This window comes from Rhamphochromis sp. 'chilingali' (genome assembly GCF_963969265.1).
Source record: "Rhamphochromis sp. 'chilingali' genome assembly, chromosome: 2".
Lineage (NCBI taxonomy): Eukaryota > Metazoa > Chordata > Actinopteri > Cichliformes > Cichlidae > Rhamphochromis > Rhamphochromis sp. 'chilingali'.
The window spans coordinates 16,055,938-16,113,313 of NC_137930.1; the positions used below are offsets into that span (position 1 = coordinate 16,055,938).

Here is a 57,376-nt window from a genome sequence, read left to right on the forward strand (position 1 = left end):
GCTGGTTTCAGTCATTATGCAAATGTACTGTGGGCTTGACCAGTGAAATGACATGATAATGTGTGTAAAATTGCACACAAAGTTCTGGTAGCACAGAGTGTCCTGTAGTTATAAAATCAAACAAATATTAGGGTTTCGTTAATTTACAGAAAACGTCCTCTTTTTTAGTATGCTTCCTCTGTGCTAATAATAAATTTTAGATCAATTTATTGCTTTCATGTAGTATAAAAATCCTTCCTATTTTCCAAAGCCATCCACTGGGCTAATTGAGTCTTTGCCGGGTTGATACTGGCCCCCTAGGCCTCATGTCTGACACTGCCGCTCTGTGGCATGTCATCCTGATATTGAATTTATGGCTTTAGGTTGAAGAGAATATGCACATTTAACTCTCAGAAGCCTTCCCCCTACTGTGAGCATAGTACTAATCTGATATTGTATGCTGTAATTTCTTTGTACCATGGAGCTTTATTGTTTCCAAAGGCAATTAAAAACATCATTTGCCAAATGTTCGCCCTCATTCTGGGGCCATCTCACATACACAGTGCCAATGCTGGAAGTACTCATCAGTGCATCACATGTGTACTCGTAAACAACTGTAAAAAGTCACCGACATAAAATGCACTCTGACTCATGCTTGAGTAGCAGTAAAGTTAAAAACTACAGTGCCCATCAGTTTTGAGAAATGGAAGAATCTACAAATAAAATGAAACTAAATATCTGTATATGTATTTGTATTTTCTATAGGAACCAAAGATCTTGGAGTTCAGTACCCCAGACAAACCAGCACTGAGACTTATGCACTGTTTGTTTTGGCCTTCTAATGCAAGATGAATAAAATATAATGATACCATATAGCCACGTAATTATATTTAATTGTTCAGGAACATTTTTGTGCCCCATCTCAAAATTTGTATAAATAAATCAATAAGACCTTTGATACTTTTTCATTCATCTTTCATTCATGTTCCAGATCATCTGCTGACATTTACAAAACACAGAGTGGTGGTAAAGACACAACAAATGTGCAGTTTTTATATTTTACTGGAAAAACATCTGAAATGTTTTTGTCTGTGTGCGCGTGTGCGTGTGTGCACATTACTGAGTCAAGCCTAATGCCTGCGTTGCCAGGCGACGGTGACATGTAGGTACATTGTTTTTATCACACTCGGCCACACATACAGACTGCCCACACAAAATCCTAGACTTTTAGTCTGTTCAAGCCAAGTTCTGCATAAGCTTACAGCACCCAAAGGATTCACAGTGTTAAAGGGTCGAGCCACCCTCGGTATGGTCTGGGAGGCGCAGGGAGGTGGGGGTAAGGCCGACATCCTGGCGGACAGGAAGCCCAACTTCCTGTCTTGATTAATGAAGGGACTGTTGAGGCACAGAGGGGCCTCCCACACACAAAGCCCTCGCATTTAACCTTCAGTGTCAGCTTGATGTTGTTTTTTTCCCCCGGATCTCAGAGTGCTTGAGAAAAACATTCTTGTAAGAAAAGTGAAAATGGTGCCGGTACGATTTTTCACAGCTTTTTTTGTTTTTTCACAACATCTCAGCACATGCTGACACAGTCAGAAAAAACACTTGTTTATTTCTCAAGCCACCATCCCCTCCCCTCCAGCGTGTTTTTGCTTGCATGAGGGTCGGGGATCCAGTAGAACTGGTGTTTCTCAACCACATGTCACCGGTCAGGAGTTGTGTCAGGGCGAAGAATGTAAACAGAGTCAGCAGAGCTGGAGCTGGAGGAACTCAGCCGGTGGCGGTGCGCTCTGCGGTCGCGGGCTGATGGGATGTTAAAACTTGTTACTTGTTAAAACCTGGGGACGTCCTAAAGCAGCAAGGACTTCACTACTAGCGTGCTGCTTTGCAATGCATTTCATTGGAAGATAGAGGAGGGGGAGGGGGTGTAAAAAGTGAGAGGGGGAGTCAGGGCTGGGGAGGTGCTTTTTAAGATTTCATGATGTCTTCCAGCCCCCACAGTTGGCAGGGAAAAAAAAAGGTTGCTGTTGCCAAGGTGACTTGACAGAGAAAGGGAAAGTATCTGGCTGTTCTTGTGCAGGAAGCTCAGAAGCCAGGGGCACAGATAAGATGATTTCAGTCCCTCCTCCACAGAACAAAAGCCGTACGCATGATATACTGCCTTAAATACCTCAGGACGCTCTGGCTGCTGCGTTCACCCCAAAGCTGCCGAAATATGTGAAACATGCAGCAGTGCAGAAAGTCTCCTATGCTGTGCTGAAGCTGCCTTGCGCCCTTTAAAATACACACCACCACCACCACCGCGTTAAAACAAGCCAATGGACAAATGGTTTTTGGCACTGAGAAGAAAGACACAACACTTTACAGTCAAGAGGAAAAAACTCTCATGTTTATTTAGCCATGAATTTCACATTGTGAAAAAAATCACATGTACAAAATAATGCCATAAAAATAGAAATTAAAACTCTTACATGACGAAAGGAACCGATGCACACCGACGGTGGCTTAATTTACATCAACACATGAAAGCAAGATACTGCATCCGATTCTGAGCCGGCTGGATTTCCAGATAAAACAAGAGGATAAAGGAGGGCAAAGAGCTGAAATGGGAAATGCCACTCAGCAATTAGGTGCAAATTGAAGGGGCATTCATTACTCTCTTGTTGCCAGGGAAACTTGTGTTCTACAGGGAAAGAAGTACTCCCGTCTGATTGGCGGGGCCGGAGGCTCCGTGTTCCGTGGTTGGATGAGGTCAAACTTATGGAGCCACAATGGTTTGTCCTGAAATTGACAATAAAAGGGAACTTTTGGGTGGCTTGGGGCGCTGAAGCAGAATTTACTGGGCTGTTAATCCCCTGTTGATTTAATTTGAGTGCACATAGAAGTTTTAAAAAAATTACATACATATTCCACCAAAACATTACCTCTTACATTGAAATTCAATGATACCATTAATATTCAAATGTAAAACGCCAATGTTCAGGTCACACAGACAGACACACAGATGAAAAACGCTGATTAATGTTGCCAAGTGTTTCATATGAAAGTGTTTAATGACACATGTTTTGGTCTTCGGATACCTCTTTTTTTTTTTCTTCTTTTTTTTAATGTGTATGAATGACACTATGGTGAAAAGCACTGTGGTGTCTGCCCTTAACAATGCACAGCTTACTGGAGTTCTTAACCTAATGATTACAAAGACTCACGAGAAGCCAAGTTAGCACATGTGACAGTCGTCCAGCTGTCACAATCTTAGCCATGTCAGGGTTACTCTCCCTTGTTGGTACTGGGTCATATACTGCACCAATCTGCCAGCCTTTTCTGTTTTATGGTTCATCTAACCCACTTCATTTGGTCTCCTATTTAGGCTGATTTAAGGCAAGTTTGGACCCAGATTAGAGCTTAAAGAGAATTAAAACAACATTTCTTTCAAAGCCGTTCAGTCTTCTATAGTGTAAGGGACTCTATAGTCTTGCTAATGACTGCTTTACATTATCCGTAGTGTGAGTCATTCTGCCTCTTGCATCCATGAAACCCTGGGAGAGGTTTCTCTTAAAAGAACCAAGTACCTCACGCAAAAAACTGGACTGTCCAAAATACAGCCGCCCGCCCCAACTGCGATGAAATTAAAACACAACAACCGGCCATGCACAACATAACCCAAACATACATTCACATAATGAACACAGGCAGAGAAGAAAATAAATACGATTAAAACATCTTAACATAACAAGAGTATTCATTGCCATATAAATTAAGACTACATTGCAGCAAGTTTAAGAAGAAACTGATAACTTCTCAGTTTGCGTTTAAGGTGACGAGAGTCCATGCCAGTTTTTTTGTTATCTTTTGTTTGTTTTCTTAGCGAATCACCACAAACATGCTCAAAAAAGGGTTCAGCTACGACTCAGGCGAGCGAGCCGCTGCGTTTGTCAGAAGCAAAGCCAGTCTTTTACAGCATGAAGTGTTACGGCGTTCCTTCCGAGCCTGCCGAAATCCGCCCAGCCCTGTGTACAGTGGGTTGGTTCAGCGAGCGTCACATGCAAACATGTAAGGTCATGACCTCAAGGCACCTTCACCCCATCCCACTCCTTGGCCATGCACAGATCTACCCCTCCAACCTCTTCCAACTCAGCTTGTGTTGGCCATCAAAACCTCACAAACCAGGCAGTGCCCTGTCACTGCCTGGTTTGTTTCTGTGTCACAGCTGTTAGACGCACAAGCTTGAAACGACGCAAAAGAAGATACAAACGGAAGAGCTTATTAGAGGACTGAGGGGGTGTTTGCTCCTTCATTCTGCCTTTTATAAATCATCTATGTTCAGTCAAACTTTAACCTATCCTCGTGTTCCACCTCCAGCAATCTAAACAGGGCATCTGTCATGCTATACATTTTTTTCTTCTTTTTCTCTTAATATTTAAAAACAACAATAAAGTCCTAACAAGCATTTCATGACTGAACGGGGGGAAAGAAATGCAGGTAGTGTGATATGTTTTCAGCACGCCAGTGGCAGCATGAAAGCACAAGTGTAAAATGCCCCACGCAGAGTGGGAGTTTGTGCCAAGCAGCAGTTTGTTTGGTTTGTTTGCGTGAACTTCTTTTTACTGTACGCCTCAGCTTCCATCTCACAAAACGAGAGATGGCATCGTTCTAGTGAAAGCGTCCATCTGTCCATGCCTCTGATTTTTTTTCTTCTTTCTTTTTTTGCCTCTTTGCAACATCAAAATGAATGCGGGCGTCTGTACATCACTGCTCAGTGTCTCTTTTGGAGAAAAAGAATGTGTGCTTCTTCACAGTTGGGAGACCAGTAGATGATGCAAAACAGGGAAATCTAAGGGAGAGAGAAAAGAAAGACTCATTAGGCAGGCTAATAAGGTGAAAATGCCTGAAAGCAAACAGTGCTAAACAGTTTAAAGGTGACCTTTTAATTAATCAAAACAGTACAGAAGATGGATTAGGAATAAAAGATTTCTTTTCTGTCTAAAGAGTCAGGGTGCACAAAATAAAACCAAACTCCTGCCTAGTGGACTGTATCCCTGCTGTTGAGTCAGCTTTTTGGAGACGTGTATTTGTCTTTACATGAGCAGTATTGGATTGTGTTTAATTCACTTAATAATCATGACAGACATGAGTGATGCACATGATCTAAACAACAATTTAGGAGTATGAACAGTCCACAGGTTGTGTTTTACTGCAGAATTAGTGAATCTAATTCAAACTCAGTGAATGTATTGCTGGGAACCACAGTGAGAGAAGTGTAGTGTTTGGTGTCATTTGGGTGAGCGTGCCTCACATGTTGGTTACAAGTTTCCTTCTGTTAGCAGTATATTCAGTTTAATTAAATTCCATTTTGTTTATACATTGCGCCAAACCACAACAATAGTCATCTCGAGGTGCTATATACTGTAAGGTAAAGACACTACAATAATACAGAGAAAACCACAACAGTCAGACAACCCTCTATGAGCAAGCACTTGGCAACAGTGGGAAGGAAAAACTCCCCCTTTTAACAGGAAGAAACTAATAATAATAACTCGTGACTAAATGCAAAGTAGTGCATAAACACATAGAGAGTGAAAAGAGATGAGTGAAGTGCATATGAGTATATGTCTGTGTTACACTCTCCCCGTATGGGTAGTGCTGTTGTGTACCTTCAGATCCAGAAACCTATTTAAGTACTGGATTTCTGTTCAAAATTATTAGTAGTCTGAAAACTGGAGTCCTGAGTTTTGTTTTAGTCCAGAGATTAACACAGATTTGCTAGAGTATTTAAAGCAGTGGATACTGTGTGATCTCCATTTGTTTACTTTTATGTCAATAGTTTGTTGTTTGAAGCCTGATTACTCTGACATGTTCTAAAAGATGGGATTATTAGCTTAGCTTATCTTATCTTAGTTTAGCTTAGCAGCTAACTGTGGAAAATTGAGAAAAAGCTAGCGTGGCTTCATCTGACGCTAACAAAAGCCATCAACCATTATATTCGCTTCACCCATACAAAGACTGAGGCCTAAAATGATTCTGTTATGCCTCACATTAGGCATTTTGGTGGTAATTCTTCAACCATTTTCCCCTGCTAACAGCTTTCTGAGAAAATAAAAAAGGAGAACTCAAAGAGGAGTTAGGAATTTTCCCCTGGGAGAAAAAGACTGCAAACTTCGTTTTTTCCCCTCACAGCTACAATCTCCTCCTGTGAGGTCTAACATCCTTCATTCTCCTTTTATTCCTAAACAGTCAGCCTTCTTTTCCATTCCTCCACATTTCATCTTTTCACCGCGTTCATTGAGTAGACTGTCAGTTGCCATGACAGGCAGACACAGAAAAAAAACAAATTCTCTATTAAATTAGTGGCAGGATTATTCACTTCACTGAGCATTTTATTGCGCTGGCTTACAGGCCTTCAGTCTCTCTTTCAGAGACAAGTCACACACAAAAAAAGAAACAATGCAAAATATTTCATCCAGTAAAGAAGAGGAACATCACAGCCTTATAGCAGTGATGCCACTCCGAGCAGTTTCCTGGGATTATCAAGTGGGACACCGTTTGTGTGTGTCAGTACTTTGCATTCATACCTGCTAGCCATTTCAGAAAAAAATAGAGAAAAATGAAAGACTGTCTGCAAGGCTATGTGTGCGTGGGCATCGGAGTAGGTTGCAGTGATTGTCTGATGTGATGTGATCATGACCCTCCAGCCTGCAGTGCGCAGAAAGATCAGGTTTGCCAGCTCACTACCCATGCTCCACATACGTCCAGCCTATTTACCATCAGAGCCGGAGACCGTAGTTAAAAATAAGACCAGGAAGGCACAGACGGAACCGGAAGAGACCGTAAATTTTCAGAGCGAGGCCACTACTATGAAGGATGGTGTGTGTTTGAGTGGGCTGAGGGGTAGGTCTCACGCCGTCTAGCTTTACAACGCCTCCTCATGTCCCTCGCTGCCACTTCTCGCAGTCGCCTCATCTTGTAGCTGATGATGAATGGTTTCCGACACTGCGTGAGTCGCCGGCCACCTCCCTCTCACCCAGTGTAAAGACCATAACCTCATCAAAGGAAGGCAACTGAGAGTGGATTATCCGCGCTGGGGTGTTGCAGCCTGCTGGTGTGGAGCTTGTCTAATTGGCAGACCCCTTTTTCCCTCTTAGAGAGATTTCCCCCACAGGAGCAATAAAAGTATCCTATTCTCTTTCAATTACCCTCTCTGTCCTTCGGCCCATCCCCGCAGCCGCATAACTCACTTAACTAAAGCACACAAGCCCTATCAATCCCCCACTGGTCTGCCCTCCACTCCACTTATCGTGCCAGTATAACTCTTATTGTGAAAATCTAAAAGCCTAACAGAGTGAAAAATTGCATCATGTTACAGGCCTGAATTCTTTTTAACTTTAAAATCATGATACTTCAAACTCTAAATGCAATTCACATAGACATACATCTATACGGGGGTAAAACATTAATAATGCAATTCAATACTGAGTGTTTATACTACCAAAAACTGTCAAACCCTTCAAAGGTTGCTTCAAAGAATCGCTCTAGTGTAGCACTGTCAGATTTGTGATAGAGGGTTCTTAAAAAAGGATCAAATTGTATGATTTCCCTTGGGAAAACCCGACTCTTGGACTGCCCTAGATCAAACACGAATGCTGACAGAGCTGTCAAAGAGTCAGGTGTCTTATAGCAGTGGCTAACATAGCCTCGAGGTGCTAGTCTCAAACAGAAGGGAAGTGTACTGCTGAGGTGGGGTTTTTTTTTTTTCGTATTTCTAGTTAAATTTCCAGTTACTTCAGGCAATTTATTGGATTTTTTTACAGCTCCAACTGAAACAAAAAAAACCTGCTTCATACAACTGTTCTCATATATCGCATAATACCAGTACTCCACAAGGCACGTAAAATCAAAGGCATCAGGAGCACGATCTTACCTAATGGAAAGGGTGCATGTAGAGGGTTCTGAACTCAAGCAGGTAGATGTTTCCAGGTGCTGACAAAAGCAGTAGGAATGAGTGAGTATGGCACTGTAGTTATGCTGTTCCATGCATCCAGTGTGGGGTCATAGCAGTCCAGAGTTTTACACCTCTGTGTGCCAAAGTACCCACCCACCACATAGAGTTTGTTCCCTGATGCCACAGCCTGGCAGCTCATCCTCTTGGCAGTCACATCACCCACTTTTGTCCACTGGTAGCTCTCGCTGCTGAACTTGTATGCTGAGCATGCTGAGAACTCTGTGTCTCCGCCCATGACGAAGATCTGGTTTCCCAGGACAGCGGCGGCTGTGTAGCGCCATGGCTGAGGGCAGGATGCAGGCACGGTCCATCGGTTCTCCTGCGGATCATAGCACTGCACCTTGGGCAGCTTGTCGTGGGTGACGCTGGTTCCTCCGAAAGCAAAGAGTTTGAGTTTGACGCTAACAACTGCTGCGTTGCTCACACCCTCTCTCAGAGGAGCTACCATTGTCCACTTGTTTGCCACGGGGTCAAACTGCTCCACCTGTTTGAGAGACACTGATGGAGAAGCTGGAAGGCAGCCTGTCGCTGCGGTGTGACCACCTACGACGTAGAGACAGTGTTTCAGCTCTGCAGACCCGTGGCCGAACCTGGCAATCAGCATGGGTGCCGCCTTTGACCATTCCTCGTGGACAGTGTCATAGACCCAAACATCTTTGGACACGCCATTTTCTGAGCCTCTGCCACCAGTGATGTACACCTTACATCCAATTGCACAGGCACTAAACTCCTTCCGTGGACTGGGGATGTCAGCCTTTGGGATGATCTCTTTGGCTTTCTGGTCCACAAGGTACAACTTGTCACACATGAAAGTCTGGCCACCCAGAAGAAACAGGGCATGGCTGGTTTTTCTGGGTCGAGCACATGGGCTGTTAACAACGCCATCGTTCTGCAGGATTTTCAGCTTACAGCGAATAGCTTCATCCACCAGCTCCTTGCTCTTGGCCTGGGAGTTAATTAGCTCTTCGGTAGAGACGTTCTCCATTAAAAAGATGGCAGGCAATAGCGCAAGGCGAACCGTTCTCAGGAGCTCCGGGAGATGGCAGTGCCTCCTTTCCAAGTCGTAGTTGATCCAGTTAAGAGCAGCTTCGTAAACCAGTCTCTCGTCTTCTGTCTCTAGCTCCTCATGTGATAAAAGCTGCACCACCATATCTTTGGGCAGTTGGAGGAAGTCCTCCGTCTTGCAAATAGCAGGAAAGTTGCTGAGGCACATGCCCCAGGAGAGCTCTGACAGCTTGGTACACTGATGGGCATCTGACAACAGAAGCATGCCAAGGCAGTTGGATGGGTGAAGGTTTCTCTCTAAGAATTCTGCGCAGGCATCCCGGATGTCCTGAAATTCCAACATGTCCCCAGCCTCCAACAACGACTCTGCATTCTCCTCATTGATGACCACCCGTGATGAATAAGCGTAATCCAGCAGGAGCTCCAAAACCTCCGGGTGGATCGAATCATGGAAGTCAACCTCACTGGCCTGACTTTCCCTCAGGCCACCGCTGAACATGGCCTCAAAGTAGCGACTGCAGGCAGCCAGCACTGCGCGGTGGCAGGGAAAGGAGCGGCTGCCAGCATGGAGCAAGACGTCGGTGAAAAGCCTTTGCTGCCGCAGCGAGTTGAGGTGCATAAGGACGCTGTCGGCATAGGAGGACTTGTGAAAAAGGTAGATGTTCATGGAGCCGGTGCTGGCTCGCGATTTTCGGTTCTCATGGACGCACACGGACATTTTCATTGAATCCTAAAATGAAAGAGATAAAGAAAAATCTCTCATCAATGCACTGCACATTTGAAGCCCACTACACATAATTATTATTCACCAATTCAACATTTCCCACAACGTGTATCTTCCGTCTTCAAATAGTCTGTAATATGGTGTATCTTAACCTTTTAAACACATCCACTAAAATTTAAAGCTAGATGCAATTTATGTTGAAAAATGGGGCATGTAGTAGCTATTAATCAGGAGCTTTACAGTGCAAACAAACTGTTTGTCCTGTACAATTAGTCATAAAAATGTAGGTTTAGTGAAGTGAATACAGTGGATGCACTATGTGGTGATGTTGATGCTGATATATTACATTGTTGGGCACTGATATCCACAATGAGATAAAAAAACAAAAACGTAAAATGTATTTTTGGAGGAGGAATCTCAATCATTCCCAAGAGATCAAGATATTCAGAAAGAGATCAAGTGATTACAAATTACAAAACAGCATAAATCTGAGGGTTCTGAAGGTCGAGTAGATAACAATTGTGTTCTTGCAGAGACTGCAAGGCCTTGCAGCTCTGAGCAATGCTAATCCTCCTCTTTCAGAGATGCCACGATTAACAATGAAGTTTCCCTTTGCAGAGGATTCTTCATGAAAAGGGAAAAAGAAAGAGACAGTGGGGCTCTTTTAAGCCTCTGAGAAATGCACTCTCCTTCCAGAAAATCACAGCTCCCATCTTCACTGTCTTCGCCCTGTGCTCGCTCACAGCTCGCTTTTATTCCAACCAATTTCTAGACATGTCTAGTGCCTTCTGCACTCTATTTACAGAGGGACCAAGTCTCTGTCTGACCCAGTAAATCCACAGCTGACAGACATTTTAAGTTGTCAGCCTGCCCCTAAGTCTATCGGTCTTGATAGAATTTGATAGAAGGCTGGTTAATCCTAGTAGTAAGGGTAGGTTTTAGTACAAAAACAGGACTGGGCTTGTTTCTAATGGTTTTGTAATTTCATTCTTGACTGCAAATAGCTCCACAACCTGACAGCTGCTGTAAATTATAATGATTAAAAAGTTCTGATGGCTCAATAAGAAAAAAAAAAACATCAATAAAATGCTTCAGAAGAAGGAACAGACTTCCATTTATATGCTAGGTATAAAACAGATGTATATGTATATATATATATATATATACATATATATATATATATATATATATATATATATATATATATATATATATATATATATACACACACTTTTCTGCATTTCAAAGGCTCTCCTGAAGTGAAATCTATTGTAGCTGAAAGGGGTCAAGCTCTGTCAGCAAGCAAATGTTTTACAAACCTACAGGTTTGTAAAACACCTCCCTCAAGGTGGTGTCGGAGAGGCGGATGCTGTCCAAGATAAAGACAATGTTGGATAACACCTCCCACCCACTCCATGACATGTTGGTCAGTCACAGGAGCTCGTTCAGTGAGAGACTGAGATTACCGAAAAGCACCACTGAACGACACAGGAAATCATTCCTGCCTGTGGCCATCTCCCTGTACAACGCATCCACTTAACACACTGTTTGCTGCTACAGCTACACATGTTTCTTTTCCAACTATTTATTTATAAGTGACTTATGTATGTATGTATGTATATATATGTATATATTGTACTATTCTTAGTTAGCGTATTGTCTGTCTTGTCTTAATGTTGGTTTAAAATGGAGCACTGTAACAAAAAATAATTTCCCCCAGGGATCAATAAAGTATTCTGATTCTGATTCTGAGGTGGCGAGCATTTGATGTTCGAATGATAGGATTTTCACTTCAAGAGTGAAAGAGTTCAAAAGTTCCTTGCTGTCATAAATGACTCCTCTTCAAAAAACAGAAAGCTACAGAGAGCTAAGGACAGTTTCCATTTTCGCTAAGTTGCATCATCTGTTCCAAAATCCTCAGAATGCAGTCTCATGAATAGGAAATCAAGCCCAATCCCTGCAGGTATAAATGCAAGTCCAGTGGGGATTTCTGGTGAGCAGTGGCACTCATACCTTGGGCTTAATATCTCAATGCATACTGAATGAACAGCTATGAATTTTGATTTTTTTTTTTTGGCATTCAGGGTGCTCAGAGGATGAATCCTAATGATTCTGGGCTTTGTCCCTTTGAACATATTCGCACAGGGATGTCAGCGCACAGCTCAAAGGACAGCCATTCCACGTCTTTGTATAAAGAGGAAGAATCTTATTTATCACAAGTTAATGAAACCCAAAACCAACCGCCACCGGTTGAACAGGATTTACTGCATTCCTGCAGTGACAAAACTGGCAACCTGTCAACTCCTGGCCTCTGGCTCATCTGTAAGGAGAACATCCTCACCTAATCTCCTTGCACACGTCACATGCTACACACACACACGGACACATTGCAGCTCAGGGTTTCTAACTGGAGGTTGTAAGTGACTCGATTTAAATATGTGATCCTTATAAGTCAGGCGCTAAAATGAAGAGGTTTCACACTTGTTAATCATTGGCATATTAATAAATAGAACCATTGGTACTCTCAGGCACTGGAGCTGGCAGATAAACACTTCAGTTAGTCCAATAATTTAGCTTCATACTAGGTAGCAAAATGATTACAAGCTAATTATAGTCTACCAGTAAATGATAGACACTTAGCTGAGCTGCTAACCGTCTCTGTTCTTTTGCCAAACAAATCATTTAGTGGCAATAAAATAGCAAAGCATAACACAGCTTTTCCATTTAATCTCACTGCAATGCACTCATTCCTCCAAACAACACTGGTGGCCAGCACAATTACCAAAGGTGATCTGTTTGCACAATCTTCATTTTCCCTGTTGTCAAACGAAAGTGCTCACTCACGCCCGCATACTGGGGAGTGCGGGAAAGGTGAACAATGAAAAGATCAGTAAACCACATGCCTCAACTATTTGCATATTAAAAGGTAAAGCCTGGATTACCAGCTCAAGCAGCTGGTCCCGAAACCCGTCTGTGACATATACAAGCACGGCTAGATTCAAAATAGAAATAAATAAAACAAAACAAAAAAAGTTTTATACAAATCTTAGACAATGCAACGAGAAAGAATAATTGAAGACTGCACTTACGCTTAAAAGTGTTGGATTTGCTTCCTGATTATAAGCTTAAACTTAGACTAACCTCTGAAACATAAGCACGTTTCTCTTGTTTTGATCTTAAGCACTGATTACAGAGGAAATTAGATAACTCGTATCACTGTTTAAATTTGCTTAATCTCATCATCCACAGGGCACAGGCACAGAGCGCATTCAAACATCACGAGTGTGACAAGTCTGTAAAAATTCCTGACAGCTGTCTGGAAACTGTAAATTACATGGAAGTTACAAAAGGAAAACTATTTCAAAGCTAGGATTAAACTGACAAACCCTTTTCGGCTATGAACTAATGCAGGCTGTCTTACTCCTGCTCTAAATGAGAACAAACTCCTGGACACATCTTCACATCTGCAGACGCAATCATTTTCCATGAGAATATAGGAAAATATAATCAATTTCAAAGTAAAAATAATAATAATAATAAGCAAATGACAACATTTACATAACATGTTGGGAAACATGCACTTCCCTCTTTGGTGACTCAAGTTTTTCATACCATAATTTATCTGATTATCTGATGTTTCTGACTCTTTTTTCTTTGCGCAACATTCTTCCTCCTACTTATTCATAGCTTCATGACAAAGCAAAGTAGCAAAGATTTTTAGGTTAATGAAACTTTATTAACATAACCTACAAAGAGGTTCAACCTCAAGTAGTTTAAGTCCCCGCCCTGCCTCCATTCAAACCAAATTGGTGAGAAAATTCCTGAAGGTTTTGTACTGTTGGTCAGAAAGAACAAAAGACATTGCTGTGAGTACTGAGAAGTTCTGCTGTGCCATTAATATTTCTATTTCTTTTACAAAGTGGTCATTTTTATAGTTTATTTTTAAGGACAGTGGAGAGAAAGACTTACAGTTGCAAAGGTGGTGCCCAATTTACCGCAAATGTGCAGATAATGCAGCCTAATTTCAAACACAAACCCTTTGATGACCATTACAATATGTGACAGCTTGTGGTATAATAAAGCAAATATCTCTGTTGCACAAGTTAATACAAACAACTAGACTAAAATAATAATTTGTGACAGCTTATCAGCATTGAGGTTTCCACGCTGCTCTGGAGGACTTCCTTCTATTATAATACCACAGTCAGTACACCAAAGGGTCCAGACAGGAAGAAATGCCAGCAGTGCCAAGATGTGTGGTTGGCTCAGTGGCTGAGAGAGGGAGAGATGTCTTCCTCATCCCACCCCTCACAGAAATCAGATCCACACACCGAGCACACAGCCCAGAAAGCCCACACTACACGCCTCACTCAGAAAGCACACAGTTAAAGGACATGCACATGCAGCCACTGGACTCGAGCCAGGGCCTGGCTGACTACAGCCTGTTTAAAAATCATTGCCAGGTGTTCACAGTCAACCATGGACTCAGGAAGAGGGATGGGAGGGGAGTCACTTCAAAAGTAAACACCGGAGCTTATGTGGACCTCGTTCTGTACATCTGCCACTCGGTGAGTGGGGGCGGTAATTGAAGCAAGATGCAAAACAAGAGGAAAGAGCAATGAGCTATAGATGTGTTCGCCTGCTTCTTCAGTGTTGAAGATCGAAATGTACGATCTCAAGTCTAAATGCACAAACAAACGCCGTACAATTGAAAAAACAAACAAAAAAACCTAATTAAATAAATTAAAATCATGGCTTTGTAACGTCGAGAAGAGCGTGTCACACCTGACGTCGCATTTTAAACAAGCAAAACATCCCCAGCATGCACGAATGTGCAAGGAAACAGCTGAGGACATGAACGCAGACGACCGAGGGGAGATCAGCTATCGATAAATCAATAAATCAATAAAATGAACCTGAACGTGATCAGCGAATGTAAACATTGTTGCGCTTCCTAATGCTCCATCCTGGAGCAGAAGGGGGATGCATTCGTAGTTACTATGTAACAATCGAGCCACACGCTTTAACATGATGCAGTGAGGTGGTTTAGCATTATTAGTATCATCATTATTATAATCAGTATTATTATTATGCTTTGTTTTGTTTTACCTCTTTGGGTGAAAGCAGGAGTTCAATTGTGCCCGGAGTTTCCCTCGAACATGCCACTTCTACAAGAGCCACGATGCAAGCCTTACGCTCGGGGAGTGCAACTCCGTGGGATTTATATCCGAAAGGTCACGGAATACTAAGTCGAGATCCACGCCGATTGTGAGTTACAGGTAGTTTACCGAGGCTTCAATGGACCTCTGGGCAGCCGGGTATCAATAGATGGTAGCTGTGATGTGAAGGATGAGCGGAGATGTTTGGATGAGCTCCTCTAAAGCTGCTGCTGCTGTGTGACTGAATCCTATGTGTCCTCCTCCTTCTCCTGCGCTCCCACTTCTCTCTCACTGAAACAAGTGGGTGTGTCCGAAACCGAGCGAAGGAAAGAGAACATGTACCATACCATCCCACTGTGTAAGATAATTACCAAGTAATCGCTAAAGATGAGTTCAGTTAAAGTTTTCTTTTTTCTTTTTTAAGGACTTTCTGACCGTTCAGACTCTTAATAAAGTATGCATTAGAGGAGTCTAATGCATGATTAACGTAATCATTAATATGATTAACGTATCTGTATATATATATATATGTCTCTAAATCTTTCTACAAAGTAACTACTAAGCAGGCTGCGTGGATAGGAGCGGTGCTTAACTTGGTTTGAAAGGCAAATGCTTTAGTAAAATTCTGATACAGTGTGCAGGATCTGCGTCGCAGCAGTCCACGTAATGGTTTAGTGGTTCCTCAGAAGACCAAACAGGATCCACCCAGCATTGTGACAGAAGAGTCAAGAGAAAATTAAAGGTATTGTTCCGGTGTTGTGCTTTGTGGACTCAAGACTTTAAACAGCCACTCCAAGACATTGTGAAACAATAACATATAGGAAATGCCACAAAGTCTGACTGAGTCACATTGAGCCAGTGTCAGGTCCTATAGGATTACAAAGGTCTCTGTGGTTTTTAGTAAAAGGGGGGAGAGCTGGGAACGGGAAGTCCAATTTTATCTGTGAGCATCTTGTGTGAGTCACATCTGCGGTGCTCGTTGACGGTGCATTTGGCTGTGACTAAACTCTTCAGAGGATCCTCGAGGCTGTGATGTTGCTGTTTGGTTTGTTTGTTTTTGATGTGCAGTGTGGTGGCCACAGAGCTGTTGAGAACTCACGCCCAGTTCCCTTTCCCATCGACTGTTGATGAAAACCGAACAATCGGTTTATGCTGAGGATAACGCAGCATACTGTTCACCAGGGAAGTACACTCTGAAAAGTGTTGAAGAGAAACGTCTTTGCGCTCTAACATGGACTTTGTGTATGGCAAGAGAGACACCTAGTGGGCAAAGTCATGCAAGTAGGCCTGTTATGTGCAGGATGCTACTTTATTTGGCAGCATAATTGTCGCCAAATAATGACAATTTAATATATTTGCCAATAATTATTATTGTCAAATAATTAATTATTGTCAACAGCAGACTAGCAGACAAACAGGTTTTTGTATTGTTTCTTTGCTCACTTGTAAGAAGTTTGTAGTGCAGTAAAAATCAGGTAAATGTAGCATGACATATGTTTTCTTTATTATACAAACATTATATAGGAGTAGACAATGGATAACTGAATAACTTTATATTACAGTATATTCCTAACTAAGCAGCTCATTCTCAACACTTTTATGAAAATTTGACCTTATATGACCTTGAAGAAGAGGTCAGAGGTCCAAGCTAACGTGATATCCCTTTACTGTACTTTCTATAAGTTGATAATACATACACTAACAAATCACCATTAGGTAATACTACTTTACATGAAGCTTCAAGGTGGAGCCTGTCCCAGATGCCATAGAGTGAAAGGTGGGTACACCCTGCACACATATGCTAGCATGGATGGAAACTGGAGGACCTGGAGAGAACTCCTGGTACTCCAGCGGATTCCAACACAGAATCCTCTTGCTGTGAGAGATTAATAATAACTAATGATTCAATGCAGAGAGGTGTATAAAGACATGGTGAGTGGAAAAGGTGCATCATGGGAATCCCCCAGCAGCTATTGCAGCGTAACTATGGGAGGATTCAGGCTCACCTGATCCTGCCCTAACATTTTCAAAGTAGAGAGGATGTCTGTCTCCCTAATACAAAATTGGAAGCTGGTTCCACAGAAGAGAGCCCTGAAAGCTGAAGGCTCTGACTCCCGTTCTACTTTTAAATACTCTAGGAACCACAAGTAAGCCTGCAGTCTGAGAGCAAAGTGCCCCAATGAGGTGATACAGCCCTATGAGGTCATTCAGATAAGATGGGGCCTGATTATTCAAGACTTTATATGTGGAGCAGGATTTTGAATTTGATTCTGGATTTAACAGGGAGCCAATGAAGGGAAGCCAATATAGGCAAAATATGCTTTCTCTTTCTAGTCCCTGCCAGTACTCTTGATTTTGGATCAACTGAAGGCTTTTCATGGAGTTTTTCGGACATCCTGATAATAATGAATTACAATAGTCCAGCCTAGAAGCAATAAATGCATGAACTAGTTTTTCAGCGTCATCCTGAGACGGGATATTCATAATTTCAAAGATATAACGGTAATACAAAAAAGCAGTACCACATATTTGTTTAATATGTCCATTAAAGAACATGTCCTGGTCAAAAATGACGCCAAGGTTCCTCACAGTGTTACTGGAGGCCACCGTAATGCCATCCAGAATAAGTATCCGGTTAAATACCATATTTCTACAATTTTTAGGGCTGAGTACAATAACCTCAGTTTTATGTGAATTTAGAAGCAGAAAATTAGAGGCCATCCATGGTGTTTATGTCTTTAAGACAACTGCAGTTTAACTAATTGTTGTGTCCTATCTGGCTTCATGGACAGATAAAGTGGTATGCTATGTTGTATGATGGCATACCTCTAATTATTGGTATGCCATTATACAAGTGGTTACAAGTGGTAGATATTCAACTACATAGTGTATTGATCAAGTCCATGTGGTGTTTGGTAGATTTATTTGTCTATTCTAATTGTAGTAAAATGGTATTCTGAATACTATACACCAATTTCTTTAAAGCAGGGATCATACTGTGTTATTTGTCGATTCATATATAGATAACAAAATGATGTGCCATATTTAGGAGCAAAGCCATCAATCCAATGGCATAAAATACTTTATATGACATGAGAAACAAAAAAACATTGGCCTCACACAGCTGAATAACACTGTGGTTAGTAGATGTTGAAAGGAAGCATCAGTGATGAGTTAAAATGACCAAATGACAATGCAAATACTGTTTTACCCAAAGTGTCTGCCTATATTTTTATCATTTGTGAGTTAAATAAATGCTCCAATCTGCATATTATTCTTTCAGTTTGGGGTTCTTGTGTTTAAAAGTAATTAATGGACGAATAAGCATGCAAAGAGCTAGTTATGTTACGGTTTTTTAGATTACCCTGTCATGTGGGCTGTCAAAGATACACAGTAAAACCTGTTGTTCTTGTTTAGCACTAACTTTAGCGGCCAAGCACGTCAGTTAGAAATGAGTAAGCAAATATACCCGATGGCAAGTTGTATGTAAATTCACACACTTCACTTTAGGCTGTAAACACATTCACATAATCTAGATAATAGAATAATAAGGTATAATTTACATACTGGTCAAAGTTTGGTGTCTTTCTTTTTAAACAGAAAGGTAGGTTCGTGATGCAAAGCATACTGTACATTTAGGTGCTATCCCAAAACATAGTGTGAAAAAACCTTCTTTTTAAGTCAAAGAAAGAAAAAAACGGAATATTGTTAAAAGGCCAAGTCAGAAACCTGATGTCACAATAATGTAGTGTGCTTTTGACTTACACAATACAAAAGTAAAAGCAGAGAAACTATTAAAAACGCAGCTGCCATGACGGCCTGCCTATTGTGGCAGAATAAACTAGAATCTTCTGGAAACTAAACTGATAACATCAATGTGCTTCTTCTTTAGCCGATCCTTTGTTGATTTTATGACATGTTTTGGGTCACCGTCGTGCTGGAAGACATATCCGTGATCCAGCTTCAGTGTTCTGGCTGAATGGTGAAGTCATCCTGTATCCTTATTAGAAAAACAACCCAAAAGCATGATGCTTCTACCTCCATGCTTGACTGTGGGAAGGGTGTTCTTTAGATTATACTCAGCATTTCTCTTCCTCTAAACATGGCGGGTCGAGTGACCACAGCGTTTCCTCACAATCCTTCACTGAATCATTTAATGATCATTGGCAAACTTAAGATGGGCCTGTACACCTGTCTTCATGTACAGGGACCATATGATCACTGCAGGATTTCAATCGATTACATCCATTCAGTCCTTACTGAGTTACCAATGGTGTTCTCTGTGATTGTTCAGATCATTAACAAACTCCTCCCTTGTAATTTTGGGCTGATCCCCCACCTTTCTCATGATGATCTTCACCGCATGAAGCAAGATCTTGCATGGAGCTCCACACCAAAGGTGATTCATTGTCATTTTGTATGTCTTCCATTTCTGAATAATCACACAAACAGCTATCATTTTCTCACCAAGCTTCATGCTGATTGTTCTGCGTACTTTGTAATAGTTTAGCATTAGTAAATCAGCTTACTTCAATAACATTTCATTCATACTGGACCCGACTCGATGATTTGGGTGAGTAAATATACGATACATTGTACTTTTCAAGAGAGTAGGCAGGTTTGTGGTTTCTCTTTAAATTTCTGTTAAATTTGACTTCCGCATGGAAGTCCCGCCCCCTCTCGCAAAATAAAAGTGCTGCTGTCGCAAGGTCTTGTGACTTGACTGTAACTTGTCAACAAAACAGTAATGCTGAAGTTCGTGTCGCTATTGCTGGCCCTTAGTTTCTGCCAGGGCCTGCAGCACAACAACATCGACGACTATGTTGAGGCCGAGCCCGTTTTCGAGGCGTCAAAGTACGGCTCCCTGTGGCCTCTGCCGCAGAAAGTGCAGATTTCAGAGGTTTCATTCAAGTTAACCAGTAGCAGCTTCAGGATTGTTGATGCCAAAGCATCGTCCGCTGGACCGAGCTGCAGTCTCCTACAGAGCGCATACAGGAGGTGAGCAGCTGTGTTTATAAGCTGTTTTTATATTTATTTATTTAAATCGCTGCACATTATTTATATATGTGGCGAAATCTCAACACCGCAGCCCGTGTTGCGTTCAGGGGCCAGTTTCCACCCTCGTGCGGTCTCTCTCTGCAGGTATTATGAGTACATGTTCGGCAGCGCTAAAAAGCAGTGGTGGAGCAAAAACAACAGGCGATCAGATCCCTCTGATCTGTCCGAGCTGCAGGTGTGGATCACATCACCTGACTCTGAATGTGACGGATACCCCAGTGTGACTTCTGACGAGTCATGTGAGTACCTTCCCTTCCTCGTTCATGTCATGTTTTACGGCGGTATCCAATCAGGCGCCTCTTCCTCAGCTATTCCATGTAACAAGCTGTAACTACTGTTACTAAACTGCCTTGCGTCACAGAGGGGAAATTGTGTACTTTTTACTCTATTACATGTATGTTCCAGCTTTTCAGGGTACTTCCCACTTTCTGATTTTACAAAGCAAACCAAACGAAAAAGATGTGCAATGAAAGTGAAACCGAATGAATGAAAATATGGAGCAAATTTGTACAGCTGTTTTATATTGATTATGTATGAAGTGTTCCTAACTTGATTGTAACTATTGCCACCTGAAAACAAATTTTCATACTATGCAACCATGTGGAAAAACTAAGTACACGCTTACAGCTCCCATAGGAATTAAAAGGTTAAGTGGCAGCCAGGTGCCAGCTTGATTAATTGATCATTGGCCACTGTGGGCACCTCTCTAAAGGCACAAGTTTGGGCATTTAACATCCCAGGAAATTCACCCCAAGGTCAGAGCAAAAGCATTTCAGACACTACAGGCCTCAGTTAGCATGTTAAAGGTTAAAATCCATGATAGTACAATTACAAACAGCCTCTCCAAATGGGTTGTTTAGAGAGGTTTTTTATGTTGGTTTTTTTTATGTGCATAAGAATGAATCACAACACTTCTGGAACAATGCCCAAGGGGTGATGTTTGGTCATAATTTACAACTCCAAATTTCGAACGCAGTTAATCAGCACAAATACCTCATACCAACTGTCAGCCATGGCTTTTGGGCCAAAATGCCTCTACACCAACGAGAGACTATTCCAGTCATACAGAGAACACTACAACAGTACAATACTACAATAAGCAAACAATAGTTTGAGGCATTCTGCTGCTGAATCAAGGGGTGTACGTAGTTTTTAACAGGACTGCGTAGTCCTGTAGACAAGGTCGTTTTCACAAGCGTATATAAATGATCTTAACACTTCGTCCATCTGTGATTATGCGGAAATGAATATTGCAAACTGTTATCTGCCTCTGCATGATGAGCATGATATTTATCTACTCTTGCTTGTGGTTTCTGTCCTGTTTTCTTAGACTTTAACACCTAACTTAGAAGTACATTTAGAAATCAGACTGAAATGAAGAAAAAAAACAGGTTTATATTGTGACGTTTTAAAGAGATTAAAATTTCATTAAATTACAGAGTTTAATTACATTTTTGACATGTGACTTCTTACAAAACGTCAGTATTGACTTTAGTACCACCAACTTGCATTTTATTTGATTTACAAATGAAATTGTTTTCATTCAGAGAAAGTTATAACATTCATTTTTCTGTGAATGCTCTGACTAATATTTCATTGATGATACATTTATTTACATTGGAAATGCAGGGTAATTTCAGTGCACTAGAGCATTTTTGGCTGGTTTCCGTGGTCACACTGAAGACTTTGCAGTGGAATTAGTGATCACCTGGAGATCAAATACTAGAATTAACCCTAACCTTAATCTACACCAAATGTTCAAATCCTTCCTTAAGGCCGTGACTTGACCATTTCCGTACCCTGACCTGAACACCTCTACAACAATCGGCCAAGTTTTGACACGCTGAATATGCAGTAAACAGGTGGTGGTTTCTTACAGATGAACTGACAGTGAATCAGCCAGTTGCTGTCCTGAAGGCACCTAAGGTCTGGGGAGCTCTGCACGGTAGGATTTACAGCATTTATTTTCTTTGTCAAATAATTTCTTATTTCCCCTTTTCTGTTTAGTAGTAAGAAAACAAGAAATTCTATAAAGATTTCTTTGTCTTTTTTTTTTTAAATTAAATAGCTCATATGAATAGTTTTTGTTTATCTTGTTTGTTTTTTGAGAAATTTCCTTATTCGATTACTGGCTGAGAGACGAGATGATAGCTATCAAATCAAGGCCCTGATTAGCTAGAAACGGGGTGAACAAAGTCATCCAGCAGCTCTCAGGCTTATAAATGATCATGTTGCACCTCATTTATTTGTGTACAGTAATAGTCTGCTCAGGTCTTCCGTGTTTGCAAATGCTAAATGGACTCATACTTGTATGGTGCTTTTCTGCTCTAATTGAGCCCTCAAAGTGCTTTTTACTACACTCACCCAAAGTCCTACACATCCTACACACACTCAAAATCCTATGAACACACTGGGAACATGTAAGCTGAAGGAGCCGGGATCAAACCACAACCTTCCAATTGGTAGACGTGCCACAGCTTCCTGTTTATAGCTTTAATGCTAAGCTAACTATAGTTGTAGCTTCATAGACTCTTTGTCCAAAAGTACTGGGCCACCTACAGGTGCTGCTCAGCCTTGGAAACCCAGACCACGAAGTTCCTAGTGCAGTTTTTGTGCTGATGTTAATGCCAAAGAGCTTTTACACAGGACACACCTCAACACAACTTGTTGTTGTTGAACTTTGGTCATATTATCCTTTGCTGTTTTCAGATTACATTTAGTTTTATGGGTGTGTAATGTTTTCCAAGAACTGTATCATGTGTTTATTTTGGATTGCTATATTTTTTTCTAGGCCTGGAAACCTTTAGCCAGTTGGTGTTTGAAGATGAATATGGAGCTGTAAGTTGAAGACATTTGGCTGGTTCTGTTTTTTGTTTCTACCATGTTAATCCTTAAAGAACTTTTTGTGAGCTAGATTTGAATTGAATTTTTGTCCCCCAACTTTGCATCTTTTTCAGAAAAGTATCAATGCAGCAATAATCAATGACTTCCCCAGGTTTCAACACAGAGGCATCTTACTGGACAGCTCTCGGCACTTCCTTCCCATTAAAATCATTTTGGCCAATTTGGTGCGAGTAAAACCATTAAAAAAATTTTTTTTTACCTTTCAATCATTTAACAGACTTTCTAAATTACTTTCTCTCCTGGTTCATTCATACAGGAAACAATGGCAATGAACAAATTCAATGTTTTCCACTGGCACATTGTTGATGATCAGTCCTTCCCTTACTTAAGCCGAACCTTCCCACAGCTCAGCGAGCAAGTCGGTACAAAGTTTGTTGGTTTTAAACTTCACCAGAGAGGAGCAGGGTGCTTTTTATTAAGAGTGCTGTGATCCACTGTTCGCAGGGAGCTTACCACCCATACACCCACGTGTATACACCAGCCGATGTGAAGATGGTAATCGAGTTTGCTCGTCTAAGAGGCATTCGCGTCATACCGGAGTTTGACACTCCAGGACACACACAGTCTTGGGGCAAAGGTGAGGTTTTTAGACAACTTTTTAGTTTTAACAATTTTTTTTTGTTTTTGAAGATGTCTTGATCTTTACTCTATCATTTCCCATCAGGCCAAAAAGATCTTCTCACACCCTGTTACTCTGGGTCCAAACCCTCTGGCTCTTTCGGGCCAGTGAATCCCATCCTGAACACCACGTACGACTTCATGGCTCAGTTCTTCACGGAGATCAGCACCGTGTTCCCCGATGGCTACGTTCACCTGGGAGGTGATGAGGTGGACTTCACATGCTGGTGAGACTGTGCACGCATAGTCAGAAAAATTACTTTTCGCCTCAGAGGTCAGGCAACAGATATTAGCTGCTGGCTTTGTCCTGCAGGAAGTCCAACCCAGACATTCAGAAGTTCATGGAGCAGCAACATTTTGGAGACGACTACAGAAAACTGGAATCATTCTACATCCAAAAGTGTGTTTCCCACCAAACCTCTGTTTGCTATTTAATAGTTGAAATGAAAAAAAAAAAAAAAGTTTCCTTTGATGCTTTCTTGATCCAACAGACTCTTGGATATTGTGACCTCTACCAAGAAGGGCTACCTGATCTGGCAGGAGGTCTTTGACAATGGTGTTAAGGTAAGTTCTTGAAACATTAGCTAAATCAATTTGAATGTTGAATGCTTTATCATCAATTTAACTTTGATTTAATTTGAAGTTTTTCATTTAGTTAGTGAAGGACTAATTGGAAAAATTATGCTTTTTTACTTTCTTGCTGAAAGTTGGATAAATACTCAATTGTCTAAATGCTAAATTATAGGCTCGCACTAGTAGCCGGTTACTGGGGCTATAGTTACCATGATACATATATATATTTCTCATGAGCCTGAAAGGAAAGGTGACTCCAGACTTCTGCACAGTACTGTATAATTGTGTTAAACTGTCATGAAATTAGTCACTTTTCTCAGGAAGCTTGTTAATATTAGCTAGCTGACAATCATAGAGAAATATTCAAATAATCAATACTGTGAAATGATGCTAAGTCCAAACTAGCTCAATTTGCATCATTAAGAAGCTTGTCTTGCCTGTATGGGGTCCTGGCTACTAAAGTTTGAGAGTCAATGGCTTAAAAGATTTAAAGTCTGCTTATTAGACTTTGGGATTTTATGATGTAGGCCGTAACAGCAATTTACCCATTTCAAGACTTTGTAGTAAGCTTAGCTTACTAGCTTTTTATGCTAACTTAGAGACAGACATGAAATTAGTCTTGAGATTCTCATCTAACTCTTGACAACAAAGCAAAACGATGTTACACCAGTCATGTCCTCTAATCATTTCTTTAGTCACAGTCAACCTTCATGTAACGATTTAACTCAAGTGCACGAGTTTGATTTGTAACCATTCCAGCTAAAGCCTGACACGGTAGTGCATGTGTGGATTGGTGGCGGAAGTGATAAGGAGATGAGCAGTGTCACGGCAGCAGGCTACACCACCATCCTCTCTGCTCCATGGTACCTAGATTATATTAGCTACGGGCAGGATTGGCAGAAGTACTACAAAGTTGAACCACTCAACTTTGAAGGTCAGTTTTAAACAAGAATTGGTCATATTTTGAATATATATTGATATGAACTCAATTTTTTTGTTACTTCCAACAGGCTTACACTTGTACACTTGAAAATTTCACAGTTGTGACAAAAGGCCAACAGACTGAACATGGGGCATTGTGGTTGGTGGTTTCAGATGTTGTTCCTTTTAATGTGCTGCTGTTTTCACCACTATGGGGGACCAATCGCATATTTGAAATGATACTGAAAAAAATGAGAAGGAAGTCATGAGTAAACAATGTTGGGTACATTTGTGCATGACTGGTTCTCTATAAAGCTAGAAAAAGCTTTTGTCCTAGTTCCTCTCCGTACTTTTCTCTTATGTTCTCATTACTGAGATGTCTGTATGTGTGTGCTGTGTAGCTGAAAGCAGACACACTAATCCACGTTTGGAAGGGAAACCAGGAACAATACCAGAATGAGATGGCAAGCGTTACTGCATCAGGGTACCAGACCCTGCTGTCCACTCCCTGGTACCTGAACCGTATCTCCTACGGGCAGGACTGGCAGGGTTTTTACAAGGCCGACCCACAGGACTTTAAGGGTTTGTGTCTGCATTAATGATTCATATATATATATATATATATATATTTTTTTTTTTAAGGTCATTTCCGATTCATATTTACAACCTGTCAGAACTTGACCACGTTCATGTGATAATATTTTATTGCTTTGTTGTTGTCAGGGTCACACTGTAGTCAACTTTTGGCCTAGATCTCAAGTTTCAGGAAGGTCACTCCTGTGTAAATTGGTGTAAGCCTGTTCAGTAACGAGCAGAACAATAAATTAATATTTTACTGTCATTCGGGAGAATATATAATTTAAATTATTAAATTATTTTATTCATCACTTGTCCCTTTTCAGTTTTTCGAATGTGTCATTGTTGAATTTCCCTGACCCGATCAAATGCTAAATTTTAAAACAGGAACTGATGAGCAGAAAAAGCTGGTGATTGGTGGAGAGGCCTGCTTGTGGGGAGAGTATGTGGACGCCACAAACCTCACACCCAGACTTTGGTAAGCCTGATATAGGTGCATTTTAATAGGCGATTAACAGACAATATGCATATTATTCAGTTCTAAATGAGGTAAATGCTACCTGAGCTCAACAACACATGACATATTACACTCTTTTATTCAATAACTAAGCAAAAATGCAGAAGCAGTGTATAGAAAACGAGGTGCACTTTATCATTCAGTAATTGTTTTCTCTCACAACATTGTGGAGGAATTTTGGCCCTCTATTGTTTACAACCGCGGTCCCCAACTCCTGGGCCTCGGACCGGTACCGGTCTGTGAGTCGTTTGCTACTGGGCCGCGAGAGTTGAGGCTCAGGTGTGAAATGTATGGTTTTCAGGGTTTTTATCGGTTTTCAGCGTTATTTTGTTATCGTTTTTATTGTTAACTCTGTTTTCCTGGGTCTTTTCACGTGTGTTATGAATAAATCTTCTTTTTTTTCGGTACCGGTACTAGTTTTATTTTGTTGTATTTATCCGCGACACCTTAAAGGCCGGTCCGTGAAAATATTGTCGGGCATAAACCGGTCCATGGCGCAAAAAAGGTTGGAGACCTCTGGTTTACAATGTTCAATTTATTGAGGTTTTCAGGAACCTTTGAGAGCTATTTGCATGAACACAGCTCTCTTGAAGTATTTATCTAATGCTGTGGAGTATATTTCAATCAGGTTTGAGGTCGAGAGCGTGGTCTGGACTTTGACTGTGCCAATACAGCATTACTTTTTTCTCTTTCAGCCATTCTGTTATAGGTTTTCTGAAATCTCACATTTGCTTCTACAATACTTTAGTATTCAGAGGAGTTCATGGTTGACTCGGTACAACCTGAATCATCATCCCTCCACCACTGTGCTTGGCAGTTGTTACGAGGTGTTTGTGCCAATGCTGTGTTCGATTTCCACCAATTTGGCCAAAGACTTCTGTTTTAGTCTCATCTGTTCAAAGGATATTATCCCCGAAACCTAATCTGTGCTGCCATGTTTTAGAGGAGAGGCTTTCTCCTGGCAAGTCTTCCAAACAAACCCATACTTGTTCAGTCTTTTTCTGATGTGAGACTTTCAAAATGTCCATATAAGCCCTCCCAAATTGATGGGCAGCAACAATTGCTTCTCTAAGATCACTGCTGATTGCTTTCCTCCCTCATTGAGTTAACCTGAATACTCCAGACAACCAAAACTTCTGCTTCTTGTTATTACTTCCAGGCCTCGTGCCAGTGCTGTGGCAGAGCGGCTGTGGAGCGCCAAAGACGTGACCGACATCGGCGATGCCTTCAACAGACTGTCGCTGCACCGCTGCCGTATGGTAGAGTAAGTATCAGAGGAGCCTTTGTACCACTAATTTGTATCTACCTGCTAATTTTATCAGTTAGCAGGTGCCTTTCTGTTAAGAGGAGATTCATTTAGGTATTTTGCATTAAGGTGTTGTTCCACTACTAAATAATTTTGTCCTACATTAGGCGCGGCATCCCAGCTGAGCCGCTGTTTTCCAGCTACTGTCCACATGAGTACAAGGGTGTCTGAAAACGAAGACCGGACCCAGCAAATGAAATGGAAAGGGAAGAAATTCATATTCTTTTGACTATTCTTCAACTATATGAAACTAAAATGCTGAACTTCCTAGATCACTGTACCGATGAGCTCTGAAACACATCGTCCTTTTTTTAGATTTGCTCCACAGAACTTTTAAATCACATTTAATGTCGAGGGTGTTACTGTTATGATTGCACTTTTTTTATGAATGTTTCTAGAATTCATTGTCAATAAAAAGTTAAAAGTTCAGAAGATTTTTCTGGTTGTTTACAAAATAAAAACCAAGGATTTAAAGTGACTGGTTTCACGTTTATTTTAGAACATCATACACAACTTCTTGTCTCTGTTAACCAGCTGTAGATATTCACAGAATAAATATTTGATCCAGACTAATTATTATTGTCTGAGGGGGAGGAAAAAAAATCATCTCTCTGTTTGAGAAGGCTTCTGGTCACATTACTGAACTGGGATCACAGCAGGCCAGAGAGTCTTTTGAGGAGTGTGTTCTGCTCCTGAGGGTTCATGGCCTCGTAGGTATCCAGCTCCAGGGAGAATGTGGCGTTGCCAGATGTCAGTGTTCGTAGAACGGTGGAATAACCCTTTACGTGGACACAAATTTTTAAATCAGAAATAATTCTCACTAGCAAATTAAACCCTCCAAAAAAAGCAATCTGTTAACGTTTGAGTGTCCTCTCACCATCATCTCAGCCAGGGGCACGGTTGCTAAGAGCACCTTGTTGTCATGACGGCTCTGGATGTCTCTGACCGTTCCTCGTCTTTGAGCCAAGTCTCCCAGCACCGAGCTGAGGTGGTCATCGCCGACAGTCACTTCTAACGACATGACTGGCTCGAGGACCTGTCCGCCCGCGAGCCGCAGGGCCTGCATCCAAAGAAATGGAACCACGGCTCAGCCTTATAGTTCCAGCACTAACCAATTAGAGCTTATCAATAATGCTTTTACCTTCAGCATGCAGCGAGACACGCAGGCAGACACCATGGCAGGTGAAGTCCCAGGTTCTATGGTAACACGCTGCATCAGTGTAGACACACTCTGCAATGGGTAACCTAGCAGTGGCCCTGAATGAAGGAGTTATTGCAATTAAGGGGGGGAAATTGTAATAAATATACAGCATATAATTAAAAAAATATTTAACTAAAATAAGGGACGTTCCAGTGCTTTGTGTGTTTCCCTGAAAGAGGGAAAAAATGAGTTTGGTCCATTTACCTTGAAGAAATGAGCTGTGCACTCCATTCTCCACTGCCTCTTTCATTTCTGCTGAAAGCTGTCCCTCTAATTCTTCTGTGAAAGCCAGTTCGCATGAACCACCCACTGAGGCGACATCCACAGGCCTGACAGCCAGCTCCACTGTTACGACATGTCTTCTCTCCCCTACTGTCCGGTCCAGCGTGTCTGCACCAAATTCATAAAAAGAATTTGACGGCTGCTGCGCGAAGCTGACGAAAACTGTTCCTCCAAATGTAACAAGTGAAAAGTGTTTGTACCTGAAGCCGAAGCCTCGTGGAGAATTGTCTCTCTGTAAGCAACCTGCAGCGGCCCGAGGTGAGTCTCAATGCCGTGCTCTCTTCTGATTCGATCGTGGATGATCTCGATGTGCAGCTCTCCCATTCCGCATAAAATGGTCTGAGAACGGAGAGCGAAGGTGGTTTCGGTGACTCATTCTAGCACTGGACAAAGAAAGTCCCGGCTAATCCGATGCATTACCTGACCAGAGTCTGGATCAACTCGGACTTTGAGACTGGGGTCTTCTCTTTGGAGGCAGTTGAGCACATTTTCAAGATCTTTCATGGTAAAAAAAAAAAATTAATAAGTGAGTGAGCACAGTTGGTGAAGCACAGCTACACACTTTGCACATAATCGCCTCAAATAACTGACCGGCCTGTTTGGACATAGATGGCGGTTCTATGGTGCAGAAGAAGACGGGATCAGGGACCTCCACTCCTGACAGGATCACGCTGGCACACTCTCTGCTCCTCTTTCCCGCCTCGCTGTCATTTTGGGCTCGACGGGCCGCGGCTGCTGCTGACGCCTTCGATGACACAATAGTGTCTCCTGTAACTGTCTTAAATGAAAGGAGAAACCATAAGGAACATTTGATTGGGGGGGGGGGGGGGGGGGGGGGGGAGAATCTTAATTTAAGCAAATATTGGAAATTTAGAGAAGCTCTACCTGCTTGAGTCCCACAGTAAGAGCAATATTTCCCGCTGTCATCGAAGGGATTTCTACATGCTGGTCAGCAAATGGCACCAGCAGCCTGCTCATCCTCTCACTGCAAATATACAAGATTGGACATGCTGTGTTGTAATAATGACTCTGTGATGGAGTACGTCTGTGAAAGTGTGTTACACTGCAGCTGCTGTGGAGATCAGAGGTTCGAAACTGCATACGTGCTGTTCCTGTTGATGTTGTGGAGCGCCATCTGTGGTTTCAGAGTACCAGAGTAGATCCTGAGAAACACCAGAGGGCCGCGCTGCTTGTCGTGGAGAACCTTGAAGGCCAGTGCACACAGGTCGTCTTTGTACCACCGCCTGTGAGATGATAATGAACAGGGCTTAAGGGCCTCCGTGTATCAGTCTTGTTTGTCCAGCACATCCCACAGCCGCTCGATTGAATTTTCAGAATTTGGAGGCCAAGTCAACCATTCCTGATGCTAACATGACCATTGTTGGCCCTTTCAGAGGTTGACAGAGGTGAGCATGGAGAACCTGACGGGTCTGCGATTACGGATCCCCATATGCAACAAACTGGGACACACGGTGTATTCTGACACCTCTCTTTCACCTTTCTACTGACCGCTGCAACTCGGGAACACCCCACAAGAGCTGCAGTTTAGGAGATGCTCTGACACAGTCGTCTAACCATCACAATTTTGCCTTTGTCAGTCTCGCTCAAAGCCGTCCGCTCTCCCATTTTTCCTGCTTCTAACGCATCAACTCTGAGAGCAAAATGTTCACTTGCTGCCTAATATGTCCCACCAGCTAACAGAAGCCATGACGAAGAGATAATCAGTGCTATTCACAGCATCAACACCAAGCATTCTCTGTAGTTAGGTTCAGTTGTAATCTAGTCAACAGATAAAGAAACAATCGTTTCAGTTACAATTAATAATATCAAATTGAAAAAAACCCCCCAAAAAAACCAATCCTTCCAGCCTAATCTGATCTAAACTAGAGCAATGTGATCTAAAATGATAAGAACGGTAAAAAACATACTTAACTTGGTGTTATAACAGGTCTAGTCTAAGTTAGCAGTAAGATGAAAGGTTCACTTACACCACATCATGGTGTCGTTCATTAGGAGCAGGCAGGTAGGCAGTGATGGCATCTAAAAGAGGCTGAACACCTTTGTTTCTCAAAGAGCTCCCACAGAGGACCGGTACACCTTTACGGGCCAGAGTAACTCGCCGCACGGCTTCTTGAAGCTGGAGACGTGTTCGACACTGATAAGTCTATATTCACAAGAACTAACAGCAGCACTGATGTACCTTAAAAGGTCATATTGGGGCACTACAATTCGCAAGACTTACTTTATTAGAGGGAATGGCATCGAAATTCTCGCTAAAATCGGTTAGCAACAGTTCTGCAAACTCATCGTCCAGATCAGCGACCTGTGATTTGAGAAAAGACGTGTAAACTGGAAGAAAAAATCGGAGGCACCTTAAGTAATGCTGGAAAACGTTACTCCAATCTGATCGTGTACCTGCTCAATTAAAGCTGTCCTTGCATCGCTGACCACCTGCAGGAGGTCTGGATCATCAGACCGGTCAAGAGCTTTGACTTCAAACACTCTGCCATCATCTCTCATAGATTTCATCTTCCACATCAGCTTCTGACTGGTTAACAAGTCAACAACACCTGTGAAGTTCTTTCCACTGCCAACAGGAATCTATGACATAGGGGTTTATAGACTGAAATATCGCTGCTGTGTTGTATTGTTGTACTAAAAGACACTCTGTTCAGTTCATCCAGTAAGTACATTTTGTTTTAAACCTGTTTTTGTGCTAGCCAAGTTTAGGATCACATTTAATATCCTAGGCTTACATGCACACTGGTGCAGTGTTTAAACTGTGAAATGTAATGTATGTATGTATGTATGTATGTATGTATGTATGTATGTATGTATGTATGTATGTATGTATGTATGTATGTATGTATGTATGTATGTATTTAAATAGCTGCTGATGTGTAGATGTCAGTTGAGGCTGGACACTCAAAACTATGTGTAAATAAAATTGGCAAAATAAAACAGAAAAACTTTTCAGGAACGTAAAGAGCTGTTAAAAATTTCTGATGACCTACCTGCAAGAGGACTGGATTGGCTTTCAATTTCTGCCTTATGCTCTCAATGCAGAAACTCAAGCTGAAAGAAAACAAAATGAAAGAGTCTCTATTTTAACACTGCAACAGAAAAGTAAAACAAAACTTCCATTAAATGGGAAAACTTAAACTGAGTCCCTCACTTCGCTGCAGGCTTGTCCATCTTATTGAGGAAACAAACACAGGGGATGTGGTGCTTCTCTGCTTGTCTCCACACGGTCAGAGTCTGAGCCTGTTGGCGTTTTCAAAGGAAAAAAACCCCCCACAATGATCAGAGCCTGAAACCAATTTTTTAATGAAAAAAAGAAGGTGTTTGCAAAAGGGGAAATAACCTCAACGCCAGCCGACGCGTCAAACACCGCCACAGCCCCATCAAGCACACGAAGTGCCCGCTCCACCTCAAGCGTGAAGTCAACGTGTCCTGTAGTGACGCAGTCATTCAGTCATTTTTTAAATTTCTACAAGAAATTGCCTTATTTCTTTATTCTTACCTGGTGTGTCTATGAGATTTATTCTATGACTTTTCCAGTCAAAGGTTACTGCTGCTGACTGTATGGTGATGCCACGCTCTCGCTCTTGGGCCATAAAATCTGTCACTGTATCCCCATCGTCAACATCTAAAAACAACAGTGACATGAAATCAAATTGTTTAAAAAAAAACATTTTAAAAAAAGAATCAGAGTCAGGTTTGGATAATTAAGAATTTGCATCACTGCTGCATGCTGTTTTCCTGCACACCTCCCAATGCCCTTGTGTAACCGGCGTAGTAAAGCATCCTCTCTGTGGTTGTCGTCTTGCCTGCATCAATGTGGGCCATGATGCCGATGTTTCGGATTCTGTAGACACACGAATTGATGGGACTCTAAGAACACAGCAGAATCTGCCGGGTACTTTTTAATGCAGATGCAGAATGCAATTAAATTACTCACCTGGATACTTCAGGGTTGACGAGAGCCCGTAATGATTTGACATCATCTATGACAGGAACAGGAAGCACAATTATGAGGATTTCACTGCTGCCACATTAAAGTCTATCACTGACTAGTTTATCTGCAACTGACTGTTGTATTACAGGAAAGAACAGCAAAGGCCTAGTTCGCTTTCTATTGATATCTTTACAAACATACACCCAAGATTTCTGAACCAGTTGTTTTTTTCACATTCTGCAAAATAATTTAATTTATTTAAGAAGGTCTCAAACTGTTTTTAAATGCAGAGCAATAATTAAGTTTAACAATCTCAAACTAAAACACACACAATGACAGGCACTTCATATGAAAATATATCTTAAATATAACACGAATCTTCACCTAACCAATGAATCCAATAAGAGAACTTACCTGGAAGAAGGCTGTAATGTCTCTTTACGTGACAGCTTAGTCTACATCTGCAGCACTGCAGCCCCGCAGCGAATAAACGCCTCCCCTGTGGACCAAAACCAGGTTATCAAATCATAAGAGTTCATATATCTAATCACTGGCAGTACTGATTTTGGGGGGGGGGGAATTATGTCTCACCCGAATCATCCTGCTAAAGGTCTGCAATCCCCTGAGAGACATTTTTAATATCTGCTTATTATCCGAGCTGCCTTTTCTTCAGAGTCAGAGAAGACTTGAGCCATACTGGAGGAACATTAGACAGAAGAGGACTGAACGAAGCAATGTCAGCCGACTCTTTACGGATGCAGCACAACATTTAAAACAGGAGAGCCGGGAAGACTGTAGTTCTAATCAGCCGATTATTGAACTTTACCCAAAACCGAAAGAAGCCCTACATAAATGAAAAACCTCTCAAAACATTCACGCTTGGTACACGTCAAAATGCATCCCCGGGACACCTTAGAGGTCATAACATAGTTCCGGCTATCAAATCAATTCCGTTTCCGTCCATATTTGCGGCTGTAGCTCATTTTATATACTTTTATAAATTACAATAGCGGTTTTGTAAGTTTTTCTATTCGCAGCGTGTACAGTAAACTTTATCCGTCCGTGTGTTACATTAAACTGAGGCCGGTCAGTTGAAACGAACGGACAAGTGGTTACAGAACGATGACGTCCTTCCTCTAAGTATCGGCTCCGGGGAAAACAACATCAGAAGGACCCCAGCCTGAAGCAAAAAAACACCGAAACTTTGCGTCTTTACCAACTGTTAGTTTCTACGACACGCTTATCGTAACACGTAACTCCGCGCACACAAAATGGTAAGAAATCAAATCGTTTAAAATACACAAATTGGCTTTTATCAGGGAGTTTAACGCGTTAGCATGTCGTGCTAGCGTTAGCTTTGGATTACATGTGGCTGAGTGACGCGCTCCGCTGCTCTGAACAGCACTGTGATTCTTACCGTGTCAAAACATTTTGATATTACTTAACCGGGTGCGTTATATTCCCTCTAATGTTAAAATTAAGAATATTTTCGGGTATTTATCTGTGGAAGAGCTATGTTAGGTGAAGCTAAAGAACATTTCGCTCTGCTTTTGTAGAGCTTTTATATTTTAGACAGTGAAGCTGACTGAAGTTCATTTGAACTGTCATACCTCTTATGCGTTTCTGTGTTGAAATAATCTCCCCTTGTCTTTTTACATCTGGACAAACCTGCCTGTTTTGTGTAAAACAAATTCATAATTTAGCCTTTAATGAGTAAACGTTACATGTAAACAATCAGTTACAAGGTTTTTTTTTCTGTTTTTTTACCCTTCTGGCCCTTTTCTTTGATATAATATTTGATGAACATATTTCATTAAATTTCAAGTAGATCTAAGCTTCTTAATGTAAATTAAATAACTTCACAGCCCAACGTAGTGTTTTGGAGGTTTAAGTTAAATGAAACGTTTGTGTTGTGATGAAACCATTAAGGTTTGAATTTTTGTTGGCATTTCTGTTTCTGCCATCTGAACCAGCTGTTTACAACTTATTTAAATCATGAATTTTGAATCAGAAAAATATTGTTGACCTCCATGATCAGAGGTGTGTGGGACAACATCTCCAGCCTGCTGCCCTTTAATAAGAATCTGTGAAAACACACACTCATTTTGACAATATGTGCTGACCTATTTATTTTTGTTGTTGTTTTGTTGCTAACCTTGTGCTTTCTACATCTTATTTTTGGTGGGGTGGTTCAGAGAGCTGTAGAAATACCACCAGACTGATCTGAATTCATTGAGAAACTCGTATAGCTCAGCAGTAAATTCAGATGTGCCTGCTTCACAGCCTCTGGTACTCTTTATAGATTTTTATTTTTAGAATTAGACGGTTGTGGAGTTAAATCACTGAACAGGCTGTTATCAGTAGTGCTGGAGCTACAGTGTGCTGAATCCTGTGCAGTAGATTTTACTTGAAATTTCAAAGAGAAGCCATGCTCTTATTATATGTTTTAATTTGGTTCAATTGATTTTCATGATTGTTTTGTTTCTCTTGTAGCCCCAGAACGAACACATTGAGTTACACCGCAAGCGGCACGGCTACCGTTTGGATCACCATGAAAGGAAAAGGAAGAAGGAGAGCCGTGAGGCCCACGAGCGGTCTCACAAAGCCAAGAAGATGATAGGTTTGAAGGCCAAACTGTACCACAAACAGAGACACGCAGAGAAGATCCAGATGAAGAAGACGTGAGTTTAAAAAAAAAAGAAAGTCAAATACAAAACACAAAAATACAACTTCCATAAACATCCAAATATCTAATGTGTCTTTGCAGCATCAAAATGCACGAACAGAGAAAGACGAAGCAGAAGAACGATGATAAGACCCCCGAGGGAGCAGTGCCAGCCTACCTGCTGGACAGAGAGGGACAGTCTCGTGCCAAAGTTCTCTCCAACATGATCAAACAGAAGAGGAAAGAGAAGGCCGTAAGTGTCGGCAAATATCTGCTCATCAGCTGCAGCTTTTCTAGTTTGTTTTTTCAGGGCCATCTTTCATTTTGCGATGTGTGATGTGTGGAAATATTGTCACTGTTTGTAAACTCCACCTTGATTCATTTCTGTAGGGCAAATGGGAAGTGCCTCTGCCCAAGGTGCGCGCACAAGGAGAGACAGAGGTGCTTAAAGTTATCAGAACCGGAAAGAGACAAAAGAAAGCCTGGAAGAGGATGGTCACAAAAGTTTGCTTTGTGGGCGACGGCTTTACCCGTAAACCTCCAAAGTATGAACGTTTCATCAGACCGACGGTAAGATGGAAGCAGATGACAGACTGAAATGTTTGCACGTGTTACACGTTATATTCTGCACTTGAAATTATCGGAAACACCTTTCCTTCACATGCTCATTGTTTATTGCCATTTTTCTGTTCTGTTTTCAGGGTTTGAGATTTAAGAAGGCTCACGTCACACACCCAGAGCTGAAAGCAACATTCTGTCTTCCGATCCTGGGAGTGAAGAAGAACCCTTCCTCACCCCTCTACACCTCTCTAGGAGTCATCACAAAAGGAACAGTTATAGAAGTCAATGTCAGTGAGCTGGGCCTGGTAACACAAGGAGGAAAAGTTATCTGGGGTGAGTCTTTAAACTCAGCTCATTTACATGTGCTGCAACAGTCCGATCACTCACCAGTCTTGGTAAATGATGACAAAATATCAGTGTTGACAAATGGTTACATATTCTTGGATGAGTGCAGCGGTGTGTATATTTACTGTATTTCAGGCTACAAATGCTAAATATTTAAATGTCATCTATTTCACTCCTTAGGTAAATATGCTCAGGTGACAAATAACCCAGAGAACGACGGCTGCATTAATGCAGTTCTGCTGGTATAAGACTTTGGACCTGCCTTCTGACCGTGCCTGGTAGCTGTTGTGTATCCACCTAAATTTGCAACAAGCAATGAAATCTGCAGACTCATGAAGATTTTGGTGCTGAGCTTGGTAACATTGTTTGTAACAAAAAGGACACTCTGAGGGGAAAAAGTGTGGCAATTACTGTGTGAAATTTAATAAATAAACTTGAAATGACACCAGATCCTTTTTGACTCTTGCATACTTGTGTGCACACATAAAAAATAGTAAAGTAGTCATGATGTTTTCCACTGCGTAAACAGGGATACTGGTTGTTGCTGATAATATTGAGGGTTCAGATACTGTGTTCAACAAAGGAGGACTGTGTGGGATCCTGACGGGCTGTTACATAAAGCCAGATCACAGCTATAATCAGACATATGAGTGCTATGTGTTCATGACGCTTTAACGTCTTACAAACTGCTTAGTTTACAGCAGTGTATGGTAGATAATAATTAAGCACTAGCAACAGGATCCCTTTGCTGTTGAAAAGCATCATAGAAACATGAGGACGTCCTTCTTTTGCATTAACATCTCTTTGGACCTCATATTGAGAGCTCCAGCTAGAAGATGCCAAATGCAAATTCAGTGTATAGAATCAATTCCATAAATATCAAACAAAGGGACAGGCTTTACCGGAATATGAAACTGCCTGTCAGTCAGTTGTCCAGTTGCTTTTGGGCCTCTGGAAATGAGAGACCTTGTAGAAAAATGGCTGAAATTCTAGAACAGCAATACTTCTGTAAAATCCCTTGAATTTAAGTTAAAGGCGACTGATTTACAAACCTGTTGTGGTGGTGTAGAGACTGAGATAAGAACCCAAAATTGTATTTTGAGAATAAAGTTGTTTGACTTTAACACTGTTAATCTCCACATTTCAACTTTATTCTCAGATAAATCAAACTATACTGTTTTATCCTGAAATAAAATGCCCATAAATAAAGATTAATTTCAAAACTCACTATTAGTCTGTCTCTAGTACACGAAATGGGACACATATACTTTGAACTCTGAAATTTTGTCTGTTGCAATATAAAGTTGCACATATGCATCATAAAGCTTAGTTAATATTCCTCAAACTGTTGACATCACACTTTACTTTTGCAGTGCTTAATTCTTTCAATAAAACAATGATTTTTGCTCTGTAATGTGTTTTTAGCTTCACATTTTACTAGACTTTATATTGGCACAAGAGCAAGGTCGTACTTGAATGTATATCAAGTTACGCTCCTCTTCACTCAGACAGGTTCACTCATTTAGACTTTGCACAGTCAGGTTTTGCAAGTTGTTTGATTATTATGCAACTCATGGCTTAGACCCCCTGCTTTAAAAAGTCAAACCACTTTCATTAAGGAATGACGACTTCATAAAGACCTTGCAAGTAGACGGCTTAACCACTAACATTTTTTCTTTTTTAATAACGAGTACTGTAACAATTAACATTTAGCTATTTTAATTGGTTTCCGCATGGCTTTCAGATACTCCTTATACAATCTGTATACCACTGTGTCCTGCTATGTGCCTATGTTCTAACCAAATGTGGAAAAACAAAACAGTCCCACAAAGAAAACTGGATATTTTATTTGTGCATTGCTACTCTGGTGGTGTTTGCAGCCAAGAAGCTTGGTAAGGTAAGTTTCCATAAGCACCAATTATCTCAGAGTGAGAGGAAGCCATAAACAGCTGTGCAGAATATGAAAAAGATCCTTGAAATGCTTTCAAAACCCAATAAAGTGTCAGATTTGGGGGAACTAGCAGATCATTTCCTCCTGTGGAAAGTGTCACGATAACACAAGTGTATGCTCTCATGCTCTTCCTTTCATCTTTCCCAGACAGTATTGTGCTATGAGGGGAATCATTTTTTACTTTCTTTAAATCAAAATAAGATAACCAGTCACATACAACCACATTTTTGAATTATCAAAAAAACCCAAAACAATAGTAATAAAAATCCTGAGTTTACGCAGGGCCCAATTGCAGCTCCAGTGATGCAAAAAAAAAAAAAAAAAAAAAAAAAAAAAAAAAAGTCTGTGGTGTCCTTTCAAGTGAGATTATATTCATGCATTACAAACATTCATAATATATTATCATATATATAATATATTTGCAATGAATCACATGAAGCTAATTTAAGACATTAACAGTAGCACACATGTTTTGCAAATGTTAATTTTAATATGACACATGTAAAACTATTCTGCGTCATTACTTTTTGGACTGCACAGTAATCCTTTTCTATAACAGCTTCACTGTGATGATCTCACCTACAAAGTCCTCCCTTGACTTAATTACATGTACAGTGGACCAGTGGGTAAAAAAAAACAAAAACAAACCTAACTTTAAAAGTACTAAAAAGAATTTAAAATTAAGTAGTAAGGCAGGTGTTTTCCAGTAATCTATATGGATGCATTACACATTCATAAAAACAAATGCACCACAGTGACAGTTTCACTGACTGAAGGACACCCTTAATAACCAAGAAGCTCTCAGGAAAATCTCTCTTTGAGATTCTTGCGACATAAAAGCAGACATCAAGCTCCTTGATCAGTTGCAATGGAAAATATTTCATTCTTATTAATGTTTCATTCAGCTGGCACTGCGCTCTTCATCAGCCCTTCATTCAGTGCGAGTGACATGTAACACTACAGAAGGCCTCCTGATATAATCTCCATGACCACAAGGCCAGACACAGAAACCGTCACAAAGACCTCTTGAGTCAGCTCTTTAGTCTTTTGGCTGAGTGTTTTCCTCAGGGGAAAAAAAAGTGCACATAGTGACCAAGCCCGGCATCCATCAGATGCTGACATTATGTGTAGTAGTCCAGCTTGCTCTCTATCGTCTTGCAGCCTTTCACAGAGAAAACCCTCTCCGATTTGGGGAAATACACTAAATCTCTGGCCACCATGTCTGCCACGTCCTGGTTTGGCTTGATGTCTCTGGCTTTCATCTCGGCCATGGCGCACTGGACGACGTGTCGGTACTCCAGAGGCAAGAAAGGGACGAAGAAGTCCACCAGGTTCTTGTCTATCAAATTCGTACGATAAAAGCCACCTGGAACAAAGATTTCCATGTGGAGCAGTTACTCATTTATAAAGGATAAAGGCAGAAATATTAGTGTCGTTTACACTCACTTTGGTTGTTGTTGAACACTGACAGAGAGAGCGATGTTTCCAGGTCTTTGAGCTCAATCTCTTCTCGATCTCGCCCTTGTTTCCAAAAATCTAACGCCGTCTGTATAATGCTCTCCCCTCCAGCATTGCTATGACAAAGATTAGAAACATAAGATTTAGCGTTCAACTGTCTGTTATCACTCACAGCCTTTATACCTTTATTTACTTCATTGTTGAGAATAAGTATAGCACACTCCTTATACTGCTAGGGATTTTTTTTTTGTGGACAGCACTGCTCATATTCAGTTGATTTAATAACAACAATAAGAGCCCATTAGCCATTACCATCTCAGAAACCTCTTTCCAAATGTGTTTTTGAGGAGTAGGAGCATTGCTGTTCACATGCACTGTGCAACACCCACACAGATACAGAACCTGCTTAAAGTGACTTAGTCCTGTGGAAATGCATTCAGCTTTTCACCTGAGAAAGATGAAGATTGATTTGCGGTAAGAAACTCCGTCCAGCTTGACATAGTAGTCCAGGTAGGGCTTGATGCTGTCGATCAAGCCGGGATGCATCTTATCCATCTCGTCAAAAATGAACATGGAGCGTTCGCAGTTTGTGACGTTGCCTTTGATCCACTGCTGTAACTGAGACTGAGGAGAGAGAGGCAGCAGAATAAATCGGACCAAACAGAGCAAGACCACTGGGTTTCAATCAAAAGCTAAATGCGTGGCTCTCCGTACCTTATAGCATGCACTTTGACTTTGATGTGGAAAGTGAAGTGTGGATGTGAACACATGAACGAAGCTGCTGTCCATTCCCTCCTTGTAAATGTTTTCAGCAATCAGCTTACTGACAAAGTTCTTCCCTGTGCCCGTCCATCCGTGCAGGGAGAGCACCAGGGGCTTCTTCGGGTTCTCATTGCTCATGAATCCACTCACAGCTTTTAAGAGGATGCGTGAAGCGATGTGCTGCCCAAAGAGTTTGGTATCCAGGTCATTTCGGAGACCTACACAGCAGAATGTCAAAGGAATTAACGGCTAAATGTATGAGTCTAAAACTATTTTCTTGCATTCCTTAGCCACAGCAGTAGGGCTGCTAAAAGTCTCACCTTCTTCATTATCATAAACCATTTATAAGTTCATATGTTCATGTAGTTAGTGGAAAGATATATCAACAAGTACCTGACAGGACAGTACAAACTTTGTGTGCAAGAAAGAGTAACTGATCAAATGGTTAAAAAATAGAATGGATAAAAATTTGAATAAATACTTTAAAATTTTTTAATTAAGTGCACTGACAGCTTGGGTAACCTCCAATTCTCCATTGGATAATCTGTGAAGGCGGATGGATAATTAAATTTGTATTATGGCCATAAAAGATCTGAATCAAACTCCAGCTGCAACTAGGTTTATGGTTCATGTGACCAAAGTACTTTAAGCTGCTCCCAGATCCTCAAGCTGACCAGCTTGGAGGATAAAAAATGGCTAACATCGTGCCTTTTAGAAGAACTTCATTTAGAATACCCTCTTAATCATACACTGCACGGAGACGAGAAGAGCAGTTAAGACTACCTAGAACAGTGGTGTCAAACATAAGCAAACATTTCCATCATTTTACAGGCTGATAAAAAGTTAATGTAAACATTCACAGCACATTTATACACATCTACAGTGAGCTCCTTCAGTCCTTTCACATTTAAAGAGGCAGCAGTGGCGGTCTTTGGCTTAGATCAGGTTACCCGATGGGTCTACATAATGTTCACTGCTGAAAGGTGATCTAAAAGTCTTTTACTCTGATAGTTAGCTTTCAGTTTCGAGGGTTAAAATAAGCCACACCGATAGCACTGTAACGTCGGCGCCGTACGATAACGTAACTAATTAACGTTACAGCTGCCTGCACTTTTAATCGAGGTCAAACAAACCATGTGCACAGAGCTATTATGTTTACACTGCACGGGGCACCTGCTCACCTGTCGCATTGAAGGCGATCCATTTGGAATCGCAGCTTTCGCGAAAGTAATTGTAGATAGTCCGCCCTAGAGTCGCGCCTATACCGATAACCACTGTTGTTGTGATCGGATCAAATGCTTTAACTAGCACGCCGACAGTCAAAAAAATATGCAAAAGAACATATACGTGTCTCGCTCTCATCGTTAAAACTAACTAATTTCGGATATGAGTCGTTTTCTGTGGCAAAATAGTCATAGCACCACGGTGATACCGCGCTAAACATGTAAACCAACTAGCTTCTTGCTCTACAACGCAGAACTTCCTTATTCGTCACGAACACGTGACAAATGCGTCGCTCTACGCTCAGCAGGCAAAAAAATGTTTATCAAGTTTAAAGATGCAAAAAGACAAGAAAAGAAGAGAAAAGCACTATACATGTTTATACCAATAAACTAGTCGTATCGCTAGCTTATCATGTAGCACATCCCCCGCTCAGCTAACGTTAAAGCGGCAGTTAGCGACAGTTGGGGTGTTGTTTGTGTGCAGTTCAGAATAGGTTCAGGGGTGTTTGGTGGGTATGCTACCTGTCTTGTTGAAAGAAATCCACTCTGGTCGGCAGCACTCGTGGAAATAGTAAAAAATGTTCTGATACCTAGCTAAAATCCCGGTGAGAGCCGCAGCCATGCCGACAGCTATGGTGGTGCTAATGGGCTCTATCGCCTGCGTCGTGCCGGAGCACACCAGCATCCACAGCAGCAGGATGTGCCGCGTACTCGGCTTCATTTCTCACAAATGTCACCGCTTCATAAAACAGAGTAGGAAAAAAAGCAAAAGCAGGGAGCCTGTGAGCGGAGTGAGTGAACTCGATACAGTCAGCTGGCGAAGGTGGCGCTGCGGTTGTCATGGGTCCAAAGGTGAGGTTGCGTCTTCTTCTCCTTATCTATTTTCGGCAGGATTGACAATTCGCGCGTGACGTCTGCCTCTCCCAGGTCCGGATGTTGCAGTCAGTGACTCCTGCAGGGACGTGCACTCCTTTTGTTTTTTTTTCTTTCTTTTTTTCTTTTTTTTTTTTTTAAATTTTAAATATTTGTGTTTTACAATATTCTTCCACACTATGTGGTCTTTGGAATTGTGCTCATAAAGCTCCTCCATGGTTTCACATTAGGTCTTTATTTACAATATGTTACAGTAAGCCAAATATCCCCAGGTCACATTGGACTTGTCAAAAATCAGGATAGTTTTGGTACCAAGGAGAGGCCGCCATATTTTATATATACTATATATTGTTTTGTTGTCTTGTGTATTGTGAAGCTGGTCTTTTGGTGGAGAGCATTGCCAAACACAAACATTTCCCACAGCATAACAGTTATGGAGGAAAATCACTGACCTCAGCTGCAGACTAAATCAGGATATGACAGTTTTGAAAGACCATTCAAAATTATTGCAAAATTCACTGAACTTCTGACAGAGCCATTTGTCCAGTAAAACATCTGTTTAACATCCAAACTCTTTTTTTTTCTTCTTTTTTTTACTAATTCTGGCACTTACAAAATGAATTGTAAGCTATTCATGTATACGTAATATAACATTTTACATAAATAAAAAAGAAACAATACAACAATCTTTGCACTGATATTTATTTTTAATTGTATAAATATGACAGCTCTGGTTCTGCTATAATGAAACAAAGGCCTCAGGTGGACCTAAGGAAGAAGGTGGTCTGATGTCTTTTTGATCCTGATCCTCAAAGAGCTGAGCACTCAGCATCTATCTGCACTCCAGTGCCAGTCTGATCACCATGGTAGTATCTGCACACTACCGTGGTGATCAGACTGGCAGGAGAAAAAGAAGAGCATAGAAATAAAAAAAACAAACTATAGGAGAGAGAAGACAGTTTAACAGCATCTGACATAACTAAAGGAGGGGTCACCTAATCTACCCTGACTAAAAACTTTATGGAAAAAGAAAGTTTTAAATACAATCTTATAAAAAAAGAGTGTCTGGATAGTCATGGGTAGCGCTCTGGCTGTGGTGTTTTGGATGAACTAGAAGCATCTCACACAGTTTTCAGAAAAGTCTGATAATAGGTTATTAAGAAATTCTTAGACAAAGGAAGGATTTCCATTTCTCTACCATGTGTCATGACAAGACTGAGAGTGTGATTAAGATGATGGGTGGGCTCATTTAGAATTTGAGATAGGCCAGTTGAGTCTATTAATCAATTTAATGTAGTGTTAAGGCAGTCGTGTAATTAGAATGTTAAACTGTGGCTGGAAGTCTTCAAATAAACCATTGATGTGATCGCAAAGCTGTTTCAAAACAACTCGTGAATTTTTGCAATTAAAAAAAGGTGAGAAATTGGTCTATGACCATCTAAGGCATCTGAATCAAACAAAGGTTGACTATGTAATGGTCTAATTACAACAAATTTAAACCTATCTGGCCTTTTCATTAAAATAAACTGATCATATTTCAAATAAAAGCCCAAATAATGGTAAGACAATCATCAGTAAGTTCATCAGTAAGGATTGTTGCCAGTTCTACTCCTTTTAAGTAGGAAATGGGTCTTTTAAACCAACATATTCTTCCTTCAAGAAATTAACACTCAAAATAGAATAAATATTAAATAATTTATTAACAAGGACCTGGGAGAGAAAGACAATGTTCAATAAAGTTAAGTATTTTTTTCTGCTGTAAATAATGATTCTATCTATATAAATTATGTTGCTTAAATAGATGTTTAGATTGGCTTGTTAGCTATTCTGGGAGCAGGAAGAGCAGTGAACTACAGAAAGATAAGGAATTTGATGCCACGTCTTCACATTAAATGTTAAAAGATGGGTTTCCAGATCCATTTTAATAAAAGTTTATATAAGCAACTTTCACTCTGTGTAAATATCCATTTCAAAGTTTATCCTAAACCAGTGTGAGGCATCACTGCTTTGACTTGGTCAAATCAACAACGTATCATGAAACTTTAAAGCCAGTTGTTTTTTTTAAGTTAAGCTAAGTCTCTGGAAATTTAAGGAAAATGTGGTTTTCTTTTTTCTTTTTTTTACACCTCTCTCTCTCTCTCTCTCTCTCTCTCTCTCTCTCTCTCTCTCTCTCTCTCTCTCTCTCATATCCTACACTTTTATTCTGTTTCTCAGTTCTGGATTACCTCTGTGCCCCTGTTCTGCATACTTTCATCTGTCCTTCCCTGTCAGTCGTTTGTCTTTTCGTCTTCCAAGCAGTCAGTTTAGTTTCCTTCTCCTGATGTTGTGTTTCCTCAAATCACAAAGCAAAGAAGGACATGTTTATGGGCTTAAATTATGAATTCAAATCTTGCTAAAGATAGACCACAGTTAGGGTGCTTCCTAGCCCTAACCATTTTATCATCTTTAAATGTCTCAAAAATGTGTCTAGATGTCATAACATAAAGTGAAATTCATGAGTGAACTAGCTATTTTCCACCATTACTGGGTTTTTTTCCTATCATATAAACATATATTCTAACATATATTTGCCACTATTCCATTCTTGGTATTTCTGCATTGTGATGACTATGTGATGTGATTTTACCTGCTTAAATAATGTGCAGATAATGTAAATTTCATGTCCTATAAGGTCGCCTCCTGCCTCAGCTTGACATAAACTTTTTTTTAGCACGTTAAGACAACTAGTGCAAGGCCTGATTGGGAAGAGTGTAACCTGGATCATTTTTTGCAGCTTAATTTTAAAATGGTCACAATATGTTTTTACTCTGCTGGTATATTAACAATCGTTATTGTTATTGCAGCTTTCAGATGTGCAAACATAACTGATTAAGGGTATTTATAATAATGAACAGATGAAAAAATAAATAAATAAGCAGAACGATAGCCTCCAGTTTGACAATTGGATTCACCTCCACATCTTTCTCCAGATCTGTTATCTGCTTGTGATGAAATATTGAGAAAACAGACCCTGCGTGGCCTTGAAGCTGCCTGTCAAGCAGCTCTGCAGTTACGTCATTTCGAGTGGAACTCCCAAACAGTAAATGCAATACCTCTGTAAAACCCTTTGAATCTAAAATTATTTACTGGTTTAAGACAAATTTTAAAATATGACTTAAAATCCACTGTGGGATGTGCATGCATAGGCAAAAATAGAAAGAAATGATATAATTATCCCAAAAAGTTAAACTAACCAGCAAAACCAGGACTAGCTCCACTGTGGGGTCTAGTTGGACCACACGTGGGATTTATGGTGGATAGATCATTTGTGTTTACCAGCACAACAGCTGGAAAATTAACATGTAACAACGATATATTTGTGCTGCTTTCCTTGTTTTTATCAATTAACTTGACAGGAAACACTAAGAGTTCCCTGATTCTGCAGATCAGCTGCAAACGTCCTTCAAGGTAGTCAACTGTGAGAGGGCTGCCTTTCATAAATTGATATAAATGTGCTCCTAATACTGCAACAATTGCTAAACAAGCTAAATTAACCAGAGGTTAACCTGTGCTACTTCCACTGAACAAATCTATTTAGATTAAGATGCTTTTAAAAGTAATAGCACACTGGCCTTGGTGGAGGTGGGTTGAGAGCACTTTACCAAGTTTAGATAGGGCTTCTTTAACTATGACTGTATTCATTATGTTTGCTGTGCTACAGGATTTCCCCTCACTGACTCCAGCGCTTGACAAATCGGGCACCTTCTCAACAGCCATCAAGTGAGAAAGAATAACTTTGCAGAGTAAAAATATATGACTAGTTTTAAAATAACTTTGCTGTTACCAGTTGGTAACAGATTAGAAGTCCTTTCTCCTCTTTTATTCCCACCAGTTTCTCATGGGTGCTGTTGTTCTGTCCCCCAAAGCATCAGAGCTTCAGAGGGAAGAACAGAGGAGACGGGTCAACCTCTAATCCCACTGTAAATAGCACTACTGCAACCTCACACTGACCCCCCACTCCCCTCTCTTTTCACCTCATCTAACCCTCGCCTTAACCCCCCTCACAGCGATAGCTGTGGCTGAACTTAAAGAATCGAACCCGGCTGAAAGCAAATTCTTGTGAAGTGAACAGTGAGAAAATCAGGCTTACCGCCACCACGAGGGGTTCACCGCTTTCATGTTGCAGTGTGTGATAATGGAAACTAGAGGAGAAACAGAAGGGGAAACAAAAATAGACATGGGATCTGCAATACCAAAAAAATGAGTCACGCGTAGTGGGCACTTAGAGCCGCATTTATTGCATCATGATAATCAGACACTGGAATAAATCCACTCAAAAGTAGAACAGTTTATTTTAAAAGTCTGTGTAACACATTTTGATTGCCAATGTGTTCTACATGAGAGCTCAGAGCTAAGCAACATCATCTGTTTTTGCTGATTAATCAAGGAAAAATGCAATTTAATGAATATGCTTTTTGGCTAAATTGTAAGTAAAATCCTCAGAAGGATTGTATTTTGTATTGCTGGTGATGCCAAAGCATTTATTAAAACATCTCTTTCAAATAATTTCCACAAAACTGATCGATGATATGCTGAAAAGAGTGCAGACTGCCTCTTTGCAGTTTCTTCCACCTGATGGTGGTGCTGCAGGACAGGCAGCTCACCAATGATCAGCTACATGCTTATCTGGAGACTTGTATGTGAGAGTTTGTGTAGATTACAGCTCCCTCTACAGGCTAAACATTCCTCATTCCTAGTGTGCTGTTGCAGGGTTTGCTGCTTTTTCCTGGACCGGCACAAATACCTTGATCCTGACCTCTACTCACTACTATTGGAAAGATTAATGGCACTGCTTGCTCTTAAAATAAATTGAGATTATCCACCCTGATCTCAAAAATAATAAATAAATTTAGAAGAATACGATTAATCCTTACTTAGGGAGCTGAATTTAGTTTTAACACAGTGATGAATTTGGTAAGTAAAATGGGCAAACAGTGTAGAATAAGCCAAAAGTCAAAAATCTAAGCCACACAAACTCTGTGCACAGATCGTAGATACTTGCGTTTTATGTTATGATCAGAATGCTAAGAATAAAAATTGCATCAGATTTGATGGGTGTATTGCAAGGGATAAAACTGGATTTTTAAAAGTTGACAGACAGTATTCACAGTATATGCCAAGGATGTCAAACACCAAACTGTCAAACCGTTAGCTTAAACTGAGGCTACAACTCTCAAAGACTAACAGAAGATGAGCACTAAATGGCCTGTATTTGTATAGCGCTTTACTAGTCCCTAAGGACCCCAAAGTGCTTTACATATCCAGTCATCCACCCATACATTCACACACTGGTGATGGCAAGCTACATTGTAGCCACAGCCACCCTGGGGCGTAATGGCAGAGGCGAGGCTGCCGGACACTGGCACCACCGGGCCCTCTGACCACAACGGGTAAAGTGTTTTGCCCAAGGACACAACGATCGAGACTGTCGGAGCCGGGGCTCGAACCGGCAACCTTCCGATTACAAGGCGAACTCCCAACTCTTGAGCCACTAGAAGAATGGAAAAATGTTGCCTGGTCTGATGAGCTACTACTGATCAACTACTTTCTGCTTTAACATTTGGACAGTACGGTGAGAATTTGGCATAAACAACATGAAAGCATGGCTCCATCCTGCTAAACTAATACCATAATGGTATGGGGGGATATTCTTATGACACATTTCCGGCCCTCTAGTACAAGCTGGAAACTGTTTAAACACTACAATTAATCAGTAGTGTTTTTGTATCCCTTTATGACCACGGAGTACCCATCTTCTGATGGGTCCTTCCAGCAGGCTAACACACTATATCAAAAAGCTCAAATCATCTCAAACTGTTTTCTTGAACATGACAGGCCTCCACAGCCAGGCTAGCATTAGGTGATTAGTGAGTGCATTTTACAGCAGGAAGTGTAACGTTTAAATCTTTAAGAATAGATTGCATCACGAGATTGGTTGCCAAAAGAGTTTGAGTCATCGTCACTTTACAACCTACAGAGACAGACATTACAGAAAATGTCCTCCTTTGTCGATAGATAAAACATTAAATAACCGAGGATCTCCTGTTTGTTTTTTGTCTTTTACTTCACAGTGGTCCACACTAATGTGAAATACATGAAAAGATGGTTTGAAAAGATAGTTTTGGTGATTTACGGCAGTAATGACATTAGATTTCCTTAATGTGAAAAACTTAAGCATTACTGAAAGTGCACTTTATTATCAGTTTTAAGAATGAATTATGAAATATGAACATTTTTAGCAAGTAGACTAAATGAAAGAGAGTAATTGGATTGAGGGTTTTTTAACAGTTAAAACCACTGGTTTCAGTGGTCGACCTACTTAAGATTTGACATTGTAATGTTTTCAGAGGTTCAGACAACATAGTTAAAAATTTTTAAAAAAAAGAAATAAAAATTTAAAAAAAGCAAACATCAAATGACCTAACATGACATCTTCCTTTGCTGATGCTAACATCACTGTTATTATAGATTACATCTCTTGCCTTGGTGCTGTGATGTATGGCAGTCACCTGCTGGGGTCTTGTTTTGCTTTCCTCGATACATTAAAATATGGGAAAAAAATCACCCAAAACACTCAAACTCAAACCAACTGTGTCTGTGTGTGTCTTCTTCCGTCCACATTTCATGTTCATATATAAACTGAGCAGCTCACAGAGAAACGTGAATGAGCCAGGAGAGCAGAGTCAATTCTCCACAGATAACATGGAACACCTGCTCTCAGGCTTGTACTACTGCACCATATGTGTGACATTATTCTCTGGATCCCTGCAGGAGTGAGCTGGGTTTTCTGTTGGCTTGCAAATATTTTCAAGCTGCAATGAATGAATAATTATTTCACGATAAACCGAAATTAGCTTCATCCTGGCGTAGATACGAACATCACTAAAGATAAGCAAAAAACCTCTCACAGTCGACCCTCAAGGAAAAATTCTGACAAACATGGCGCACAACAAGTAGATAAACAGAGATAGTGAAAGGCAATGTTCATCCTCTGAGGCATCAGCCTCCAGAAAGCTACATTTTTCCTAGCAAAATAGGAACACACATATCCCAGCATGCAGCAGGACAATAAGGACTAAGTGGAACTTTACTCTGAGACTGAGAGAGAAAGAACATTTCTGCACAACAATGCTTGCCGTCATGCCACAAAGATGCTCTGAGCTGTTCCTATTGTGTCAGGCCAGCAGCCCAATATGTAAACATCCTCTCTTTACCGAATCACGACTATATTCAGACCCCGAGCAGGAAGTGATTTCATATCCAACATCCGCCTCAGCCTTCCTCTTTCAGGTGGTGAACGATCCTGGCACCCGGACTCTCAGATCAAGGAAAGGGAGTGATGGAAGAGCTAGTTAGTCTTTGCTAATGTAATTTAACAGTAAAACCACCAAATGTCTTTCTTAGTTTTATTTTTGATATGTGTAAAATAAACACCTTACACACATAAAGCATAAATGCATTTTATAACACAACAGTCCAACAGTCCAACACAACAGTCCATTTTAGTGTTTTCTTTTCTTCATGCAAATACCAAACGTCAAATAAGGCCGTCAATTAAGCAATCAAAAACGTAACCAAAAGATTTATTTGAAGGAGTCTGTATTTATATAACATATTACATTTTTAATTTTTTTATTTTGCATAGCTAGTTGCTCAGACTTACAAATCAGCCAGTAAGACAACACAAAACGAAATGCATACAAAAATGGTTTGCATTTTGCCGTAATAGAGAACAAAAGAATTGAGGTACACAATCTGAACAAAAGGTTGTTCACAGTAGTTGTTACCTTCTATCATACTGTCTTCTATTATATTGAGCTATAGTACTCCTCTGCTAGGCTCTTTTTAAAATTACAAAATATGGGTAAATAAAATATATCTTATCTACATCGACCCACATAGTTTTGTTTTTGTTTGTTTGTTTATCTTATTTTGTAAAGTGTAGTATAGTGAAAAACATGTGGCCGTGTCATGTTGAAAGGTCCTCTGTGGATAGATGTAATCAGTGGAGCTGATTACAACAGACCAAATGTAGAAAACGAGCCCGATAACCTGCCAGGAACTAATAAGCTGATAAAAATGTAAACATACTTGGTTGAATGGAGAGCTACATGCATCAATTTAGTACCGTTTTAAAACAAACCTGTAAACTGTGTATGGGAACGACCAAAGAGAAAACCAACGAGAAACAAAACTAAGAATGAAAGAAATAAATGTAACTTTCTAACTTAATTTAAGGGTCATTACATACCTTCATTTAAAAAAAAAATCACACACAGGAAGAAAATTACTCACTTTGAATCCCAGGATGTACACAGCTCTAAAAACTGGGTTCAATCAATTCACTCCATTAACATCTGCAGAAGCACTGGAGCTGAACGGTGGTGCTGTTATTTTTTAAATGCCCGAATAAATCATTTCGCTATAACCATCTTAGAAAAACACAAGGAACGACATTGGAAGCATATAAAACATAAACAATGGCAAGTTTCAGCGCTACAGTATGTGACAAGGAACGATAAAGCAGATAAATGTATTTGCTTTTAATGAATCTAGTCTTCTGGGAGCTTTAGGCTCATATATACAAACTTAACAACTCAGAGCTTCAAGAGGGCAGCTGAGAACAAAAAGACTGTTTTCACCTTCAGAGTAACTGGTCTATTCAGTTATGCTTGCTTTGGTGTGTAAATGAGTCAGCGTCCTTCAGGTCTAATAGCTAAACAAACACAGACTGAATTGTTGGATCACACTATTCAAACAGGTGTCCAACAACGGCCGGAGCAGAATCTGTACACAACCGATCTCCTCACAATACAGAGTGTGTCATCTCCACTTGTTTACGTAAGAACTTGCAGTACTACTGAATAACATCAAAGTCCTACCGGATCAGAAATAGTAGTGAAATCTATCGCTGCCATGTGTGACTCCCAGCTGTAAAACAAGCTCGCAAACAACTTGTCACACACGGAGCAGGTGAGGGATGAAACGAGGAAAGTGAAAATAAATGAACTGAGGCAGCAACGGTGGGTGGTGGTGAGAAACAAACAAGCAAGAGGTTAGTTTTTACACCCACCTGTTCCATCAGCTGTTCTATACAAGCTACGACAGAAGGGAACTGGCGAGTACACCTAACCAAAGAAGCCTTTTCCATGTTCAAGTTTATCATCAGTGGGAAACATATTTGAAGCATCAGAAATATTTTTATGTTACTTATGCTGGTGGCATGTCTCTGGTGATGACACTGTTAGGCTGACAAGTCAGTGATTCTACAGCTTTGATGCAGGCTGAAATATACATACAGCTACTGGGTGGTATATCGTGAGATTTTGCCCAGATCATAAATCAAACTGATCTGAGCTCCTGACTCTTCCTTCAGTGCCACTGGAAGGTTTACAGTCTTGCTTTAAATTAAAAATCTACTTGACAGATTGCTACAAAACTGTGCTGCAACCTTTTTGTGTCTTCTTGAAAATAGAAAACACAAATCCTGTCTATGAAAACAAATTAACAAAATTTGATGTCTGTTTCACTAACACTTGTGCTTCATTAACATCCAGACTGTACTGGAATATATTTACTGAGCCTTTAAAAAATTTAAACTCTATCCTTAATGATAGAGATTAACTTCCAGACTTTGGTTTATGCCTAAATTTACATTCCTATTATAATCAGCAACACTTGGGCTTTATGCAGTTGTATTGACTTGCCACGTCAGTACAGGCTCAGGTGTAATGAATAACCTTAAGGATGACTGAGTTTCATATCAGTAGTTATCCAATACATGTTACGACTGTGCTATTTCTGTGATGAGGCAAAATGCCTGCTATATCTTTCAGCAGCTAAAGTAGCATCATAAATATCAGTCTGTTAGCGTGTTAGCTGAAGAGCCTGTTAGCTTGTTGGCGTTTACCTAAATGCTAAATATAGAGCATTTGCAGTGAGTGTTGATCAGTGATGGGAATAACGGCGTTACAAGTATGAAATATGATTCATTAAACATGTTTGTGGTTGCTACAGTAAAAAATATAACTTTTTTCTACTCTGATTTTAGATCAATTGTGTTAATACAGTATGTCAAAATGAAAACATAACTATAAATTCAGACACGTGAGGTTGTGCTGAAAAGGATGAAACCAAACAAGGCAAAGTAAATAGTTTTTAAAGGGAAAATGTGGAGGGAAAATCCAAAGTAGTTAAAAATGGCCAATTATACCCTGGACCCCAGAGGGTTAAACGTTTTTTTTTTAAGTAACACAATAGTTACTTATCAAGTAATTAATTACTTTTACAATATTGTAACTCAGTTACTAACTCAGTTACTTTTTTGAAGAAGTAACTAGTAACTATAATTAATTACCTTTTCAAAGTAACTTGCCCAACACTGGTGTTGATAAACCTAAACCTGTAAAAAGTGTCCTTGCAGCGTTATCACCAGGCTGTGATTTCCTATAGGCTTCTTTCCTGTTTTTGTTCCTTTCACAACTCGTATCAATGCTCTTTTCATTTAGCAGGTAGCTCTTTGGCCTCACTACCGCTAGACAGATGTAGTGAGGAGCTGGTGAACATAAAAGCGCAATTAGCTGCTAAAGAGAAGCTATATCCCATGAGAGATAGCGGAGCCCCACAAAAGCATGAAGGATCATCCAGAAACAAAACCCCAAACAAATATTGCTCTTTGTTTACCAGAAGGGCTAAAAGGTAAGTGTTTGCATACTATATCAGTGCTGCCTTAGTCAGTTAATCTGTAACCGTCTGAGGCCTGATGTGCTAATCTTACACCACCAACCAAGATGTCTTCAGCTTAACTCTGGCTGAGCTAGCAAAAATAAAAAATACAAATAAAATAGCAAAATGCAAATGAAAAATTATAACATTATGTGACTGATTAAATATAAAATACTTTAGAATTTTGTCGATTTAAATTCTAATTACAAATTCATATATATATGTAGTTTTTTTTTTAAGTAATGTGTAACATGTATTTGAAAGATATAACAAAAAACAATTTTAAAAAAGCATTAAATGAAGTAGGAAAACTAGAGAGGAAACAGATGCACCTCCACACACATAGTTCATTATTCTCCTGCTAAAAGCCTTGAAAGGACACTTGGAGCTTCAATAGGCAGTTCAGCTGTGAGATAACACTTCATTGCTTCAAGTGTCCCGACAAAGACGGAGAGCGAAAGGTTGCTGAAGCCATCTGCAACCTTTATACCTCGCTACTCATTTACTTACTCTCCCTCCTTTGCTCTTCGACTCCTCCTTTACTCTCCCACACACAGAGTATGCACACGCAAACTGATAAACACAGAGAGCTGATTGAACTGAGAAAGTGAGCCAGTGCAGACAGCCGACCAAGCCGGGCCAACACGCTGATAAGAGCTGCTAGTAGTCAGGCTGCTGATCAATAGCCAGACACCATGTGTACAAGTGTGTGTTTGTTTGCCCCTGGTCACTGCAGTGATGTGCTGCCACCCACACCCCATCCATGGAAAAACAAAAATTCTGCATACACAGAAGAAAGGAATGTTTTTGTGCAAAGGATTCACTTCATATAGAGACAACGGCTCAACCTTATCCAAACACATCTGGCAAGTCACAAAATTTTGAGTGAACACATCTGTGAGATGTTAACTGATAATGTGTTTTAAATATGCAGCAAAGCAATTGTGGTTGTAGCTTCTGCTTTAACAGGTAAACAGCAACTTCAAGTTTCAGAACCACAAACCTTTGAAAAAGAGCAAAATATTGTGTGTATCCACGTAAAAAGGTTTGGGTTTAAGACCGAAAATAGCAGTTACAAAGCGGGGAAAAGGTCTACACACAATTTGTCTTTATTGCAGTCGTCAGATATGCCCGAAGAAGATCCCATTGCCTTTAAAGGATGTTTAGATAAACTGGAGCCACGCAGTGTGCAGACCTTTTCCCCTCTTCCCAGTCTTATCCAGGTTTTGTTAAACCTTACAAAAGCAATGTCTGTGAACAAAAGCAGACTGAATTTTAACCCAGATCTTCGTTGGCCATGTGTGGCAGAAAAGCGATGTGTTCACTGCCCCAGAAAAAATAAAAATCTCAGGGAAGCCAGCAGTTCCTTCTTTATTGTTATTGGTAATTCAAATATAGAATTTGTCAGACTGCACAACTTGTCTGGTCAATTAAAACCAGTTTGGATTGAAAACCAAACAAATATCAATTTTTTAAGGCAGTAGTGTGAACAAATTTGGAGACAAGCAGCTGTTTGATGGTGACATCCAAAATCACGTTAAGCCACTTTATGACCGGTAGCCTCGGATGGCGCCTTTCCATGTGAGAGCTGGTCCATTTATCAACCTGATAAATCCCACAGCACTGACTGACAGGCTCTTAAGAAAGACAGATGGGCCTGCAGAGGATTGTTAAAGGTGGGAACCTCAGATTTTTCCTTTGGCTAGGAGCAAGATTTGGGGGAGGGGGGCATGGGTCGTTATTATATTTAGCAGTCTTTAAATCTTACTTCTACTCAGAAAGTCCAACACGCATTCATACAGACAGAGAGAAACGTGAACCCGTATTAGCGTGTGTGCCTGTGTGCAAACATGACAGAACCGAGGGGATTTTCCCTGTATGGGATTTCAACACTTTATTAGATTTTTCATTACTACATGTGGGGGTTTTTGTTTTTTGTTTTGTTAAATAATATGTCTATATTACATGCTGGGAAATGCTGCAGATGGTGCCAGTGACTAAGAGTGGAGATGAGGTTGAGAGAAAGAATATCAGCATCAGCAGGTTGCAGGAAATCAAGTGATCGGGCTTGTTTTGTGTCCCTGAATGCAACTTAATACTGACCAAGTATAGTCGAGGCAAGACTAGATTTATTTTTCTTGAGTTACTTTAAAAAAAACTCAACTGGTAACAGGGTCACGGCATATCCACGGTGAATTGAAGACGGAGTGCTGTGTATGTAATTCATCTTTCACTCTCTGGCGGCCTTGACACTAAACCTCATCTTGACGCAAAACCCTAAGCGCAGAGCTTTCCTCTCGCACAAATCACAACAGAAGGTATTCATTTTACACCATTTTCACTGTTAGCTGAACAGCCAGCTTACCCATTTTAATGCTGCTGGCCAAACCGACCACCCTCTTTGTCTATCTGTCTTGCACACAATAGATTTCTACTTCTACTACTGCACGGTTTTGTTAGGCTTTTATCTCCGTTGCAGTCCACCCTTCCCTCCTGTTCATCTCCTCATCTATCAGCCTGCAATGTGACTCATATATTGTTGTAGTGTTAACACAGGGAAGCGCCCGCTGACCGGAAGATCTGTTTCTGCAGATTGAGCCAGTAACTAAATGACGCTTCCTGTCTCTCACCCCTAATTCCCTTCTCTAATGTTGCCTACAGAACCATTACATCAACATTAAAAGCCTCATGCTACCGTATAGCCCTGCTTAATGATTTTTTATGAAATTGAACTCTAGCTGTGTGCTTATTAAAGCCACGTTTAGACATTTATCTCGTGGCAAATATGCTCTCGAGTCAGTCATACGTACCTGTACAGTGCAGGAAAATTGTAAATTATGGGTTTTGCATATTTATGAAAAAAGAAGTGGATTACACGGTGACCATTTGTCACATCCAAATGAATCGTGACAGAATAAACATTCAAGGCAAAAGTGCAGACTTTTTGAGCAGGGAACCCGAACGAGACACCCACCTTCTGCACTCAAGGATATTTTCTTTCTGCCACAGGCCCCGAGGCAGAATGCCACATGAATCAGAGGTCAGAGTTCACAGCAGGTTTATATTGAATCAAGCGCAAAATACACCCTAACGCTTGTTACAGATGTATCCTGCCAATACATCTACATTTATTTTAAGTTAAGGGAATTGACTAAAAAACATTAAGTCTGGGCCAGCTGGGGTGGATAATCCCAACCAGACTGACCTTGACTGAAAGAATGAGTGAAGGCTCGGGACCAGGGGGATCAAAGACCAGGAACAATTGGAAGATTTTGTTTTGCTGGATCTCAAATGGCGGGGTGAACCGTGCTGAGGTGCTCAGATATCTGTATGCTTTTTTTTTTTTTTTGTCTTAACCTTTTTTAGGGTGGGGCCAAGTGGGAGGCGAGTCTGCAGGACTGAGATAAATTCAGAAGGGAGTCGATAGGAAGTGCTCTCACATCACTTCCTCTCTTTGTTTCAGCCGCTATTTTCAAGGCTCGGAATGTAGTTCCTGTCAAGTAGGTGAAGGAATTCAAAACAAGTTCATTAACCTCTGCATAAGTAAGATGGGAAAGCACTGTGGGGACTATTTGTGGGTTGTGTTTGTGAATGAAGGAGTTTTTAGTCGAAGGCTCCCACAAGATTGCTTTTTATGTCTATTTTCTCTTGTCGGAGCGAATCAAGCCAATCACGCGTAGCTGGTTTTGTGTGCGTGTGTGTCGTACGCGTCCTGTATGTGTCCCAAGGTCTGTGGGAGACTGAGAAAAACTTGAGCACCACACCCGCTTCACATCCTGTAGCAGGTCTGTCCTTGTTTCCAGACATACCAAGCCCTGCAGTCCCAGCACACTGACATAAACACTGACCCCTAAAAGGAAGTCTGTGTGTATTTGTGTGTGTGTGTGTGTGTGTGTGTGTGTGTGTGTGTGTGTGTGTGTGTGTGTGTGTGTGTGTGTGTGTGTGTGTGTGTGTGTGTGTGTGTGCGCATCTCTGCTCATCTGTGCTACACACTGTT

At 40.7% G+C, this 57,376-nt stretch overlaps 5 protein-coding genes across 7 annotated transcripts; 2 read left to right on the forward strand and 3 right to left on the reverse strand.

Moving 5' to 3' along the window:
- Positions 1 to 3,062: 3,062 nt before the first annotated feature.
- On the reverse strand, positions 3,063 to 15,147 carry enc1 (ectodermal-neural cortex 1). Its single transcript, XM_080876496.1, has 3 exons — positions 14,814 to 15,147; positions 7,895 to 9,710; positions 3,063 to 4,810 (listed from the first exon to the last, which is right to left on the reverse strand). The coding sequence occupies exon 2, from the start codon at positions 9,702 to 9,704 to the stop codon at positions 7,929 to 7,931; it is 1,776 nt and encodes a 591-aa protein (XP_080732622.1). The 5' UTR covers positions 9,705 to 9,710; positions 14,814 to 15,147; the 3' UTR covers positions 3,063 to 4,810; positions 7,895 to 7,928.
- A 4,379-nt stretch (positions 15,148 to 19,526) lies between these two features.
- Positions 19,527 to 27,810, forward strand: hexb (hexosaminidase B (beta polypeptide)). Of its 2 annotated transcripts, none has more exons than XM_080876497.1 (14): positions 19,527 to 19,861; positions 20,006 to 20,160; positions 21,801 to 21,866; positions 22,713 to 22,759; positions 22,879 to 22,989; positions 23,082 to 23,183; positions 23,270 to 23,402; positions 23,490 to 23,670; positions 23,757 to 23,843; positions 23,935 to 24,007; positions 25,339 to 25,519; positions 25,901 to 25,991; positions 27,190 to 27,294; positions 27,444 to 27,810. In XM_080876497.1, the coding sequence occupies exons 1-14, from the start codon at positions 19,611 to 19,613 to the stop codon at positions 27,505 to 27,507; spliced, it is 1,647 nt and encodes a 548-aa protein (XP_080732623.1). In that variant the 5' UTR covers positions 19,527 to 19,610; the 3' UTR covers positions 27,508 to 27,810. The 2 variants fall into 2 exon arrangements, with proteins under 2 accessions (XP_080732623.1, XP_080732624.1); XM_080876498.1 differs by lacking the exon at positions 25,339 to 25,519 and adding an exon at positions 24,776 to 24,950 and having other exon boundaries at positions 19,528 to 19,861.
- On the reverse strand, positions 27,805 to 33,753 carry gfm2 (GTP dependent ribosome recycling factor mitochondrial 2). Its single transcript, XM_080876477.1, has 20 exons — positions 33,369 to 33,753; positions 33,192 to 33,276; positions 32,781 to 32,826; positions 32,590 to 32,687; positions 32,343 to 32,468; positions 32,184 to 32,272; positions 31,995 to 32,083; positions 31,834 to 31,894; positions 31,235 to 31,420; positions 31,062 to 31,142; positions 30,808 to 30,956; positions 29,923 to 30,063; positions 29,705 to 29,804; positions 29,411 to 29,597; positions 29,240 to 29,316; positions 29,020 to 29,158; positions 28,742 to 28,927; positions 28,478 to 28,593; positions 28,214 to 28,396; positions 27,805 to 28,115 (listed from the first exon to the last, which is right to left on the reverse strand). The coding sequence occupies exons 1-20, from the start codon at positions 33,408 to 33,410 to the stop codon at positions 27,987 to 27,989; spliced, it is 2,310 nt and encodes a 769-aa protein (XP_080732603.1). The 5' UTR covers positions 33,411 to 33,753; the 3' UTR covers positions 27,805 to 27,986.
- Positions 33,754 to 33,897: 144 nt separating this feature from the next.
- Positions 33,898 to 36,798, forward strand: nsa2 (NSA2 ribosome biogenesis homolog). The gene is made up of 6 exons (XM_080876506.1): positions 33,898 to 34,051; positions 35,271 to 35,458; positions 35,545 to 35,695; positions 35,833 to 36,012; positions 36,144 to 36,336; positions 36,529 to 36,798. Exons 1-6 carry the CDS (start codon positions 34,049 to 34,051, stop codon positions 36,594 to 36,596), a joined length of 783 nt encoding a protein of 260 aa, XP_080732632.1. The 5' UTR covers positions 33,898 to 34,048; the 3' UTR covers positions 36,597 to 36,798.
- A 2,251-nt stretch (positions 36,799 to 39,049) lies between these two features.
- On the reverse strand, positions 39,050 to 42,633 carry tor1 (torsin family 1). Of its 2 annotated transcripts, none has more exons than XM_080876499.1 (5): positions 42,265 to 42,633; positions 40,472 to 40,737; positions 40,206 to 40,381; positions 39,746 to 39,873; positions 39,050 to 39,665 (listed from the first exon to the last, which is right to left on the reverse strand). In XM_080876499.1, the coding sequence occupies exons 1-5, from the start codon at positions 42,461 to 42,463 to the stop codon at positions 39,421 to 39,423; spliced, it is 1,014 nt and encodes a 337-aa protein (XP_080732625.1). In that variant the 5' UTR covers positions 42,464 to 42,633; the 3' UTR covers positions 39,050 to 39,420. The 2 variants fall into 2 exon arrangements, with proteins under 2 accessions (XP_080732625.1, XP_080732626.1); XM_080876500.1 differs by lacking the exon at positions 42,265 to 42,633 and adding an exon at positions 41,701 to 42,006.
- Between the last annotated feature and the right edge of the window lie 14,743 nt (positions 42,634 to 57,376).

What these genes read in the sequence shown, in the direction of transcription:
- enc1 (XM_080876496.1), bottom strand. Translation starts at nt 9,704, where the DNA reads ATGAAAATGTCCGTGTGCGTCCATGAGAACCGAAAATCGCGAGCCAGC.
- hexb (XM_080876497.1), top strand. Translation starts at nt 19,611, where the DNA reads ATGCTGAAGTTCGTGTCGCTATTGCTGGCCCTTAGTTTCTGCCAGGGC. An exon ending in CACACAGTCTTGGGGCAAAG is followed by an intron (nt 23,403 to 23,489) that starts GTGAGGTTTTTA and finishes ATTTCCCATCAG; the next exon opens with GCCAAAAAGATCTTCTCACA. An exon ending in AACCTCACACCCAGACTTTG is followed by an intron (nt 25,992 to 27,189) that starts GTAAGCCTGATA and finishes TATTACTTCCAG; the next exon opens with GCCTCGTGCCAGTGCTGTGG.
- gfm2 (XM_080876477.1), bottom strand. Translation starts at nt 33,410, where the DNA reads ATGTCTCTCAGGGGATTGCAGACCTTTAGCAGGATGATTCGG. An exon ending in GGACAGCTTTAATTGAGCAG is followed by an intron (nt 31,143 to 31,234) that starts GTACACGATCAG and finishes CTCAAATCACAG; the next exon opens with GTCGCTGATCTGGACGATGA. An exon ending in GCACAGCTCATTTCTTCAAG is followed by an intron (nt 28,594 to 28,741) that starts GTAAATGGACCA and finishes TCCTTCATTCAG; the next exon opens with GGCCACTGCTAGGTTACCCA.
- nsa2 (XM_080876506.1), top strand. An exon ending in AAGATCCAGATGAAGAAGAC is followed by an intron (nt 35,459 to 35,544) that starts GTGAGTTTAAAA and finishes GTGTCTTTGCAG; the next exon opens with CATCAAAATGCACGAACAGA. An exon ending in AGGAGGAAAAGTTATCTGGG is followed by an intron (nt 36,337 to 36,528) that starts GTGAGTCTTTAA and finishes TTCACTCCTTAG; the next exon opens with GTAAATATGCTCAGGTGACA.
- tor1 (XM_080876499.1), bottom strand. Translation starts at nt 42,463, where the DNA reads ATGAAGCCGAGTACGCGGCACATCCTGCTGCTGTGGATGCTGGTGTGC. An exon ending in GTCAAAGTGCATGCTATAAG is followed by an intron (nt 40,382 to 40,471) that starts GTACGGAGAGCC and finishes CTCTCTCCTCAG; the next exon opens with TCTCAGTTACAGCAGTGGAT. An exon ending in AGTGTTCAACAACAACCAAA is followed by an intron (nt 39,666 to 39,745) that starts GTGAGTGTAAAC and finishes TCTTTGTTCCAG; the next exon opens with GTGGCTTTTATCGTACGAAT.